The following is a 72,089-nucleotide window of genomic DNA, read 5'->3' as shown; positions in this document are numbered from 1 at the left end:
CAGAGGTGGCCTCGTGGATCTCAGGCGATGTGTGCACGAAAGCAACTGATAGCTTATGGATTATGCACCAATCTTCAAGCGGAGTGCTCTCAAGGGAAGGGTACACAATGGGCATGGAACGATGTTGATGTCGCTGCCATATTGAGGCAGATGGTGGAACAACCACAAATCAGCAGTCCCAAACCCATGTTTCTCCTTGAGATCTTGAAGGAAACTGAGCATGAGGGGGGACAGGAGACCGTGCCCCTACCAGTGGTGAGCCATGCTTCTTCTGACAACACTGTTCATGAAACATTGCCCACACCCATCCTCGAGGCAGCAAAGGTGTGTATTGGGATTGGGATGCATGTGGACGCGCAGCCCATGCCATTGTGCTCACTCAGACAGGGACTTGCTGCCTCATCACAGTTTTGTCAGCCATACACACATGAGGAACATATGCCTGATTCCGGCTTTGACTAGGAAAAGGAGGTGATACACAAAATTGTGCAACATTGTGCAACAGGGCAAGGTCAAGCGGGAGATCGGCATGGACATGTGTCGTCTAGCAGACAATATCATCACATCTAAAGCCACAATGTGTATGGAATTCCAACTGCTGGGTGGAGAGATCTCTGACTTGAGCCAGTCCCTGCATGAGGAGATGAAAGCCTCAAGGGACCAGCACAGACAGGAGATGACAGACTTGGGTGTACTCCTGCATGAGCAGTTGAAGGCCTCAAGGGAGAGTCACCATCTTGAGATGTCCTCCGTGAGGGACATTATCAACATCCAGATGTATGCAACAAGGGCTGCCATGCAGGCAGACATGAAGGAGATGTCATCAGGACCTGGTGCAATTGGCAGACTGTTGCATGCTTAGGGGTCATGTGTGGCACCCGCCACAAGAGGGCCGTGTATTGGCCTTGCATGACCGGGGCCCCCCAGACCAGGATGATCCGCAGGATGGCTCTTAGCAAGGCTTCTTGCAAGTGATGCTATTTTGTTTTTCCCTGCACAACATTCTTAAGTTGCTTCTTATCTTACCATACGCCTTTCTCATGCCCCCCGCTGATTATGTGCACAGTGCTGGATTTTGAGTTGCTATTTTGTTTTTGCGACACACATTGCAAGGATGCACCATGTGCAGTTTGTTCACTTCAAATTGTTCTTTGCTAGTGATACTCCATGTGGCATGAAAGTACTGCCATTTTCAGTGATGATAACTGACATGCTGATTCAACAGAGGGACATGATCGGACAATCATGTAAACATTATGTTGACACATGATGTGCATTATATGTGTAGTATGTGTGACAGGGTCCTTGCACTCTACTGAACGTGTCCATTGTCATTCCAGGTCACTTTGCACAGTCAGCTCCCACCCACCCTGTGAATGCACCCAGATCCATCTGATTCTATCTGATTCCCCATACCCTCTGCTGGACACTGTCACTCCTGACAAAAATGAGGAGGCACAGTGTTAGGTGGAGGTGGTGAGGGATACATTGCACAGCAGCAGTTACACGAGGAAGGGGAGTACATGATCACAGATGTGCATGTTTGTTGACCTATGTATTCCAGTAGTGTCCTGATGTGGCACAAGTAGGGTTGTGCATGTAGGTGTCAATATGGAGATATTTGGATGATTGTCAGAGTCTACGGACATGGGAGTGGTACAATGTACATGATTGTGGACGTTGCTTTGACCTCTGCAGCATGCTGGTCATAGTCTGTCCACTAAAGGTGTTTATGTGCATGTGTTCTGGGTGCTGGGCCATACACAGATTGCTTTGTTGCTGGGTTATTGGCTGTCATGCCCTGTGAGTCTTGCATGCCATATCCTGCCATGGTTGTTGTCAAGCAGCCACTCCATCATGCATGTGCATCTTGCACACCTGAGTCTGGCCATCCTTGTAGGGTGGACGTTTTCAGTGACATGCAGCAGCAATATTTGGAGTTTTACATGTTTCCATGTTCATGATGTGTGAGTTATGCTGTATTTTGTTGGGTGAGTGGCGGGTCAAGTCCACCCTGTGTGCTGATTCCCTGTCCCATGCCAAGCTGACCACCTACTGTGGCAATGCTCACTGGCCCTACAGCACACTGCCCTAATAGGGTATTGCCCCTGGCACTGTGGTCCCAGGCACTGGATGCCCTATGAGCAGCCCATGAGAGGGTGCCGTGGAGGCACCTGTAGTCACGTGACCCTGCCGATGTACGCGTTCCAGTGAAGAGAGCATAGCTAAGTAGCAGCGCGCTGATCTTGGAAGCAAGACTACGCTGAGCAACACTTGTTCCAATCCTGGATTTACAGAAAAAAAAAACGAGCAGGCTATAAATACCTGAACTTGCATGATCTGAATGTACAAGGCCTAGTAGGATCGTTCGCTCCCTCTCTTATCCCCTTGCATTGTTGCGCTTTGAGACACACATGTATATATGCGCATTACAAATTAACCATTCCATTCCATTAGATTACATTAAATTACATTAGCCCCAGGTCCGCCAGTATGATGGGGAGCTGGGTCACCCCCACCAGGCCCCTCGTTGCACAAGCATTGTTGTGCATGAGTGGGCTTCATGCTGCCCCTTGCCTGCAGCCACCAGTTCTCCCGCTGCTTTGGCACCTCCATCCCCACCTGACCCTATGGCCCTTCCACCGGGGAGGGGGACCACTTTCAGTGGCATTTAAATGGTACATGCTTATTATCAGGGAGATGATCAGTCAATTACAATGTACTTATTTAGGGTTCAGGCGTCGGTAATGGTTAATAGATGTAGCTCTTTAGGGGATGGTGTCCAATGCTCTTTGTTTCACATTGTTCAATGGATCATGTCCATGTTACTTTACTAGTTGATCTGTGTAGCCAATTGACCCTGTTATCTGTATTTGTATGCTTGGGGGAGTGACTTGGGGAATGCAATGTGTAATACTAAGGACACTGCCCATGTTTTCAGGTTTCTATGTGAAGGATATGGATGGAGGATATGTTTGATTTTTTTAGTGTGAGGCGCACACCACCTGTCCACCATGGACTGCCATCTCAGGTTGTTGTGTATGGCCCTACTGTTTTTGCCATGTTTCATCATCGAAGAGAGAAATGTATGAACATGATCATGCCATGTGATTTCCATAATATAGCTTTATGTGAAGAACCCTCAGCGGTCACCACGTACTTTTGAGTCTCACAGGATTTGTTCCCATTCTGTATGTCTCTAGAACACAACAACATACGTTCCCATGACCATGACGGAGCAGCCCACAAGAGCACCTTTTCAGAGAAATACATGACTGTAATCATGCTGTGCGAGCTCTATAACATAGCAGCAGGTGTAGAAACCTCAGCGGCCACATAGTACCCTCAGGTGTAACCAAAGTCGTCCTCTTCTTGTTTTCATTTTATAACATCAATCATCAGTACTCTGCCTAATGCACTTCAAGAGAACTAAACAATGTAGGTTCCCATGACAACAACACATAGTCGCACTAGACTGTATTTTCCGGCATGCTTTGCGGACTTCAACTGCTGCAGACGTGTCGTTCTAAACGCATTATGCCCTGCCACGTAGTCTATGCAACAGAAGCTGACTGATTCACTCGTGACGGATCTCCACAGGTAAACAACAGCGGATGATCCATCTAGACCTCTTGGTCCTGTACAAACTTACAACACAAAGATGTGACCCCTCTAACTGAGATTCCTTGCATCTAGATGGATCCCCTCCGGGCATAAGCAAGTACTGTTTCTCACAGCAACATTAGGCGGACAAAGACAAGATCTAACACTGCTATAGGAGGTAGGTAGAATAAAAAGGTCACTTTGACGTGCATTAGCACTAAGGGTCTCTTTGCATGTACCACCTCGGCATGCCTACGCACCACATACTAACAGGACACAGGAGCAACCTACTGGGACCACATTTGCCGGCTTCCTCAATAAGGCACCCCCTCCCTCATTGGTATTCCTACACCAAATGACTTACTTCTTGGAGCACACAACCCAGTATCCAGGTCCACACACTGCAATAGACACAGTCCCATCACTTCTTCCCTCACAGGGTTCTACAACCAGGTAGGGATGCCTGCGCCATCACTACCAAGTGGTGCTTTTCCTTTTGAAATATTCTGAGCCTCACCGCAAAACCCAAGACATCCTTTCATTTCTTCGCTCTCTTTTCTTCCCCTATGATAGATATCAGAGCCCTTCTGTGAGGACAACACTCTTCTGGGAGCGTAGTTGGGACCTTATCCTGCTCCACTCAAACTCACTGCGAGTCATTGACTGCCTCTCAACCTACTGCCCCCCACCAGATGGGGTGTTGAACGCTGGAGTTCCTCACTCACCCTTAGCATACTGGGTAAATGATGACGAAAGCTACTCTGGCCCCCCTTTAATGACACAAAGTCTATTCCTGTCTAATGACTAAAACGCATATTCTGCGTACTCCATAGGGTCTATGAAGATGCCCTGATAAAGACGAGCAGAATTAGAAGCTTTCTCGTTGAAATGTGCCAGACCAGGGATCTCTCTGAACCATTTGAGACAACCCTGCATACGATAGTCTTGATATTATTAACCCGTTGGCAGACCCTAACCTAGGCAAATTGACTTTAGGAAATCAATGTCTGCATTTTAGGCAGACTCCTAAACTAGGAGAATACACGTACTGAACACTGAAATATCCAATCCAGGCGATAAACATTGTGCACAAACCACAGACCATGTTTTGTGCTTAACCAGTTACCATATTAACTTATGAATTCTATTGCCTCCCAGCCTACTCCCCCATTGGCCCCGTTGCTTCAATTAATGGACATCCCCAGGGCAGCCCATGTGGCTAAGGGCCCCTAGGCAAAGGGTGTCTCCCACAGTGGTGGCTCCCTACCGTGTCTGCAGGTGACAGCAGGGGAAGCCAGTGGCCAGCCGTAAACCAGCAGTGACTAAGGAAGGTAGGAGTGGCCCGGCTTATGTATAAAACCTCAAACGTAGGTGTGTTTTTCTCCTTTTTTAAAAATTGCATTGTGAAAGTATTTAAAATTGCATTGTGGAAGTATTTAGGCCTTTTCCCCACTATTCAGGACTCTCAAACTTAGGTGTGTTTTTTCTCCAGTTTTAAAATTGCATTGTGAAAGTATTTTAAATTGCATTTGAAAGTAGTTAAAATTGCATTGTGAAACCTAGGCCTTTTCCCCACTGTTCAGGACTCTCAAACTTGGGTGTGTTTTTCTCCTGGTTTTTTTGTTTTATTGCATTGTGATAGTGGTGCCGGTCTGTGGCTTTGCCTCCTAGCAAGGCACTCTTCTAGCAAAACTTTCTACCACTAAGTGCCTGTTGTCTTGTCCAATTATCTACTTGCCTTGTCTCTCTGTCTCGTGTGCTTGCACCCTGCCCTGTGTCCTGCCCTAGTGCTCTCCCCTTCCCCTTCCCACTCCCCTAATCTTCTCTCCTCTCCTCTCCCCAGGTGCTATATGTTGCTCTATGTCACTCCTATCTTTTCTAAATGCTCTCTATCGACTATCCGCTCTCCTCACTAAATCTGGTAGGAAGAAGTTTAAAAAGGACATCCTGGTCTCCAAACCAGGCCGCCCTATCGCTGACACCTATACCAGTGCCTCGTCCAGGCAAACATTAACCAACATCCTCTTTGTCGTTCCCTCTCCAGACCTATGGACTCTACATATGGTCGCTGTGCCCTCTCCCTTGGGTGGGAGGCCTTACTGGCCTCCTTCCACTCCTCTAAGGTCACCATCAATGTTTACTTGAATGGTACCATCTTGGTCCAAGGCCCTCAAGCCAACCTTCTCCCCGTTGATAGATGCTTCCCACACCTCATCAATTTCCTTTCTACTCCTGCTTTCCCCTCTCTTCCCTTTACAGCTTCCTTGCCTCCCCCTTCTGTCTCCTCGTTGGCTACCTTGCACCTGCCTCCTTCCTCTTCTGACCCGGCTCGGGCTGCTTCTACACCTCTGCAGGGCATCTGCAACCTTCTCCATATTGCCACTCTAAACTCTTGCTCAGCTGTCAAATACTCCTCTGACATCTGCTGCCTCCTGGCGGAACTTGACCTTGATGCCCTCGGTCTCACTGAGACATGGTTCACGGCCAGCTCTCTCACAAGCTTTGACACTCTTCTCCCTGATGACTACAAAATCGTCTGGTGATTACTGCATGGAGATTTCCTATTGGAAAACGAGATAAGCAATGCACTGAAAGGTCATTAGTGACACGTCTGTGTATAACTCTCTTTGGACCTTGTGCCTGTTAACCACTGCTTTCCCGAAAGTATTTCAATTGCTCAAAAAGGAAGAGAATTGCATGTTTACTTGAAATAAATATGACAATGGGGTATTCCTGGAGTGCTGCATGCATTATTGAAGAAATGCTGCATTCTCACAACGACTTTAATGTGCAAGCAGTAGTAAAGGCAAAAGTGAAGCCCCTTATTAAAATCAGCTGTAGTAACAGCAATTACTCATTGCAGTAATCCTACATTGAATGGAGATGTGCATCATACTACAGGGTAAATATTGAAGTTTCTGGGCATTTTTCACCATGCTGTGCAGTGTGAACATATGCTTCTTTGTGTGTGTTTTCATACGTCAGAGATGAAAACAAATGTTTACATTTTATAAGAAAAATAAAACATGGGCTAATTCAGAAATGTTCCATTCAGTATTTCAGAAATATTGCATTTCCAGCTTAGCTTTTCTGCATTAGAGATGGTAAATTCATAATGATCTCAAACCTCTCAAGTCTACTGCATATGGTGACAGTAATTACTTTGGGTCTCATTCAGAGATTGGTCGGGCAGGCAATCGTTTTTTGCTGGTATCAGAATCACTGTGTTTTTCCCAGACCGACAAATTCTAAATTTTTTGAAATAATGTGTGTCCGGATTTATCACTGGTGGAATGGGTGTTCTGTAATCCGGCTGATTTTTTAAGACAACGTGGTGGATTCACCTCCAGCTTGTTGCTGCAGGTAAATCCTGCATTTAACCACACAGCAATTCTGCTGGCAGTAAATTCTGCCAAAAATCCTCATGGAGCGTTATGTGGAATGACACCTCCCCAACACCATTGGTAATACCGTGCTGGGAGGATAGCTCAGTGGCAACGCGTTTTTCTAGGAAGCAAGACAATGCAGAGCAACACAGGTTCGAATCCTGCTCCTTTTCTTGGAGACTGCTCTCTGGTAATAACGGTGTTATAAATAGATGAATTAATAAAGCATCATGTAACTGATGTCGGTGGTAAGTCAGTGGATGCACCAGCAAATTACTGAAAAACTCTGAATGAGACCTTTGGTATGATAATCCTGTTTGTAATATTGCACAAAGTATAATGACTCTGGTTAGCAATGTGCTGCAGACATATTATTGGTAGCACCAAAAACAATTTCAGTCTCTAAATAATACATATAAGGGGAAAATACTATAAAATTAAAGGCATATTAAATAAAAATAAAGATTAATTGTTCATGAAAAATGAACACACCATCCTTATGAATTGGCAATTACTAATACTATTCAGTGCACATGTACCACGCCTTTGTAGTGGACACCTATTAATATTAAAAGGGTTGTTTTTTCTTCTTCTTCTAACAGCTCAAGGCAAAAGCTGTTAACCATAAGGCAACGTGCTGCATTGTAATGATCTTGCTGCCCTCCATCATTCTTCTGTGAGGTTTCTTTGCTCGGCCCCTCTCTTATTGAATGTGAAGCCCTCTAGGTAACTGTAATCCATTTGTTCACCGTTCTAAATGACTTGCCATCTGTGTGCTGTTCAACTTCATCGTTCACACGTCTAAAAATACCTAAAGAATCCCAATTAAGTGTTGCAGGATAAGTACGCCAGTCTGGCCGCCATTCGTCACCTCATGTTACTACTCCTGAGATCGCCTTCAAAGATTTGGGCAATTTTGGACTGTGTTCAGTAGTGTATATAGTTTGAATGGATTAAAGGGCAGTACGGCAATCATTTTCATTTTGAACCCATGCATATCATTTTAAAGCAGTGTTGCAGAGCGACATTGATTAAGTGCATAGGTGTTAGGCCAGTCTAGCCAAATCAAGTTTGTTTACCCTTGATCTACAGTAACTGTGCATCATGGGTAAAGCAAATATAAGTGTTATTAGATGGATAGACTGGCCTGCATTCAATATATGCCAGCCTAGTCATTTAATAATGCTTCACTTACCATGTTTGCTTTACCCTGGATTCACGGTACTGTGTGCATCTGGTCAAAGCAAAAAAGAATGCCATGCCTAAAGCAGCCTCCACTCCCAAATGTAGAGGCCCACTGAGCTCAACACACAGAAACACTTTCATCCCGCAGATTCACGCATCATTCACACAAAACACCAAAATACATACAAATGTGCATACAATCCATACATGCATGTATACATACACATTAAATAAAAGAAAATACACTTACCGTGGGGTTCTCAGCAATCGGAACATGCTGACTGGGGCAGCGTGTCTGCGCTGCTGGTGTAATAAAGAGAACCAGCGGGATCAGTCTTCCGATGCCCCGCCAGCTCCCATTATTCAGTGCAATGTTTGTTGTGGAGCCCAAAGACTCCAGAACAAACAAACAAACAAAGAAATAGCGTAGCAGGTGATGCGCCCCTGCAGAGAGGCAGGCAGCACAGTCGCCCATGAAAATAAAGGGCAGGGGGACTATGCTGCCTAAAATGGGGCTGTGAGAGGGAATAGTGGTATTGGGGTGGGGGAAATGTATTATTAAAACAAGGAATTTGTTTTTTTGATTCATTATTTTTTGATTAGTTATTATTAAATGAGTTATAATTGCATGTAACAGGATGAATGGCATCTGTGTGTTTATACGGGCCCTTCCTTTGTTGGCAGTTACTATGTTTGATGTTTCAGCATCAACAGTTACTAGGATGGTGTTTATTGTAAGATCTATGTAGAGTTTGGCCAGAATACAGTAGTGAATGAGACATTGATTGCCTGTGCTTGTAAGTGTGTCTGGTGCGAGTAGCATTGTTTGGTAGCATCACCTTTGAGCATATGCAATGTTTTGTGAAGCACCATTTTGTTCCATGATTTATTTGTGGTGATATGCAGAAATATCCTAATTGCAGTGGTTTTCCCAGCTAAGTCACATATTCACGGGGAATTTGTTTTTACCTTGATGGCCTAATTTCCCTGATTTGTATAGGTAAACTTTAGATGTTGTTAGAGTTTTGGCAAAGACGATTTTTGAGTCTTCATAGTTGCACAAGGGTATTTTTATGCCTTTCCTCTATCCGGCCCATAATTGTTTAGTTATGAACTTTATTTGTTGTGGACTGCATTTTGCAAAACAGACTTCTATTTTCATTCTTTTTTTTGTAAAGTCTACAATGTGAATAATAAAATGATTTGCATAGGGGGCCTGGTTTAGCGCCGAAGTAAGATGGCCGCCTAGAGGCTCGGCTACGCCTCATAAAATATTTAAATTGCATTAGGTCTATTAGTATTTTTTTAAAAACGTCCCTTAAATCCGCTGCTATATGCATCACTGTCATCCCGCAAAGGCTTGGTGAAGATTCCGCACGGCTCCGACATGTAGAACTGCTTCCTTGGCTGCAGCTGTTCTCACAGGACTTGCTTCGATAGCACGTCGGAACGCTAGTCGCCCCTCGTGTGGAGAGGTGCGGTGTCGCGCATCAAGCGATGCTCTGGCTCTGGCCTGAATTACAGGCTCCTCCATATAAGAGCGCCACCTGCTGGGGAGAAAAAAAACAAACAAAGAAAAAAGTAAAAAGCATTTAAAGTACTTGCGTTTTTACATTACACATGGAACTATATTAAAAGAAGATTATTATAAATTTATAGAGGCTGAGAGAAAAGAGGAAAGGGACTGCTTCTAGAGATTGGTGATATAATTGGTCTATCATATGAGTAGACAGGAAGATCAGAGAAGGGGAAGTGAGGATAAATAATAAAGACACACCGATTAAATTAAAGTATTAGGCACCATATTTTGATTGCCTTCTGCATAAACACTCCTCTCCTTTATATACTACAACAACTGCTACATCTTCTTGCTGCAATTTTCTTCTTTTTTGTTACAATGAACATACAGATTGGATAATAATCACCCAACCTGCACACCTCCACATCTCTACAGGCTTGCTCCTCTCTTTATTGTAAAACAGCTCTGGATAACAGCGGTTGGTCCACTCCAGGATTGTTTAATTTTCCACAGGATTTCCTAACTCTTTTAATCTTCCATAGTGTATGCCTTATTATTCTCGGTTTTTCCATGTTTTGGTCTCTTTATTTAAGAGTAAAACATTAGAATAATATGGATGTAATAATTATACAGTATGTGACATCATAAATAATATCTACAGAGAATTACACACCTTAAAACAAACATCTGTCAGCAATTGTGTAGATATGGCATCTAGCAAAACTAACCAAAAAAATGGTTCCTCTTCTAAGGATGCTACCTCCTCTTCAACTAAGTTAAAAAGACCTAAAAGTCATTCACCACCTCCATTAGGTATTCCAGATCCTGCTATAGAAGCCATTCTTGCGGAAATTAGGGCACTTAAACCCTTTATAGAAACCACAAATACTAAACTACAGCAATTAGCTGAAAGGTGGATGGAAGTTAACAACAGAGTGGAAGAGATGGAGAAAAGAATCGGCGATCTTGAAGATATCTCCCCCAGAGTTGCGCAATTAGAAAAATCTATTAAAGTACTCCAAAGCATAATGAAGATTTGGAAAATCGCAGCAGGTGCAATAACCTTCGCATCTCAGGCCTACCTGGAGGAGCCGAGGGCACCAACCCCATTGTTTTCCTACAAAAATTCTTACTGGCCATACTACATCTGCCCTTGGAAACCACTTTTAACATTCAACGAGCCCATGGGATTGGTCAACCCTCAGCTTCTTCCACATCTCGTCAGAGGCCAAGGACGCTTATATTTTACCTTTTGGAATATTCTCAACTACAACTTATTATCTCCATAGCAAAAGAACGCAAATCACTCATCTGGCATGGTAGCAAGTTATTTATTTCACAAGATGTGGCCAGAAGTACTGCACAAAGAAGAAATGTTTTTCTGGCATTCCGTCCTGCTCTACAACAAATAAATATCTGTTATGGCCTATTCCACCCATGCTCCTTTAAAGTAACACATGAGGGTCGCACTGCAGTTTTTGATGATCCAGCCGACTTAAGGCTCTTCATACAATCCATTAAAAATGATGGCATGGACACCTCCTCTCCAGCAGTGGCCGCAATATCACCTACTACTTGAAATCTAGTCTCTAGAACCTTACATTTATGTTTTTGATTTACCTAATGCAATGATTATCCAATTACATTAAATAAGTGAGGCAGGCGCTCTTTTGGGGTCCCTCTTCCACTGTTGGTCGCTCTTTTCTTTTTGGCGACACAGTTACCGTTACCTATCCCCTATTTATATTTCCTCCCTGATCCTTCTCCCATGCCCTGTTTGATCTCTAAGTTAACTAACATGACATGGTCTGTATCATTCCAATGTTCGATCAGACCCCTTCCTCCTCTCCCCGACTCCCAATGTTCTACCCTCCTGTTCAACTATTTGGGTATATATGATTTGAACCACGTGACAAAAGATATGTTTCTAGTATCATTCTACAGTTATGAGTTGCATGTATATCACTATATTTCTGACTAAAGGATCTTTAAAAGCGTAACATGAAACATCAAGGGGTGTAAGAATCCTATCAAAAGATGCAAAGTCTTATCTCACTTGAATACATTTAAACCAACGGTTGCTTGTTTACAAGAAACACACTTATCCCACAAAGAAACAATGAAACTTAAATCTCTCTGGGTTAAGGAGGTTATCTCCAGTCCAGCTATATCCAAGAAAAATGGAGTTGCTATATTAATTAGCAAAAAACAACCCTTCAAAATTCTTGCCCAAGATGCAGACACTAATGGAAGATGGGTTTGGGTAAAACTCTTAATTGACACCACACAAGTATCTATTGTAAACATCTATGGGCCCACATTACCAGATCCCCCGCCCCCTTTTGGCATGATATTAAACAAATGATACTTAAAAATAACTTTACCAATTTGATAATGTGCGGAGATGTCAATCAGGTCCTTGACCCTTTTTTAGTCCGAAAATCTAGTTGCATGTTCAAACCCATCAAACCCAATAAAACTCATGAATCCTTTGTGAATTGTCCAGCGGAAACAGGACTAATTGATTCATGAAGGATATCTCATCCTACACAATTGGACTATACCTTTCATTCCCCCCTCACAACACACTATCACATATTAACTATATGTTTGCTCTGGTTCCATTATAGATTCTAAAATCTCCAACATTATTGTTTCAGACCACGCTCCGGTTATCACATCATTTTGCCTTTCAGATACGAACAGAGGTGCCTCCAGATGGAAACTTAAATGACTTAAAAACGTATTTCCTCTTAAATGACTCACAGTCTGTTCAATCTATTAAAGCTTTCATTCAACAATACTTCAATAACAACCAAGACTATGATACCTCTGTTGTCAATAATTAGGATGCTTTCAATGCGGCGCTTAGAGGCCACATAATGGCCCTCTCAGGCAGGAACAAAAAACTTAGAAAAAACACCTAAATGACCTTTATTCTAAACTCACCCTTGCAGAGCAACACTAATATATTGACACTACCTCAACAAACCTACGACAAGTAATTAAAATACGCTTTGAAATCAATAAAGAAATCACAGAACTTGCTGCTGGTACAATACTTAAATACAAAACAAAGATATATCAAACATCTAATAAAGCGGGCAAAATGCGTGCCTCCTATTTAAAAACCAAAAAGGAAAAAGTTTAAATCTTTCACATTCAAGACAATCAAGGCATAACTCATCATCGGTCTGATGAAATACTTCAATGATTTAGGAAATTTCATACTGATCTCTATACTCCAGAAAGCTCTATTCTCAAAGACAACATTGATTCCTTTCTGAGCAATATCAGTCGTGCTACTTACCCCAGAGCTGATCTGTCTCACCTTGAAAATGATATCACCTCCTTTGAGATCATTAAAGCCATTCAAAGCCTCGGTAAAGGCAAAGCACCCGGCCCTGATGGTTTATCCACCAAATTCTACAATATATTTTCCCAAGTATTAACCCCAAAACTTAAAACACTTTTCTCATATTTTATATCACAAAAATGCTACTCAGGTTCTTTCTCTGAAGGTTTACTTATCATTTTCCAAAACCTGATAAAGACCCTACTCTCCCCAGCAATTATCGACCCATCTCCCTTATCAACATAGAAAGCAACATTTTTGCCAAAATACTAGCCAACAGAATTGAATCCTCACTCCCAAATTTAGACAAAGCAGATCAAACAGGTTATGTAAAAGGCTGTAACATATCCTCTAATACCAGACTCATACTGAATGCCATCAACCTAGCAGCCAGTGATAATAAAGACACTCAAGGCTATGCTGCCATTGCATTGGATGCAGAAAAAGCTTTTGATCGTGTAGATTGGAATTTTATGTTCCAAACTCTACACTGGCATGGTTGTGGAGAAACATTTATTTCACTTATTAAACTCCTTTATTCTGCCCCCAAATCCGCTATCTACTTAAATGGTCAAACATCCTCTTTTTTTCCCTTGCTCAGAGGAACGCGGCAGGGATGCCCCTTCTCACCTTTACTATATATCCTCTCTCTAGAACCGTTATTAGAATTAATAAGATCTAATAAAAACATCCCAGGAATTCAAGTAGGTGCCTCAATTACTAAAATAGCAGCATATGCGGATGATATTTTTATCCTAATCAAAAACCCCAAACTTCATATTCCTAACCTCTTGAATGCATTATCGCAATTTGGTCATGTTTCAGGATACAAATTAAATAAACAAAAATCAGAAATTATGCCCTTAAACCCATACTGTCTTAAACACGACATTTGCATTTTTGGCCTTAAATGGTGCAGTAGTTCGATTAAATATTTAGGACTTCGTTTTGCCTCTACTATCCAAGATACTATCAAACTCAACACTACAACACTACTGGATACTCTCAAGGATCTTACATCCAAATGGTCTCCACTCTACCTTTACTGGTGGGGGTGTTTAGAAACAATTAAAATGATGCTAACTCCCATAGTTCTATACTACTTGCAGCTTCTCTCTGTTCCATTATCCCTTTCCTTTTTCAAATCCATCTATTATATAATACTTAATTTTCTTTGGGGAGTAGGAAAAAGCAAAAGAATTGCTCTAAATAAACTTAAAGCACCCTATGAGATGGGAGGCGTCAGATTCCCTGAACTTAAGTTATATCACTCTGTTTTTCTCATTAAACAGTCTCGTCAATGGTTCATGGATCCCGAATTCGCCGACATCCTGACTTGGTGTTTATTAAAAAAACACATAGTTCAACCACATAATATCACTGATTATATATACATATTTAAACACACCTCTAAAAACATTTTGGAACCTATTAAAGCATCCGTTTTAGCCCTACAAACTTTTCTCTTTCCTCATACTAATTCCCTGTTAGTATGGCATAATAGGAATATAGTAATAAATAATAAGATCCTCAATCACAAAGCATGGATTAAAAAAGGAATCAGATTCATTCAACACATTATTAATGGTCCTTCTATTCTCTCCTTCCAGCAACTCTCCACCATAATTAATATTCCCAGAAAGATTTTCAATTTTACAATAAATTAATCAACTCCTATCTGGATGCACTTGGCCACTCTTCCTATGAGATTCTTACTCCAGACGCCCTCAGACTACTGCACCTAACCATGATGAGTGAAGTCAGAGCCTCAAAAATATACAATTTGCTGACCTCAACATTTAAGATTTGCCCAATTCGTCTGAAATGGGAATTTGACTTAGGCTACATGTTTGAAGATCATATCTGGCTCTGCTTGTTTTCCAAAATTAAACAACTATCGATGTCAGCAAATATTTAACAACCCTATTACTTCTTCATTCATAGAGCATTCATTACTCTGGCCAAATTGGCTAAGACTAATCCGAATTATAATGCAAAATGCTGGTAATGTGGTTTAGCTCACACTACGTATATGCATATGTTCTTTGAATGTTCATGTATTGTTGAATTTTGGCATGAAATTTGGAAGCTTCTCAAATGTATCTTCTCTGTAAATGTTCCCTTCTCCTCTGTAAATATATTTTTAGGAAGCTTGGTTATCAAAACTTATATCCCACCTGACTCAGCCAAACTTTATGATCTATTTATTTGCATAGCTTTAAAATGCATCACAGCTAACTGGAAAGACTTCCGTTTGCTGTCTACCAAAATCTGGTGGAATGCCATCTGTCTCACTCATAAATTGGAAATGTGCATGGGCAATAATCAAAATACAATTCCTAAATATAATGCAAAATGGTACTAGTTCACCTGTTATCTTAACTGTTTCAATGCAACTGCTCATGGTACATAAATATATATCCTTATTTGTTCTTCATTAACTTCATGACTATACTCATTCTAGAATGCTTGGTCTATATTACTTTTGAAATGGACATATCAACTTTATGAAACAATCTATGATACCCATCATCCCCCCTCATCCTGTTCCCATCTATTTCCTGTATGTCTCCTGTATGTCTCCCTGTACGTCTCCCCATATCTCTATGCTCTCTACATATAAGTTACTCTTTGCAGACTTGAGTTAGAAATACTCATATGTTACCTATAAAATGTATCAATGTCTACTAATGATTCAATTGCAATTTTTAGTGAATTTAACTAATGAATATGTTATATAGAAAGCATAATATAGTCTCTCAAGATCATTTACTATGTTAATCCTTTATGGTTACCTGTCTCATTCAAAGTCTGTAACTTGTTAACATTGTAACATTGTAGCATTCTTAATATTTAAATCAATAAAAATTATTAAACAAAAAAAAATAATTTGCATAAGTAATGTCATGTATCATTGTTATGTATGAGATGAATAAAGTATACTGAGTGTTAGCATCAAAAATTGTATCACAATGACGATTTGTAATGTTATTGTCAGTAGTAGTAGAAGTAGTCAAAATGTTAGGTGTATACCTTGACTCCAACCTATGCATAACCCTCCATGTCAACGCAATTTCCACCTCAGCTGCCCACACCTCCTAAATGCAAACAAACATTTCCTCTCCTTCCAAGACTGTCTGACCATGGCCAGAGCAGTAATAGGCTCTCATCTTGATTACTGCAACTCCCTTCTCGCTGGCACTTCAGAGAGCAACCTGAACAAGTGCAAGACCATCCAGAACAATGGCATCCAAGCCGCCACTGGCCTTTCCAGTTGTGACCATGTCTCAACCCATAGAAAAGTGACTCACTGGCACTCTGTCAGAGAAAGGATCAACTTTAAAATACTTTCCATCACTCATCACTGCCTTTCTAATTCTTCACCTTCTTACCTGTCTCAGAGAATCTCCAAAAACAGCTTGTCCAGACTGACTAGACTAATCCACTGCCACAGACTTACCACCCCATGTTTTAGATGCACTAGAGCTGGGGGCTCTAGTTTCCCAGTCATTGCTGTGTGACTGTGGAATAACTTACCTCCTCACCTATGTTCTGAGAACTCGTACCGGCCCTTCAGAAAACAATTGAAAATGGTCGTATTCCACTGGTACTTTGCTGGCATCTGATATCAGTTTAAAGATTAATGAGTGTGAGCAGGTAAAACCGTAGGTTGGTGCGCTAAAGCCGTCAACTAATATTATGTGGTATGCTGCAGCTCAAGCACTTTGAGGCATAGTTGCCCAGAAACAGTTGCCTTGAGGACAACCAAGTGTCGAAACACATGTCGGCTGTTATCGAGTACAACAATAAATGGCATCAATATATGGAATGACTTACAAATATGCTGTATACTCAAAGGGTTTAGCGCAAGTCGCAGCACAATCATTCTGAGTGATATCAGTTGAACGATTATTTATCCAAATGGCTTTGTACCTGATTTAGTACTGTGTAACAAATTATTTCACCTTGCCTTTCTCCTCCCTCCTCCATCCTATCTACCACCCTACTTCACCACCCCTCCGACCCCCCTGTGCATTAACCAGTGCCTTGATGTCTGTTGGTTTTGTGCGCTCCACAAATGCAAAAATAAATAAGTACTAGTAGTACTAGCAACATCAGCAGCCGCAGTAGCAGTGCTAAAAGTAATATCTCTATTGGGCAAAGCACATTGTGGATGCCTAGCACTGGCTGACTAATGAGCGCCTATTGCACATCACTAGGGAATCCGAATTATATTGGTTTCAAACGTGTAATCAGTTGACATGTTAGTTGTTTTTGGCAGTGCTTTTGAAACAGTTATATTTTCCACTTTCTCCATCTCATTCCTTCTGCATGCTGCCTGGCGTATAGTACACATCACCCTTATAGGTATGCAGATGTTCCTGTGCTTGGAAGTGGGTGGGGCTCATGGTCAGAGAACGGTAAGGCAAATCCCTTGCTTCACCTTTGTGACTCTGAAGTCATTGTGTAGGCCCAGCTTCCTTGTTTAGTTTTAACTCAATTAGAAAGAATATCATGTTTTTCATACAGCTTTTCAAGTAGGCATCCTCCCAATTCCAAGCCACCTAACGTATTAACCTTAGATGGACTAAGTCATCTCTGCCAGGATTCAGACCTGTGACTGCATATTTCACACTGATCTCTGTGAATAGAACTTAAAAAGCTGAGTTATCTCACCAGCATGTGCGTGTCACACGAGAATATATGCTCATGGTTCTGTGTGACCCCTTGATTATCCGTTTCTGCTCTTTCACTTAAATCCTCCTGCTTTTTACTTACAGTGGTAGCTCAAGGGCGCCTCCCGCCGGTAAAAAGATGTAAGTTCATTAATAACTATATCTGTCACCTGTGCTGCAGAAGGCAGTGTGCCACTGTATTTATTTGGTGGCAATATGCATCCAGGTGTTGATCAGGGTCAGAAGGCTTTTGTACGGCGTGCAGCCTGTGCAGGATATGTAACGCACCAGAAAATATGTTTCTGTAGCATACCACTTTCCCGTTAGATGCTGGCCTGGAGAGCAGGCCATGCTGCCTCTCTAGGGTAGCGCAGACAGTGCAACATTGTGGCATCGTGTGATTGACAGCAGCCTTGTGCCATTAGCTGTCAGTCACACAAAAATTCAATATCCATTGGCTGTTTTTGAGCCAATGCAACATGAATGTGTTGTGCGGGGGTGGGATTGCAGTAACAAGATTTAAGTCTGCTTGCTTCTGCTACTCGGAGAGGGACCTAGGCATCATGACATCAACTGGCACGTGCAGGACTCAGGAGAGGACCTCAACCACTGCCATGAGGATGAATAAGTGAGTCTATGTGGTGCCACACAAGGCACACTGTATCTGTAGAAAATATCGTATGTTTTGGGGGCACTTATTTTGTGTTGTAGATGTTGTGTGTGCGTGCAGCCCCATTCTGCCAGTGCCAAAATGTCGAAATTCAGCAGTGCACTGCATTTCATTAATGTGCTCTCTCTGGCTCCTGTTCTCCCCTCTGTGCTGCTGTCTAGTAGTCTAGCCATGCACTCTGCATACCCCGCCCATCCACACTCTATTACTCTTGCGTGTGTGTCCTCAATTAGACTCTACAGAGTCGAAGGGTGTGGTGGGGCCCACCGCAATAATGGACCCATTACTGTCAGAGCTGCCAGAGAAAGCTGGGGTCAGTAAGCAGGAAATGCATTCCACCTCATAACGACCTTGAGGATGTGTGTTCTAGCGAAAAAACTATGGAATGCATAGCGACATGTCTGCATTCCCTATATGATCATTTGCCTGCATTCTGCATCTACTTGTGTCTTTTGATTTTTTAATTGTGCGTTTTATAGTGTGATACAACAAAACTGTGACTATTTTTTTAATTTTTTTTTTTATTTTAATAATTCACTGTCACCATCTCCTGTTGTCTGGCATTGCATGTGCGGCACAGGTACTCCCTCCGAGTGAATAACAGTCTGTGTCGCGGAGGTACAACACCATCACTGTCCTCGAGTGTCTCGTGTACTTCCATAGCCTGTTCCTCTGTAGGCTACTGGGCAGGGTCAGTGACCATCTCATCTGCCCTTGAATGGACTTCCACCTCCACCAGGGGCACTGGCACATCCACACTGGACAGTGGTGGGACAGGTGCGCATGAGGCCATAGTGGTAGCTGGCATGGAAGCCTCAGTGGAGGATGACTGGGGCACAGATAAGGAGGAGGAGAAGGCTGTCATTGTAGTGTCCAGTCCAGAGAGGCCACCAGCATGAAGAGCTATTGCCAATTGTGCCTAGAGGCAGCCCATATGCATGTGATGCTCTACAAGCTGATCATGAGATGCTTGCACACCATCACACATAGAAGACTGCCACCTCAAGGCACCCATCAGCAGGTGAAGCACCTTATTGGCTAAAAGTGCGACCTCGGTCTGGGTGGAGGCATTGATGAATGTGGGTAGTGCTGCAGCAAATGGCCCTGGGACAGGAGGTTGTGATGACTAATCCATGTTGAACTGCACATCCTCCTGTCTCAGGGCCAGGCATGCAGACTGCACACAACCCTCTGTACCCCTACCTGACCCTGTGGGCAGGGCTGCAATTGCTTCCTACTCCTTCTCCTCCTCCATCAACCCAAATACCTCCAGAGAGGTCTCCATGTTTTGGGTTCCCTGTGTTGCAACATCACCACCACTCTGTCCCACCTCTGCTGAGGTGTCCACCACAATGATGGAATCCTATGACTCACCCTCAGAGGCATTGCCGATGCATGGAATGCTCCCCCAGCCACATCACCCTCAGAAGAGGTGGCCACAACTGGCCATGGCTGGGGCCTGAGCCTTGGTCTGGAGGCCTTGCCCCAAGGTTTGAGCTCCACAGCACAGCTTGAACTTTCTTCACCAGCTGCAGCAACTGTGGAAAAGATAAAAAGAACATTGCCATCAATAAAAGTGCCAAGATATATCTAGTCTACACAATAGTAACAGTAGCATGCAGTCAGCATGAGTCAACCAGCAACTGCCACACACACACACACATGCCCATGCCCTGCAATCAGAATTAATACAGTCTAGGAATACTGATGAGTAACAATGACGAGCTATGCCCATGTGAACCCATCACATTAACGTGTGGCCACATACACATGGCAACATATCATACTGGAAAGAGAAGTGAAATGCCACATCCGGCACCCCTCAGATGAGGAATGAGCATCTTTGCATGGGGCTCATTGCCTCTTATCATGAACTTACATGAACGGAAGGAAGGAAATATGAATAGGCTCAATGGAAATGTGAACTGCCTTTGGTATAGACAATCTGATCTGTCCCTTGACTCGTGAGAAACATCTTTAATGTGAATTTATTCGGCATGGCTAAACACCGCAGGACTGCCTTCCAGACAGCCTCAATAGCCAGTCCAAGATTCAAATACTCAGCACCCAAGTTGTAGTTTTCAAAGCAGTGCAAGCACCCATCCGCCTGTCAACTGTATGAAGCGTTAATACAGTCAACAAGGACTATATATGAGTACTTAAGGCACACATTTGGACATGCAAGTTGGACGTGTATAACAGGCAATAGGCTCTCCAAGCTCTGAAGAAGGATATATTATCTGAAACGCGTTGGCCAGCATGACATTGACATGGGAGCCTAATATTTACGAATTGATTGGCACATGTTGTTGAATTGTGTCCAGGACTCTGTATAATATAGCGGTGTCGAATGTATTACACAACTATGGAATACAATGGACTGTATCAATGAAAGTTATTTGTTGTATATGTTTATGGACCTTTGCACCATTATGTTTTGACAAAATTTCCTTTTCCTTTTGATTTTTGTCTTCCTAATTACAATTGATAACTATCTAAATGAAGTTGTAAGGAATTGTTCTTTTCATTTAACATTTTGGATATTAAGAATGATGGACCATTTCAAGGTCCTCATTGTAGTAAATGATAGTTAACATAGGCATGTCCAGCCTAGAATTGATTACATTTTGAAATACTATTCAATAACTTAACTCGATCCTGTATCTTGATATATCCCGATTACTCGGGTATACTCAACATACGTGTTGAACCTAAAATGGGGATTCTTTATATTCCCATAGGAGTGCATAGCGGGGCCACTTGTCAGCATATGACAAGTCACTCTTTGGTCTATTTCCCATAGTCTCTAGTGGCCTTGAGACTTATTTTGCCCCTTTTCACCTGAAGTACATGTACACACTTCGCACACGTCCATTACTGCTCTAGAAGCTGATCAGCAGTACTCTCCTTCTTTGGAACTTCTTCTTTGAACACGTTAGTACCCCTCTATCCCCGTATATTTTGTGCAACAAATCATTCCACATCACAATACCAATGTGACCCAAGTGTTATTTGCAGGCAGGGCCAGGGGAAGGGCACCTGGCCAAATGTGTCTGTAGAACCATAGGACATCTCTATCCAACCATATCTAGCAGCATGCACCAATTTGACATATGAGTACTTAAGGCACACACGCATGAAAACATGCAACACATACATGCACGCATTACTGAGGATCAAGCAGTAATGTTGTTGCTCCGAACCCCAATGATATGCCATGCATGGCCCCTCTCAGTGGCCTGACAGATCACATTGCTGTACAGAAAGAATGGCACCCTACAATTAGTACTCCCCTGTCCCCTGCATAAATTATTGTTGTAAACATGGCCAGATGTAATCAGATGTAATGATACGCAATTTAGACATCCATTCATGAAGAAAGCAATTCTAAATATCATTTTTCAAACATTGAAGCTTCTTTAATGATGAAGAACAGACAGTAGTGTACCTGTGAAATGTGTGTGCAGTCACATATTATTACTGTGCTACTGGAATCACTGGCTGAGCATCATGACTGTGTGTTTCCTTGAATGTGTTTTTGCTTGTTATTTATTGTCACTATGGTGTGGTGCATTCTCGTACATGTGGTTCTGGTTTTTGGCTCACCCTAATAGATGTATGCACTGTGTGTATTACATACATGGAGACACGGCTGTCAAGGCCTTGTGCTTTGGCATGCAACTACTGTGTTGCATCCTTCAGTTACACCTACATACATGCACATTTCATGCCCTCACAACGCTGACTAGGGTCATGTCACCTTCTTTGTGTGAGTTTTGTTATTGTGCAGATTGTGGGTAATAAGGTTCTTTGCTCTTATTCCTCATCTGCCTTTCTATTTTGATGATCAGGCCTTTGTGCAATTTCACAGAGGTTTGGCAAAGCTTACAGGAAATTGCAGTAGGAGTAATGATGGATTAATGCATGCAGTGTGCACATTCACTGGTCATTCAACTCATACAGGCCCATTTTTCAACAGTCCACATGGCCTTGTAGTTAGACTCAGCCAGCAGCCAGGTTGGCTATGCTGATAATCCCCACCCCCAGGTCAGACCTGCAAGGCGCAGAGGCCCCAGAAAGCAGAGTTGTAGTCTGCCGGTCTGAAAAGGGTGCCGGTAAATTGCTACCGGCACCCTTAATTCCAGACCGGCATCATACTTCCAATTGGGCCCAATTACTGAACAATTACTGAAAGTTCTCTGAAGATCTGAGTAAAACCTCTCTACCCCAAACTGGACGTATAATGGCCGACCCCTGATAAGGTCTTGTACATGTACTAATCACCCCCAACAGCAGGATATGTTGTGTGGCACGCTACATCTTTGCATGTTACGAGAACCTGTGCAAAATGCACTGCTCCAATTAAGGAGTCCCGTTACCTTAGCATGATGCATGCGTCTAAGGACCCAATATGATATAATATGATATGTTATGGCATTTATTATTTTTTTAAATTTGAATTTTATTGGTTTTGTACAGGTTCAACAATCATGTACACGCAAATTACATCTCTGAATCAAAAAGGAGAGCGTTTACAGCGAATATCATTATCATATAACACATATAGAGTCTCTGGAAATCAGACAGTTTAACGAATAATGTCAACAAAACCCACACTCATTTCTCCCACGCCCCCTGTTCCCTCTCACTTAATATCAGACCTGGGATGAAAAACAACAAAAAACAGTACCAGTGAACCGCCATTATACTCATGGCATCGGGCAAATAAACGCAGCATGACCCAAAGAACCGGCACAGCGGACTCCGTTTGTCACTAACAAAATTGACACAAGTTTCAACAGTGTTTTGCACACAATCCCTTTACAGGACGTATTTGGCACGAAACTCAGACCAAGCGGCCTCTACATTAGTGCGATCCCTGTGTAAGGCAGCAGTCAAGCATGTCATTCTATAGAGGCTCAAGGCAACCCCGAGTCATTCAGTTTTGCTAGGGAGCGTGGGCCTTTTCCATACCATAGTAAGACAGGCCCGTGCAGCCATCAACAGACCGTGTACCATTTCAGGTGCTTTTACGACTTTGTCCTCTGTTTCGGTAAGGCCAAATAAGATGAACAGCGGTTGCTTCTCTCTTTCGTCATCATCCAGGTCCCTGATCCAGCTAAGAACCTCTGACCAGTAAGTTTGAACCATTGCACATCCCCACCACATATGCCAGTAATCAGCCCGCATCCCGCAGCCCCTCCAGCATTATGGACTAACCCCTTGGTACATATTGGCAAACCTGATTTGGTCGTACTGCCATCTGTACAATAACTTGACGGCGTGTAGTTTATACTGGCAAGATATAGAGGATTTTGTGGTACGTCTGCAAATTTGTAGCCACAACTTATGTAAGATTTGCCTGCCCATATCTGATTCCCATCTGCTTTTGAGCACTAGGGAGGGTGTAATATCAACCTCAATCAGTGCCAGGTACATTGCACTTATCAGACCTCTAGAGCCTGTGCATAGGTCAAGGATCCTTTCGAATGGGGTAAGATCTCTCTGTAATTGATCTTTCCATATGGGTCTTGTCATTACCCCTTTGAGTCTCAGATACAGGAAGACCGAGAGCGTGCCTATGCCGAGCGCCTCCTGAAGGTCCTGAATGGTTATAAAGGCGCCATTGCGCCGTAGTTGGCCCACCCTTTCTAGCCCCGCCTGGTACCAGGTTTCGTAACTTTCTGGTTCAGGGATTGCGTCTCGGATCCCCAGTGACCAAAGGTGACCCAGATTAGAGGGCCATGTCGTAACACCCACCATTATCTTGCCCGGTTTCCATATTGCCCATATTGTGCCTATAATGGGGTGAGATTTAACGCTACTACGTAATTGAGGCCCAGGGACCCATAGCCTTTCACACAGAATAAAGGGACGAAGGTGATAGTTATCCAACGCTATCCACTGTGGCTCTAACCGCTGCCTGAAATGTGGGACATGTACCCTAAATTGAGCCGTCCTATAATATGTCTCTATGTCTGGAAGGCCCACCCCTGCGTTGTCTTTGCGAAGCTGGAGCAGAGATCTCGGGATTCTAGGCTTCTGGCCATGCCATAGGAAAGCTAATAACATTTTCCTCGAGTCTGCAAAGTATTCCGGGGGCATCTTGATGGGGAGCATTTGGAACAAATATAGTATCTTAGGGAGAAAGACCATCTTTATGGAATTTAAACGGCCCATCCAAGAGATTGTGAGCTTTGACCACCTTTGGATATCTTTTTGAAGGGTAAGTGACAATGGAGGGAAATTAGCTTCATAGAGGGAGCCAAGATCACGAGTGACGTTAATACCCAGGTATCGGAGCGTGGTGAGACTGACGTTTACTCCTAAGGGGGCAAAGCGTTCGACCTCAGAATCTTTACTTTTGTCAATCGGGAGGAGGACAGATTTCCCTGTATTAATATTTAGGCCAGCCAACTCACCGTATTCTTCAATTATGCTGAGCGCGGCCGGGACCGAGTCTAAGGGGTCAGTCAAGTGCAATAAAATATCATCGGCATATAGTCCCACTTTGTATTCTCGGTCACCTACTGTGATGCCTTTTACTCTACTATCGTGCCTTAATTTATGCACCAACGGTTCGAGTGACAGCACAAACAATAGCACTGACAGTGGGCAGCCCTGCCTCGTCCCACTTTCAAGGGGAAACCAACGAGAATAGCCTCTGTTCACCGTTACTGATGTTGTGGGGGAACTGTACAGTGCTTTAATGGCGCGGCAGAGTTTTGGTCCTAGCCCGTTCGATACCAATACCCTTTCCGGAAAGTCCCATGACACCCTATCGAAAGCCTTCTCGGCATCTAACGACAAAAGGGCTGGACCCCCCCCCCCCCATTCCCTGTGCCTCATGGAGTAAATAAAGTGTTTTTCTCATAGTGTCCGCGCCCTGCCTACCGAGAACAAAGCCAACTTGGTCAGAGTGTATCAACCTAGGGCGGTGTGTTTCAAGCCGAGCCGCAATGACTCTGGCATATACCTTAGCGTCGATATTTAGGAGAGAGATGGGGCGATAAGAACTGCAGTATTTGCGGTCCCGACCTCCCTTCGGAATAACAGCAAGGAGGGCTTGAGAGAAGGACGGAGGTGCTTGGCCTGTGTCAAAAATATGATTAAACAAAGATGCAAGGAAGGGGGCATTAAGGGTGGAGAACGTCTTATAAAAACCAGGCGTGAATCCGTCGTCCCCTGGGGCCCTCCCTGTTTTCAATCTCTTGATAGCGTCTGCAACTTCCTCCTCTGTGACTGGCATATCTAGGGAATCGGCCTCTGTAATTGTGGGTGTGGGGATCCGCACCTCCTTAAGGTATGTGTCTATGTTTCCCACAGGGGGGGGGGGTTCGCACATATATAAATCTTCATAGAAGTAGGCAAATGCTTCCTGTATGTCCTCGGGGGATGTCACAGTCATGTCTGTGAGGGTGCCATCAGTCCTCTCAATCAGATCAACCCACCTCTCCACCTTCTGTGCACGGAGACGAGCCGCCAACAGGGCATCCGCCTTATCGCCCTTCTCATAATATTTTTGCTTGAGGTACTGTAAGGTCTGGGCTGTTTTGCCCCCAATAAGTATTTTCAACTCTTCTCTGAGTTGTTTAGCTTCAGCTATATACCTGGGTCTATCAGATGGAGAGGACTGCGCCAGGCCCTGAGCTGCACCGAGCTTTTCCCTAATGCCCTTCTCTATCAAGGCACGTTTTTTTTTTTTTGGGCCCCTTCCTTTATGAGAACCCCCCTCCAAGTTGCCTTGGCAGCTTCCCACACAGACGTCTTCCCTACCTCCCCTGTGTCGTTAGTAGCGAAGAATTGCTCGATCTCGGTTTCCAAAGTTTCCCTGAAGACCGAGTCAGCTCATAAGGAGTCGTTACATCTCCATTTAGTATTCCGGGGGGCCAGATTGTTCCAGCGTATATCGACCATAACCATATCGTGGTCTGTCCATGCAGAGGAATATATAGGGCCACCTGCAGCATACGCAGGAGGCCATCGGAGAGGAAAATGTAATCGATACGCGTGAGTGCGTCATGAGGGAGGGAATGGAAAGTGAAGCCTATGTCCGTCGGGAGCAAGTGACGCCAGCTGTCAATGAGGCCATAAAGATCAAGGGTTAATTTAATGTCAGCCTCATTCCGGGAGCTGGGTGGGTTTACAGCATTGGCCTTAGTCTGTCTATCCATTGAACTGTCCATCCATGCATTAAAATCCCCACCAAGAACCATGTGTCCCTTAGACATGCTGAAAACCTTTTCAGTGATTTTGTGGAGGAACCTATTTTGCCCCTGATTAGGTGCGTAGAGCGTAGCAAGAGTGACTGTTGTGCCCCTTATGTTTCCCACGACTATGAGCGCCCTCCCCTCCCTATCCATCCATGTCTCAAGAATTGTCATCCGGAGGCTTTTGCGAATCAGAATCCCCACTCCCGCCTTTTTTAGAATACCCGAGCTCCAACAAGCGGGTCCGATCTCCCATGATGGAATCACTCTCTCTCCTCACCCTTTCGATATCTCGTTTCTTGGAGGAACAGAATATCTATATTTGATCTCTTGAATTCCCTGACCACCATTGATCTTTTTGTGGGAGAGTTCAAACCTTTGACATTAAGTGTGCAAATGCGTAACGTGTCTTTGCAGAATGTAGGTGCCATCCGAAGTTTTAGATAAGTTTGTAAACGGCCAGTTCGTGTGCTTCATGGCCCATGTCATGCCGGTTATTGCAATGTGTGGTTCATTGTTTTCGAAGTGGGTCTTAGTTAGTCCTGTAGAGGTCACAGACCGACCTGTCCAGTGCATACAGTGCCCCTCTATGTGCCCATATTGTGTCTTTGCGCCCCTTAGGTCTGAACTGTGACAAGGTATGTGTTTACCTTCCATTCCACCCACCCCTCCACCCCTATCCCCCCTACATTCGGCGCCCGACCCGCCCGGGTTGACATCACCCAGTCGAACTCGGACCACCAATGGAGACCGCAAAACAGGCGGTCCTATCGTAGTAGAAGCGCATATATCAGTGAGCCCCCAACTTTGTGCTTGGATAACAACATCAACAAATCAAAAGTAAGGTTATCGACCCCCGCGCAAGCATCAGCATAGCGTGAGTATTACCTCATATCTCACTCTGGGCACCATAAACATACAAGGCCAGGCACACCATTCATAGGAAAGAATTAACACCTTGGAGTCTAATCCTCGGACCATCGGTGGAAACCGCAGAGCAGACGGCCATTTCTAAATATAAACCGGTATAACAGTGAGCCACCCATCACATTCTAATAACACAACAAAACCAGTTTGTAAATACAACTTCTGAGTCCATTTTATGCATCCGTCCAGTGTCTGCCTTACCTCATGAGTCTTTCAAGCAACCCAGGCATATTAGTCTAAATTCGCTACCTGTGTGAATGAGGATGAACAGTAAGACAAGTGTTCTGACCCTTGAGTCGAGTGTATCGGCGACATACGCCGAGGATTAGGTCCCTTTCAAATGAATTAAGTTAGTCCAACCAGCAGCGGGTGACGTACCGGCTCCCAGCATCCCCCACACCAGTGCCAAATCATTTTTCGCATTATGTGGTGTGAATTATTCATCCTCCGGAATTTCCTGGATCCTTGAATCTTCCTCCGCCGTGGACCTTTGGTTTTCCACTCACCATCAACTTTTTTCGAATCATCAAGGGAGGGGCCCTCCCCCTGGGGACCCATCAGGTCCGCTATGCAGTCAACGATGTCTTTTTCTGAGACAAGTCTCATTGTCGAGCCTTCCCACTCAAAGGTGAGGGAGAACGGGTAGCCCCATCGGTATCTGACGCCTTTGTCTTTCAACATCTTCGTGATCGGGGAGCACTTTTTCCTCATTGCCAGCTTGAGAGATGATAAGACCTGGTAGAGTGAAATATTGGAGTCTTCCATTGAAAGTTGTGGGACGTTTCTGGCCTTGTCTAGGATTCGTGCTCTGTCAGCGTAATTATGAAATCGCGCTAAGACCGATCTTGGGCCTCCCGGTCTGCCTCCAGCTCTGTGAATACGGTCAATTCTAGGTTCATCCACCGAATCATCCTTGAAGAGGAGCTTCAGAATAGTGTGTAAAGTTTATTTCAGGTCAAGTTCGGTTTCGCCCTCTCTCTCGGGAACACCAAAAACTCGAATGTTATTACGACGCTCCCTGTTTTCGAGATCATCGACCTTGAGACGTATTTCTTCTTCTCTATGTTCTATCTCCGCAATGCGGTGATCCATTTGTGCCTCCAGTACGTTCAGGGATGTTTAATTGTGCTCGACCTGCTCCAGTCTGTCGTCCATTTTGTCCATCCTTTGTGTGATCTTATCTATTTTGCTACCAATATCCGCTCTCATGCCTCTCATTTCCGTAAGTAGATCAGCTACGTCTGCCTTGGTCGCATCTGCTTCAGACCCTGCCATCGACATCGTGGACTCTGTGAAGGACTCTGGAGATCTAGTGGTTGGTGAAAACTTGTATCTCGCTAGTTTGCTCTTAGGGTCCATGGAGGGTGGGTCTCAGATGGGTTTAGGAAGGTGATAGCGCCAGGGTGGTCATTTGTCGATAGTGTGCCTGTGCTTGCGGGCTTCTGTTTTACGGTGGCCAAGTGTGGCTTACGGTAGGGTGCCCCGGAAGTCTCCTTCTACATACAGCGTTCCCTGTGTGATCAAGGGCCACTTGATTCCTTATATGTCTCGTTTCGTCTTATTCTGGTGGGGACTTGCATATGACGTGGCTCGGCAGAAGAGACCGGGTGTAGATCTTCCAGAAGGAAGGACAGCAGATCACGATCAGGACAGGGCAACCTCAGATATTTCACATGTGAAAGGACCACTCCAGGGAAAAAACTGAGCTTGTGTTCCTATGTCCAGTGAGCTTGAAGGTGTGTGTGGGGCCTGAGGAGGGCACACGCCCTGTCGAACAGGGGCCCAACCCTCAGTACTTCGTCGCTCAGGGGAGATCCGCTAGTGTCCAGTTGCGGGTGGCTTGCGCGCGGTGTAGATTCTTTGTTCCCGGAGGGGGAAAATGCAAAGTGTCCCATTAATATCGGCTGATTGATGTGCAGGGCTACTTGAGGAGGCACACGCCCCTGTTATGGGGGCCCAAACCTCAGTGCTGGTGGCCCTCCGGTATGCAAATGGTTTTGGCGCAGGGCCACGTAGTCTGGCAGAGTAACGGCACTTTCCAAGTGGTTGTATCCAGTGGGTACTATGCGGTCCGAGGGGCGGCTATCCACTGTGCCAATCCACGTGCGGAGTGTCCAAAAAATGTGGTCCCAATGCAACCGTGTTCACTGGGGAGTGCACAACGTAGGGCCCGTTGAGGTCTCTCCCTCCGCGGACCATCCGCCTTCCTTTACCCTAGATGGTTTTCCCCTCCTCTCCCTCTCCCCTCACCCCGAGTACACAGTTAGAACGTGTTATGACTCCGGAGGGGGGCGGCCGGACGCGTAAGCACTCCTGCTGTCCCGTTCTTATGATCTCCGGGCCTCGGCTCTGTGGGAATGGAGGGAACCTGCATACCACGCGTGTTGCGCGGCATTCATTAGGAGTTGGGGGAAGGAGAGGGGGGAGCCCCGCTGCGCCGTCAGGCCGATTGCAGGCTGCCGAGATTTAGCAGCGCAGCGTGGGGCAGTTTCCGTGGAGGGGAGAAGGGGGGGTGGCCACTTACCTGGTCCCACTGGGGGAACCCGTCAGGGTCCCGAAGCGCAGCCGTAAGCGCGGATGCAAGTCTTTGCTCGCGATGTCCGCCCTGGGAGATGGGCAGGAGGACGAGCGAGGTCCAGAAGAGCGCCTCCAGCCACGCAGAGCAACAGTACGCGGCGGGCCCCTCTCCCAGCGCGAAGATCCGCGCAGGGACCGCCATGTGGGGCAACCTTCCCTTCGTATGCTGGCACATCCACGAGTCTTTAGTGTCAGGTCTTTGGTGAGCACGTCACGGCCAGGTCCTCACAACGTCGTCACCGATTTTACAGCGAAATCGCCTCCGATTTTTCACGGGCTTTTCCCCAGATGGGGGGGACACCTTCCGATGTCTCTTGCTCCGAAATCAGCTCTGGTGGGGGTCGCAAAGTGGGGGCTCACGACCACTTTCTGGACCCTAGTTGCGGAGCTCACACGAAGAGCTGACTCATCCGTGCGCCCCCTGGTGGCCGACGTTATGGCATTTATAACGCACCTATACACAAGTGTTTCACCATGTAACAAAATAAAAGGAAGGACTAAAGCAGGCATTTGAAAAAATATATAAAAATCACTCGCGGAATAAAACTACCATATTCGAATGGTTCTACACGCACATACCCACATTTGAAAATTAATAATATACTAAAAATAATCCAATCAGCCAGATCAAAGTAAAGAAATCTATAAAAATGTGAAAGATTCGGCAGAACCCAAACGAAAAAAAGGAAACTAAGAGTGTTGAGTAAAAGGCAATAAAGAGAGCTCTAATTAGGACATCAACAGGAAACCAGATTCCCAACAAGAGTTGCATTGATAATGTAATGTTTACATAGGCATATTCACAAAATGTCAGAAACACCTGAATTTCGCAAAAGTGCTGATTGGTCAGCTAAGCAGTAAGTAAACACTATGCACATATGCTTAACAACACCTCTATCAGATGGAGCCCAATCCACCGCATGGAGGTGTTACTTTGATTTCAAATACTTGACAACGTTTACCAGGGAAATAGACATACAAGGCATGTGCTACTCAAATTCAAAGCTGATGTAGAGCACATGCTCTTAGCCACAGTATCATAGTATGTCAGGGTGTAGGTCTACAAAACACGATGTTATCTGTATTGTACTGAAATATGGCAAAATATCAAATTGGCCAACACGACCAGAGAACAGCAATTGTGTATAGCAATCCTATATAAAACAATTCATAGAATGGCAGAAACACCTTCATAAAGTGATGCACCTCTTGGCATGAATAAAAGTTCAGAATTATATGGGTTACATTCACGTTGCTTAAGATTCCTCAGAAACCCTAAATTAATCAGATTAAGCAGACGCATAGTGAACAAGTGTTATATGTATATCTTGCAATGAATACAGTGGAGATATAAGTTATGTTCAGATTGTTTGACATTCTGCAAAAACGCTGCAAGGTCAGATTAGACAATCACATAGTAAACAAACGTTGTATGCATATGTTCAGCAAACAATTGGACCAGAAGGAGCCCAGCCCAACCTATCCCAAGCTGCATATAAAGTAGTGCAACATATGGTATAAACTCAATGACACATTAAACTTAAATAAACAACATATCCTCAATAACTAGCACAGAAATTTGAATCTACACAAAGCAATGTACACTAAAGTCCTCATTAAGACCAACAGATATATCCAATACATTTTGTGTTGTGCGAGACGAGCAGATTTATCACCTGTTATTCGACATTTTAAACACTTCCAAAATCATGAATCTGATCTGTGAAATATTGTGATGTTTTGTATGAAAATGTTGTGCAACTGGTGACCTTATGTTGTTAGACCGGATATTAGACATGTGTTTGTGCCATCTCTCCCGAGCCAATCTAGATGTAGAATAGGTTGCAGGGGCATTTGATGAAGTAAATGACTCCAGTAGGGGTACATCCTTAAGGGCAATTCTTTCACCAGTGTGTGGGTGTGAGACTGTCCCTGCTTTAATAAGGTTTTTACAGCAACTGCAGGAAAGGCACGGAAATGTGCCTGTCGTGATTGCCCGCAAAGTTCTCTGAAGATCCACTGAAGATGTATCTGCCCTCAACAATCCGTTTTTCAAATTCCTGCTACTCTTAAAAGCCATCGTCAGTGGTATGGGAACAAATGTCAAAAACTGGGAGTCGAAATGTAGATATTTCCAATTTCTCTTGATAATATGAGAGATAGGTACACTCTCTCTAGAAAACTTGGAAATATACAGGAGTGGGATCTCATCACTTTTCGGAGTATACTTTGATAAAGAGTTGAAGGTTGTGGATTCAAAAAGAGGGATGCCGTGCGCTCGTGACCACTCCTAAGATGTATGAAAGAATTAGTAATAGAACTAGCCGGCAGCGTGGGCACCAAAACCCCCCAGCTCATCCACCAGGAGCTGGCAAAACTTAATCTAGCTAAATTATGGGTGGTGGGGAGGGCTCACGTGCTCACAGCAACACAATTCGTGGTCAATGGAAAATACTCTGTCTGTATGGACATTTCCATAGATACAGGAACTAGTATATTGAGAACAAAGATTTATTGGATTATTGATCAGCCGACACGTGTTTCGACCTGCGGGTTGTTCTCAAGGCAAACGTCCAAACTACAGTTTTTTTTACTAGTAAGAGCAATCAAACACAGACTTCTGCAGTGATTGATAGTGCATCTACGGTGACAGCCTTGCATTTGCAAGTTACTTTCTTTACTAGATTGAACTTCATTGGCATCAGACAGTTTATGATCAGGATTTGGACGTTTGCCTTGAGAACGACCCACAGGTCGAAACACGTGTCGGCTGATCAATAATCCAATAAATCTTTGTTCTGGATATACTAGTTCCTGTATCTATTGAAATGTCCATACAGACAGAGTATTTTCCATTGACCACGAATTGTGTTGCTGTAAGCGCGTGAGCCCTCCCCACCACCCATAATTTAGCTACTTTGATAAAGATTCTCTCTCAACATGGTTAGATCTTTGAACAGCTTCTACCAAAAACTTCATCCGGCTAGCCTCTATCGCTAAAGCATTTTCTAAGATTACTTCTCTCATGTTCAAAAATAACTGGGTCAGAGATCATTCTTTTTAGCCTCAGCAGCTGACTGCACGGTAGACTCATTGTCATAGATCTCAGATCAGAACTTGTGAAATGTAATAAGTTGTTAATGTCAGTAGGTTTGTGGTAAACCGTAGTGACTATGTGGCCAACTGAAATATGAAGTTGAACATTTAAAAAATGAAGTACAGGCAAGCCCATATCTAATATAAACTTTATACGTAGAGGTACTCCATTCAAAAACCCAAAGAATTCTTCTAGCTCACATCTCGAACCAGCCCAAATCCCCAAAATGTTGTCTTCCAAAGTCCTATCTTCTCCACCCAGATGGGTTGTCCAGTACATGCTGTTTTCTCCAAAAAGTACATATGATATGATATGGCATTTATAATGTGCCTACACACAAGTTTTTCAAGGCACGATGCAGCAAGGGAGGGGGGACAGGGGGAAGACATAGAAAACGATCTTACTAGGCCAGGTGACATTGAGATCGCGCAAGTGCAGGGGAAGGGGAAGGGGAAAAGTGCAGAGGGCAAGGGGGAGAGGGCAGTGCAGTACATGGGAACTACAGTAAAATAAATAGAATAAATAAAGCAATAAGTAAAAGTGTGGCAAGCTGGCGCAAGGGTAAGTGCAGTCATCACGTGTAAAGTGCTGGTGGGGGGCTGTAGGAATACAGAAACAGTCCCCATGGTGAGGGATGATGGGCGGCAGTGCAGCAGTGCAACTCACAGAGGGGGGGGGGACCTGGGACCGAGATCAGAGAGTAGCCAGGTGACCAGTGCAGTATCAGCCATGAGTTCAACAGGGAAGTGGAGGAGAAAAAGCAGAACCAAAGAGGAAGGTTTTGAGGTACCTCTGGAACCAGAGATGGTGCTCCTCACGTTTCAGGGAGGCAGGGAGGCTGTTCCAGAGGGAGGCCCCAGCCGAGGAAAGAGATCTACCCCCAACTCATTGCTTGGGGAAGCATAAAACTGTTATCATAGGCCGGTGCCATTGCTGAGCCCATTGAAGTGCCGGATGCCTGGACGCAATAGGTACCCCTGTATGTGAAATAATTATTGAACAGTATGATTTACAAAAGTTCATCAATAAGATGTTTATCCACTCTCATGAAATCAGAATCCATAAGTAACTTTTCTACAATCTGAATGCCTTAATTGTGCGAAATAGATGTGTATAAATTACACACATACTGTGAAAGTAGGATCCAGTTATCATCAAAGTTATTAAGTCCATTAACACAATTCAAAAAGTCCGATTGAGATGAGATTGTGTTGTTGCTCTTTTTAGAAAAAAAGGTTCCTTAGAATGTGTCTCTTTCAAAACGAATTTGATTCTTTCTCTATGTATTCACAGTTTTTCTCCTGAAGAAGGGAGTTTCCCCCAAAATGCATTGAGCATTGTTCCGCATCATTAAAGAAGCTTCAATGTTTAGAATTGCTTTCTTTATGACTTAAGGTCGAAATTGGTATAATTACATCTGATTACATTTGGCTGTCTTTACAGCAATAAGGTGTTCATGGGACATGGGAGTCCTAATTCTAGAATGACATTCTTTCTGTTAATTGTTTCCGTGACCCCATGTCAGGGTTGTGTTACCTCCCCTGCACCAAAGAGTTTAGTTTAGTTGTGTTTGAGAATGTTTCATTGTGATCATTGTATAAGAGAAGGTGTGCACGTGTTTCTCTTCTTTTTGTAGATCACAATGCTGTCCCAGATAAATTGCTATTACCACACATCCCTACACCTGTCCATTTCACAAATGTCTGCCATCACCTATACCCAGCATCGGCATGAGGCTGCATGCCAGTTAAGAATTGTGCAAACAATAGACTTGATTGATTGATTGATTGATTGATTGTTTATTTATTATAAAGCACAACCATGCATGGGAGGGGAAGACATAGGGAAGACAAGACAATTTTACTAGGCATGATACATTCAAATCATGCAGGTGAACCGAACAGAAAGTACTGAGGGAGGCAGGGGGCAATAGGGTCAAAGTGCACCCAGCCCCGTCAGAACATGGATTAAGTGCAGAGAGATACCACTCTCATGGGTCGTAACTGAAGTGCAGTAGTGCTGCGGCAAGTGCAAGGCCTGGGGGCAAATGCAGGAGTCTGGCAAGGAAATCTTGGGACCTGTGATGCTCTGAAGGTACACCAGGCAGCCAGTCAGTGAAAATGAGCAGAAGTAGAGGAGAGAGAGCGATAAAGCAGAAAGAGGTGGATAGCAGGGGAGAGGGAGAGAGGAGGAGGCAAAGAGGAAAGTCTTGAGGAGTTTCCAGAACTTAAGGAGATCCGGCTCAAGACGGAGAGAGGCAGGGAGACTATTCCAGAGGGAGGCACCTGCAGTGGAAAGCAATCTCCCCTTAAGTCTCTGCTTGGAGAAGTGGCTCACCAGCAGAGAGTTGGAGGAAGATGAGTAGAGGGCTCAGGAAGGATAGTATTTAGGAATAGAGCATTGCAGATGGAGTAGACCCAGGCCCCACAAAGCATTGTGGACAATGAAAAGGGTCTTGAACTTAATCCTTGCAGCCACAGGGAGCCAGTGAAGGGATTTCAGTGCCGGAGAGATGCAGTCCTTCGACTTGAGCTAAGGATAAGTCTTGCGGCTCTGTTCTGGATGAGTTGAAGGGGACGGAGGGTAGAAGAGGGCAGGTTAAGAAATAGACTATTGCTGCAGTCCATCCCAGAGAGGACGAGGGCTCTGGAGATGGTGAGCCTTTGGGGGAAGGTGAGAAATGGTATAATACCTTTGAGGGACTTTGAGGGACTATTTAGAGATGTCCGCAATGTGAGAGGAGAAGGAGAGAGTGGAGTCGAAGAGGGCCTTAGATTTTATGCCTCCATGCTCAAATCATGCATACCAATGCAGGACACACAAACTATGTTGAAAAGTTCACTCTGTTGGTACTAACCAGCGGCTTGGATCTGTGCCTACAGGTCAAAGAACTGTGCATGGATGTCTGGGTTAACCCTCTTCAGTACCAGCAGGTGAAGGGGTGACATCCAATGGCAGCCTGCACGGTGCACCACCATAGTGGCACCGGCATCGAGGGCCACCTTCGTCTGGCTCTGGAGTCTGAGTTCATGCCAGCGCTTTTAAGCACGGTTCACAGTATGGACTGCCACCCCTTCTGCGTGGATCGCAGCCATGATGTCTGCCCATATCTTCACCCACACGTACCAAACTTCTGCTGCAGTGAAGTTGACAGCCCTCAGCTTGGCCTTGGGGGTGTTGGTCGATGTACCAGACATTGCTCCCTTTGAGGCTGGTATGGTGTAGCTAGGCCCAGATCACCTGTGCTGTGGAGCTGTGTGGTGGAACCAAGGGATCACAAAATGGCAGATGCATTGGTCACATTCCTGACAGTGAGCCACAGGAGAACAGACTATGAGGGAATAGCAGGCACTCCAAGGCAATGGCGGTAGTCTGCAGCCACTAACACTCTACCAGGCAGCAGGAGGTGGTGAGGCTTGCAGGCAATATAGGGCAGGAGGAGGCAGGAGGAGGCAAGACATAGGACAAGGCAGGAAGAACAGGTATCTCCCATAAATGCAGGAGGAGGTGGTGAGGCTTACAGGCAATATAGGGCAGGAGGAGGCAGGAGGAGGTAAGACATAGGACTAGGCAGGAAGAACAGTTGTCTCCCATAAATGCATGAAGGCAACAAGGCCTAACGCTGTATATGATGTGCACTCCCTTGCGTGCGCTGAGGAGTATACATTTAGGGGGTGCAATTCACATTTCTGGTTTGTGTGGTGCCAGAGAGAATTAGGAGAGACAGCACACTTGTCCTGACTTGAGCAGTGCCAGAGATTTTTAGGGAATGCAACATGCATTTCCTGGCATGTGCAGTAGCAACTGTTAGGGTTTGCCACGCAAATTCTCTGCACACATTTACGGGTAGTTTTCCCTAACCGCACCATGAGTGGGAGGGCTCCACAGAGAGGGAGAGGGCAGGGACGGGGAAGAGGTCATAAGATAGGCCACCTGCTTAGCGTGGTTGCATGCCTAGAGGTGCCCGTGTACCACCAAGGTCCACTAGGGCAAGAGGGGCCAACCGGCAGGGCAGGAAGTGGCAGCACCCCACAACGATGCACAGGTCAAGGATAAATGGCCCCCAAGGAAGAAGTGCTTTTCAGATGAGGAGCTGACAATCCTCACTGATTATTTCAATAAACACAGGGTTGACCTGTACCCTTGGGCTGGCAATACCCTTCCTTTGACCCAATGGTGGATGATGTGGCAGAAGGTCACAGACCACATCAATGCCTGTGGTGTGGAGAGGCACACTGTGGAACAGGTCTACAAGAGGATGGGGATCTCATGTGACAGAGCAAGGTGAAGCTCAGCAGTAAATTGGCCTCTGCTCAGGCTACTGGAGGTGGATCACCACATGTTGGCGAGCTGACTCCATTTGAAGAAGTTGCTAGTGGACCCATAAGTAGTGAGCCTGGCATGGGAGGCACGGACACCTATGCAGCCATATCAGGTGAGTGCCATGTGTGCGTGCCATTTGAGCTTCCATTTAAACATGCAATTCTGTGAAATTGAAATGTTGTGTTACAGTTGGCTGGGGTCCTTCACACACATCTATGGGTGCTGCAATAATTCCACCATGGTCACTTCCATCACATGCTGTGCATTCCAGGAGGTGGATGCTTGTTGTCCATGTGCGGTTCACATTGAACTCACAGTATGCATCACTGTATACCGAATGTTACTGCTATGCAAGAGGGATGTGAGCAGTACAAGGTGTTACACAAAGGACTTGCAATCACAGTGGTTCAAACAAACACTTACTCAAGGTTTCTTGGTAAAACAATATTAATTCATTTACACAGTCATTTAGAGAACATTTCACTAGCAATAAGCAGCTCAATATCACACTATTATACACTCCAGTACCAAACCAATACGTTTCTGAAAAAAGTTAGGCTCGCTAGAAGTGGGAGCAAAATCGCACTTCAGTAACTTTAACTGGGAGTAAACAGATACAGGTTAGAAGAATTAAACAACAATACTTTCTTAGAAAGGGCAAATAGTTTCAGTTCACTACAAGTTGGCCTTCTGGTCATGCCAATGCTTCACCAGAGTCTCTCCAGCTTTTAAGTTATCTGATGCTTCTGCCATCATGTGTGACATTCTCCTCCAGAGATCTATCACACAGTCACTGTCTCTCACTGGCTTGGGGGAAGGAGCACTCTCCAACCCCTTCTTAATTAGGGCCAAGGGACCTCTAACTGGATGTCCATAGAGAAGCTCAAAGGGACTAGATCCAACTCCCTCCTGAGGGACTTCTCTATTAGCAAATAGAAGGCATGGCAGTAGGAGGTCCCACTTTCTTCTAAGGGGTTCCTCTAAAGCAACTATCATGTTCTTCATTGTACTGTTAAACCACTCTACCAACCCATTTGTCTGGTGATGGTAGGCAGTTGAGAACTTGTAAGTCACTCCACAGTTTTTCCACATGGCCTGCATGTAGTGGGACATAAAATTGGATCCCCTGTCAGAGATAACTTCCTTAGGAAAACATACCCAGGTAAAAATACCAAATAGGGCCATAGCAACAGCCTGAGCTGTAACAGTCCTCATAGGTATAACTTTAGGATATCTAGTAGCATGGTCGACTACAACCAGGATAAACCTGTTGCCTGAAGAGGTTGGAGGGTTTAATGGGCCAACAATGTTGATTCCTACCCTCTTAAAAGGGACTCCCACCACTGGGAGAGACACCAAGGGTGCCTCATTCTAGGCTCCACTCTTGACAGATGTCTGACAAGTGTGACAACTCCTACAGAATGTAACTACTTCAGACCCCAAGTTAGGCCAGTAGAAATAAAGAGAAATCCTTTAATTAGTCTTCTTGAAACTCATGTGACCAGCCAAAGGACTCTCGTGGGCTAACTGTAGCAACTGGTATCTAGTCTCTAGAGGCACTGCAAGTCTCCTGTAGTCCCCTGGGAAAGACTCAGTTGGTTCACTGTAGAAGAGGCCATCTTCCCAGTACAACCTATGCTTCCCTGGCCCTTGCCCCTCCAGCTGGGAAGCTGTGTGTTGGTGAAGGCCTTCAAGAGTAAGACACTCTCTTTGACCTCTGTTGAAGAATGCCCTACAGGGGCCACCTTCTGCCAGTAAAGACTGCAGCTCAGGATTGTCTGTAGGATCCAGATCTCCAACAGCGGGATGGTCTTCTTCCAGCTCTGAATCTTCAGCAGCTGATTCAACCAGTCCTGGATATTCCTCACACTCGGCTTCAGCTGGTGGAAGAGTCACAGGTGTGACTTTGGACAGTCCTCTCAGGGATTTCCTAGTAGGTGCACAGGAGTGCTTGCTGGCTTTTTCTTGGAGTTTTTAGGTTTCCCCTTTTCCTCCTTTTTCTTTGTAATAGTAGTCAGTAATTCCTGTGGTTATAGTTTCATCTATAATTCCCCTAGAGATCATTATAAAGTACTCTCTCTGGCCTTCCTTGTCTACTCCTGTTTCCTTTTGCTGGGAGGCATGGGGTGCTTGATAACTCCAAGAGTTTTTAAGTCATTCCCCAACAGGACTCTCCCAGGTACTTCACTCTGCACACTATCAGGTATCTTGACAGTTATGTCATTGCACTGGATGGGAGCTGATAACTATGGAAGCATTTGAACAGCGCCTCCTACAAGCTTAGTGAGGTATTTGGGTGCCTTAGCAACATCTTAAGCCTTAAAAAAAAGAGTAATCCACTACAGTAATGCTGGCCCCAGTGTCTCTGATGGCAGGGGTCTCCTGACCATTGACAAGTACACTGTCTTTGTAATATTCTTTGGTATTGTCTGGGATGGAATTATAGACCTCTAAGTTCTGTTGTGCCCACAGACCGAGAGACATAAAGAAACACTGGCTGCTGAGACTTCCATGGGTTCCTCAGCAGTAGGTGAAGGTTTCCACTTACCATTTGTACTTCTTCCTCTGGTGAGAAGGCTAATGGGACCGTGTGGATCCCCGATGGTTTACCCTAACATCTGGGATCCTCTTTCTCATGGTCAGTTGGCCAACAAGCAGAACATTTCAGAAATGGTTTGATAAATGGGGGTTTGGTCTGACCTCCCTCTGGTTTAGCACCAGAGGGTTCACTAGCCTGATTTGGTTTCCTAGCGGGTTTACCCTTCTTATGCTTGTGGCCCTCTTTTGGAGTGGAGGTATTGGCATTCTCTTTGTTATCTTTCTTGTGCTGCTTTCCCTCATCCTTCTTCTGAGTATCTCCAGAATCATTGTGAGTAGCCCCGTTGGCAACACACAAGTCAACAGCCTTTGCTAACTTCTTTGGATCAATTTCCTTGGAAGCAGCCAAGTGCTGCCTGAGCTCTGGAGAGCAGGCATCATCGATAGATTCTAACATGAACAGATTTCTCATACCTTCAGAAGTGTTAACCCTGTAACCCTTAACCCAACCACCTAAGTTTTTCAAACATTCACACACCCACGTAGCTCAAGGGGTACCATCATGCTTTTTGAGGGTTCTAAACCTCTTAAAATACTGGGAAGGAGTTTTCCCAAACCTATCTATCAAAGCTAGTTTCACATGTTCATACTCCATCCTGTCTATTTCCCCCACCTCCATTACAGCATCAGTTGCAACCTGTGGTAGCCTACACAAAAGCCAAGGAATCAGCTGGTTCCCTGTAACTTCCTGAATCCCATAGTTATATTCAAGAGCAGCCAACCAATCCAAAAATTCAAGCTTAACCTCATACATACTTACTGCATCTTTGGGCATGCAAGGCCTCTTAGGACTGGAAGACCTAGAATACTCTGGGAGAGAACCATTCTCAAGAGACAATTTCTTCATTTCAAGAGCATGTTGTAATTCCATTTCCCTTAGTTTAAGTTATTTATGTTTACTTTCAGTTTGTGCTCGGAGCCTTTTGAACTCTAACTCAAGTCTCATCTTCTCAAGAGAGACAAACTCTGGACTCAGTACGGGACCTGGTAGGGTCCCTGTGGCTAAAGGTTGATGCCTAAGAGCAGGAAGAGGTGCAGTAGGGCCTACATCTTGAAACTCCTCTGCCTCTTATAGCTCATCAATAACATTTGAGTTGGACTCTGAAACATTATCATCATCATCATCATTTTCCACATTTTCTGCATAAGTAGGTGTAGCAGACCTATTTCTCAGACTTTGAATTTCCAAAAATCTTTCTATCAATTCATTATTTTTGCCTTTAAAAGTGAGGTTCCTAGTTTTAGATATTTCCTTTAGTTGATCAACTGTTAAAATGCCTAGGGCCTCCTGTCTGTAGTTATCCTTATTAGCCATGATAAAACAATTGCTTTTCTAGTGGTGCTTATCCTTGTGAAGGTTATTTGAACAACAGTAAGAGCAGCACTCTCAATGTAACAACTACACATTATCTTCACCACTTGCCACCAGTGTTAGGCAGAATTACATGCAGTACCCTTTGGGAACACTACACACATTTAAGACTACAGGTGTAAGCACAATCTCACCTTTGGTATAAGTCTTTACTACACCGTTTTGTGGTAGCAGGGCTGAGCAGCCAGGCTTATCTCAAGAGGTATGAAAGCAGTACAAGGTGTTACATAAAGGACTTGCAATCTCAGTGGTTCAAACAAACACTCAAGGTTTCTTGATAAAGCAATATTAATTTATTTACACAGTCATTTAGAGAACATTCCACTAGAAATAAGCAGCTCCATATCACACTATAATACAATCCAGTACCATACAAATAAGTTTCTGAACAAGTTAAGCTCCCCAGAAGCAGGAGCAAAATGGCACTTCAGTAACTTTAACTGGGAGTAAAAAGACAAGGTTATAAGAATTAAACACAAATACTTTCTTAGGAAGGGCAAATAGTTTCAGTTCACTAAAAGAGGCAATTCATTTTAATATGCCTGGGCCAAAGTCAATGGTTCAGTGTCTTGGATAGGATAGCACAGTTCTGGTAGTAAACACTTAAGACTTTGCCAATGTTCTTAGAAGTAGTTTGCACAAAAAGAGTTATATGTTGGATTAAGAGCGAACAAGACTCCAAAATTGGGAAAGTTTCATGAACTTTCACCACGGCAGAGAAGATTTCTCACCCATGTTTGCACATTACCTTGGTAATGGAGAAAAGATGTATCTGAGGCAATGGTTCCTGGCAGTTCCTGCAGATCTCGATGTTCGTGAGGCTTCAGTCATGGGGACAAGAGGGAGGACGTTGGGAGGGTCCTGCACTGCACGGGGAACGATCCACAAGCTTGGAAAAACATCAGTTTAAGTTGTGAGTGCCTTAAAGTCCACAAGCTGGGATCCTTCTCACTGGCTATCAGGTTTTCAACAGTACTCTAAAGAAAATTGGGGCCAGTATGGAGATCGTTTCCAGGTGGCTTGCGAGTTGGTTGTTCGCACCAGCTCAAGGGAAGTAGTCGTCGGTGAAGGGGCATCTCTGTTGAGGGAGTTTCAAGCTTTTCGGACCTGCGGCAGGTCTTCAATGGGCAAACTAATGGCCAGGTGTTGCAGCAGTTGTCTTCCTTCAGCTCATCTTCGGTTCTTTCGTCCAGTGGTCGACTCTGCCTCCCAAGTCCCAGAGACCTGCTTTTAAACAGTTTGCTCCCATTCATTCCAGCCTGGCTCCAACTCACCCAGAAGGGTGGCTGTCCTTGCTCGACAGTCAGCCAGCCAATCATATCAGAGTGCATTCAGGTCTCCCAGGAGACTATGCACAGGGAGTTTTGGTCACCTGCCTCACTTCCTGTCCACCCCAGACACTCAGGCGCCAGAGGGGAGCTTCAGTACTGAAGCCTGCCAAAGGCAAAGAAACAAAGGGACCAAACCTGGTTTGGCGCACAGTGACAAACACTAGAAGGACCTTCCCAAAAACCTGTTTTTACAGAGGGGGCTCAGACACCATCTTGAAAAACATGACTCTGGTGGATTTTAGCTACCGCAGCGTTTAAATGGGTCACGGTCGGGAAAATCATGATAATACCACTGCCACCAGCCGTTCTGAGAGGGTAGCATTTGAGTGCTACATGAGTTTTCTAGGCAAAGGGAATGCTAGGTATTCCCAGCAGCACTCTGCTGTAAGGCAGTTTGTGCTGGGTCCAGCAATTTAAAAAGGCTAGCAAAGTCAATTTAACTTTACATTCACTGGGAGACAGTAGTCAGTCCCAGAGAAGGTTTTTAAACCTTGGGAAGTCTGACATACATCCCTGTGCCACTGCACTGAGGGTGCTGTGTGACACACAAGAAAAAGATGATGCCTATGGAGCTGTCTAAAACTCCATATCCAAAGAACACAAAAAGTAAAACACACATCAACATACATGAAAGTGTGGGAAAAAAGTCTCACACTCTTTCCAGGTAAAACAAATCAAGACCCCAAAATCCAGCAAAGTTGCTGGGGGTCTCTAAGTTAAGGGAAAGTAGCACATTTATGAGAATTCTCCCTAACATAGAGTTGTTGTCTTTAAGGCAATCTTGCCATAAAGGCACAGATACCTTGAGGCAGTCTCTGCATGAAGAAATGTTTGCCACAAGGGACATCCACTGTCAAGAGATGTCTTCCTTCAGACAATATCTCACATGCAGTTGTAGACGTCAAGGGTCAGCATGCATAATGACTCTGTGGAAACGCAACATATTTCACCACGACCTTGTAGTGATTGAAACATGGATGCACACATCCCTCTCACAGGTGGCCATAGCCAATGAGGACCAGGCTTTGGCACTGCATGGTCAGGAAATGCCATCTGAGGTTTCACCACAGGATGATGGTCCCAGTTGAACCACGCAGGTGTTTCCAATGGCCATGTCTACGCGCACCCTTATCCTCTTGCCACCACAACCTTTTCATGCGCTCAAGTGTCCATGACCTCGTGGAGTGGGCGTTCTTTTTTTATTTGATTTTTTGTCATATTTCTTGCTCCTGCCCACTCAGGGTGGACTATTTTTGTTTTTCTATTTAGATTGTTGCCCCCGTCCAAGATGGACTATTTTTCATTTTTGTTTCTTGTCGAGGGTGGACTGTGTCATCATTATCTTTCCATCATGTCAGGGCCATTGCCCTCTCGAGGGCATTCCAACAGGAGGACTGGAAATGTGACCATGAACAGTGGACTCAGCTGACATGGTGTTGTGGACTGCTACAGCCTCCAATATACAGGTGCCCAATCCATTCCACGCTGATGTGTATTTGTGCAGTCTGTATGACTGACTCCTTTAGCTACTCCAAACATATGTCCTGTGTTATTTCAGGTATCTTGTCTCATCCAGTGCCCATACTCCCTGAGAGGACACACCGGCACTCTATTTCCACCCAAGTCTCCATTCCATCTGCTGGACGCTAGAACTCTGTTAAGTCGGGTTGTGAGCTCTCCAATGGATCACACAGGAGAGAGCTATGTGAGATAAATATAACGCTGTGTTTATTTACAGAGAATGAGCTGCATCCATAAGCAGCAGCCTCGGCCAACACAGTGGAAACTGGAACCCTGCTGTGATCCAGACCTCCCTGGTTCCAGGTTGCAATGGTGGACAGATGGAGCAAACAATTAGAGTTGGCCTCTGAGAACTCAACTAAAGATGCAATAGAAACATAAGTGAACATAACATAACATTAATGGCATAATACAGACAAAACCTTTTCTAAAACCTCCCTTCCTCCTTCTGGTCCTAACAAACTTAATCAACCACCACCTTATTCTTGTGTAACACAGCCACTCTCTCCGTGTTCCAAACACATCCACCTCTGACCAGAAGAGATGCCCCCAAATACTTGACAACTACCTTTGGCTCTGAAAATCTGGAATTGCCTTTCCTCACTTTGACTGGTAGTTTCACCTTGATCAAATCCCCAGGCTTGACATCAAGTTTCCTACAACAGTTATTTTCTCTCCATAATCCCCACTTGTGGCTACTGCAATCCTGATCGTCCACATCAAGGTGCTGTTAAATCTTTCCATGCAACCATTACCGTGGCAATGGTAAAGTGCTGTTGCCACTTGTTCAATCACATTTTGCTCCAAGAACAACTTGAAATCTTTTAAAACTAATTGAGTCCCATTGTCACACAAACAACAGTGAGGGAAATCCTCCCACCAAATCAAAGGCTCTAGAAATCTAATACTGTTACTGCTGCTGGCCTCCTTCAACACACACACTTCCGACCATTTCAATAAAAAATCCATGACAACCAACAGATAGGTGTCCTTGGCACCTCTGATGTTGCAAGGGCCAAATAAATACAGCAACATTTCATCCCACAGAACCTTGGGACTGTCCTTCAACTGTATGGGATGTTTCTGCACCTTGAGTCCCTTGTCAGCGTCCACACAGTCAGAGCAATCTTTGACCATTTCTTCCACATCATTGTCAACATCTGGCCACCAAAATTCAGCACTTATAATACCTTTGGTCCTTACCAAGCCCAAATGCCCTCTGTGGCCCAATTCCATAACCGGTCTACACATGTCCTTGGGAGCTACTAACTTACGCCCTCTGCACAAATAGGAATCCCTGACACACAACTCATTCCTCACCTTCCTAAAATCTTTCACATTCTCATCACAAAACTCAAATGAATTCTTCTTTACCATCTCAAGCACCAACTGATAAGAGGTATCAGCACTACATGCTGCATTCCAATGAACCCTCTTGATACTCTTCTGTACCAGACAAGTGTCTGCCACCACCGCATCATCCACAAAAGCAGGCTCACCACACAACTGGTCGCACAAGGCAGATCTGGACAAAGCATCCGCAATGACATTATTTCTCCCTTCTGGATACTCCCTCCAAGCCACCTTTCGAGAAAATGCTTATTAGCGGCTTACGATCTGTCCTACTTGTACATTTGCGGCCCCACAAATACACTTTGAATTTATTAACCACCCATGTACAAGCCAAAGCTTCTTTTTCCACAACAAAATATTGCACCTCTGCATCCTTCAAGGTTCTGGAAGCAAAAGCTATAGTTAACATCTCACCATGCCATTCTTGCATTAATAAAGCACCCAATCCAGAGTCACTAACATCCGCATAAAACACAGTTTCCTGTCCTTCTACAAAACCTGACACATCCTGGGGCATTGACAATGCACTGTTTGCCATTTTCGAATTAAAAAAAAAACACATCCCAGTGAAAAATGATACCCTTCTTGGTGAGTTTCCTCATGTTCTTGGTTGTCTGATAACCTATCAATGCATTTACTGTAAACCTCTACCAGATCAAGGAAGGAAGCTACATCACTCTTATTTTTCAGGCATGGAATATCCTTTATTCCTTGAACTGTATCATATTTTGGTATTTCTAACATCCACCTCAGGCATCCATCATGTTCATCCACATTCACACCACAGATTAATACATCATCTTGCTAGAATAGCACTCCTTTCACACTGCCCAATAACTAGTACATAACAGTATGGAACACACTTGCCACCGATACCAAACCAAACGACATCCTTCGCCATCCGAAGAGTCCAATCGGATTTATGAAAGCTGTCAAGTCCATTGATTGCTCATGGCACTCGATCTGATGGTAAGTCGCTCTGAGATCCAGAATGGAAAACACCTGAGCACCAACAACACCAGTTAAAAGATCATCAATCCTAGGCAAAGGAATATTTTCTGCAACAACAATGTTATTTAGGTTACTTGAGTCAATGCGCCCTCACCCTGCTTGCTCCCCCCCTCTTTTGCTCTGCGTTCCACCCCCCTTCCTGCCTCCTTCCCTTCCCCCTCCTCACTTCCATCCTCTTCTACTACCTTCCTACTCCCCCCTTCTGTATTCTCCCTCCTCTCAGACTTCCCCCTCCTCCCCCCTTGTTCTCTCCCTCCCCCCCTCCCCTGCTTTTCAAATCTGTCACCGACATTTTTGCTCAGTAGCGTGCCTTGTTCTCCTTCCCCCTCCCTCCCCTTGGCCCCCCCTCCCACCCCACCTCTTGTTACCACCTGCACTGCGTAAATTGTCGTCAGACATAGTAATGTTACTGCTTGCTTTGTTCTCCTGCCTATCCATTACCTCTTGCCTTACTTGTTCTAAGCACTTGCACTATCAGAAATGTTGACAGGCCTATTATGATAGTTATTTTCACATTCTGTATTGTTTCAATGACTTTTTGCTGAATGTAACTGTATTTTCCTATGTCCCCTCCCTCCTTGAAGCGCTTTGAAACACATTGTGTATAGGCGCTATATAAATAAACTATCATATCATATCATATCATATCAATGCAAAGTATCACATACCCATTTGGTTTTCTCACAATGACAATAGGGCTAACCCATTCAGACGACTCTGTCTTCTCCACAATGCCTTAATTCTCCATTCTGATGATCTCTTCTTCCACCTCTTTACGTAATGCCAAAGACACAATTCGAAGTTTGCACGAGATTGCAGTTGCCCCTTTTTCATTGTCTAATGCGGTGCACAAAAACATTGAGATATCCTAGTCTCCTTTCAAACACTCCTCGATGCCAATTTCACAATTTCTGAGTTTCCATTTGAGCTTCCCTGGTGACCTCTGACACCTTCAACAGCAAGAACGTGTTTGGGATGGCGTGCATCCAAACAAATTGCTAGAACAGCTTTATCACCCCATGACAATAATTCCCCTCCCTTCCTTGCCACATAATTACACTCATGGCTCTCCACCCTATGAATTCCAATGCTGCACTCAACTGACCCACAATGTTGATAGGTATGTCACCATAGGCATTAGCTTTTATTTTGGGTTCATCAAGCGTGCAGCAAACAAATCTATGTCTACACACCTGCTGTATGCCCATGAGAGTGGAATCTGCCCCACTGTCCACCAACACGGATACTCCTACTCCATTTATGGAAATCATAGCATAGAGCTTACTTCTTCTCACTCTCCCAGATACAGCTTTTATGGAATTAATAACTACTTTTCCCGAAATTTCATATTCATCATCTTTATTGTCGTATATTTCTCTGACTTGACTGAAGGACTTGAAATTATTGCAACAGCGAGCTACATGACCCTTGCATCATCACTCTCGGCACACTATGTGAATCACCACACAATCTCTGACTTTGGCCAGGTGGGTGCTACTGCCACACATGTAGCACTTTCTGCTGTGTGTGAAATGTGATTGCCTACAGGGTCCCCATGTTCATCTTGCAGTCCTGTTTTTGCGAGACTTGGTAGTGTTTTGTATTTCTCTTCTCTTCTTGTAATTCATCCTTCCCAAAGTCACCCCCTGTCTTTGAGGCACCTTAGTAGTCTTGTGCACTGCTCCTTCTTCCGGAGTTGCCTTGTGACTTTCTGAGTTCTTGTCACAGTGAAGTGCTTTAATACAACTTTCAATGTGGTCTATGCATTATGCTATCTCAATAGCTCTTGCCAATGTAGGATTGTGTTCTTTCTATATCTCCGCTTGTATCTTGTCATTAGTGCATTTAATCATCAGTTGATACCAGATATGATCTTCTTGACAGTGAGTAAATTGAAACTTCACTGCCAGACCCCTCAATGCCATGATGAACCCAATAGATTCACCCACCTTTTGCTCTCTGGCGGTGAAATGATAATGAGCAAAATAATGTTCTCCTGTATCTTGTAATGTTTACCAAGAGTGGCAATAGTTCTCTCATATAGAGGTTGTTGGCTGCCGGTTCCCCAGGCTAACAGAGGCCAACACCGTCTGGAGCTGCTTACTCTTGAGCTGTCTTATATCTCATGGTCCTTAACCAATAGGGCTGCGTGGGCATGGACTGCCCTGGCAGGTATGCTGAAGTGGGTTGTTCAGCCTCAAGCAGGTCAGTCAAAGCCAGAGGGAGGGATGGAAGGTGGAAGGTTTAACAAAGAGGGAAGTGAGTGTGAGGGAGGCAAAGGAAATCAGGAAGGTGAGGAAATCACTAAAAAAATTAGCAAAGGAGCTAACGGAAATGGGGTCACACCGTGGGTGACTCCAATAACTCACCCCAGAGTGCACTGCAGGATGATGCCTTACTCTGGTTGCAGAAGGGCTTAGGCCCTTGCAGGTTTTCAGGGCCTCGAGCAGGCCAATCACAGCCAGAGGGTTTGATGGGAGGCAGGAGGTTTTACAAAGAGGGAAGCTAGTGCGAGGGAGATGAGGGAAATCAAGAAGGTGGAGACAGCACTCAAAGAAACAAATTAGCAAAGGAGCTAACAAAAATATGGTTGCACCACTGGTGACTCCAATATCTCAACCTAGAGCATACTGCATAATGCGCCGCCAAGAGCCAACCCACTAAAAACCTATCCCTCGGCTTACACCTCTAAAACTCTAAACACATCACAACCATACTTATTTTGCCCCAACAAACTGCACACAGTTTACTACACTGCAATAACGAAACAAACCACAAATAGCCTTGCACAACAGCACATGACAACTACCAACCACAAAATCACACCTACGCTCAGCGAATGGATTAAACTGAACTGAAGCTGCCAACAGCACATAGCAGTTCTCTTGCGCTTTTCCGGCTGAGCCGTACTAACCTATCCTCTTACTTTTCAGATCCGCCACAGCACCAGGGGACCACTCTGGTGGTGATAGCGCACAGTATAAATATCCTTTAACATAACATAACATATAGGCCCACATCACCAAACCAGTTGGTTCTGGCAAATTCTGTAGAATGCCTTGGCCTGGAGATCCTAAACATTGATATATTGATGCCTCTTTACTGTCATTGGAATAATTGGATCCAAAAACAGCTAGAACATATTTGGTGAACCTATCTCTCCAATCTGCCCATTGCACTTTGGGTTCACCTGGGGAGGACAGAAATAATACTGGTCCCGGTACATTCACCATTGATACAATTGGTTGTTGCAATTAGGCTGCCTTTATTGTAAAAAATGCAGTGTAAAGAGTAACTTGAACAACATGGAGGGCAGGCCTCTTGTGGGGTCCTTAAGTCATACAGTTATACAATGTGTTCTAAGCTCTAATAATGCGAGATGCAGTTTGATGTCTGCAGAATCTTCATTAACTTTGGCTTGTGTGGATAAAGTGACTAACATGCAAAGTGTGACTCAGACCGGAGCCGGAGTTGAATGTCTTTGTACTAGAATTGTTGCCCTCTCTGCAGGGGAGAGGAGCCTTTTGGCTTCCAGACCACTCTGTTTGCGATTGTAGTCACAACAACCATATTGATTGGTTAGGGCTCAAAATGGGCACACGCACGGCAACGCCTTATGGTGCTTTCCTCTACAGTGTCAGCACAAACTCACTGGGGAATTAAGTACAGTGTTATCACTACGGGAAGGGGGGCCTCTCCCTTTCAAGCAAAGGTCTTTCTCAATTTAGCATATATCGTTTTAACTGATGAGACATTAGCTTACCCACTTCAACTCTCGGATAAGCAACGCTATCCCCGCTTTGCCACAATCGCTGTTGCTGGAGGCCGCTGTTTCTTAATTCTTACCTTTCACCTTGTCGTCAGATGTTAAGTTCGGTTGTGAGCTTTTCAAATGATCACACAGGAGAGGATGTGAGGTAAACATAAGGCTGTATTTATTTACAGAGAATGAGCAGCATCTATAAGCAGTGGCCTCGGACAACACAGGCAGCCAACTGACACTGACTGGAACCTGGAATCCTGCAATGCTCCAAACCACCCAGGTGGTGGACAGGTGGAGCAAACAACTAGAGTGGGCATCTGTGTACTCAACCACAGATGCAATGGAAACATAAGTGAACATGACATAACATAATACTAATGGCATAGCACAGACAAACCCTTTTCTAACAAACTCCTAGCACCAATGTGGAGGGCCATTGTTAGGTGGTGAGGGATTCACAGCCCCACAGCTTGTCCAGCAGGTAGTTTTGTGCACTGCCAATCTTTTTAATGGCTCATGACATATGCCCCCCAATACATGCATGAAGTGGCACACGTAGGGTATGCATGGATGATGTGATTTGGTGACTCTGAGTGACAGTCACTGTCACTGAAGATGTAAGTTTGCCTACATAACTGTGTGTGTGCATGTCTCCTCGATCAGCTATGCATGTGCTTTAGGTTGCGGGTGGCACAGCCACAACCTGCTGCTTGAAGACAGTCTCCTCAGGATGTTCCTGTGTAAATGCTTTTGGTGAGGGTTGATGCAGTAGCTTCATTTTTTGTGTGGCATTCCATTTGAACTCCTGTCATGTCTACTTTGCATGCCATCTCTCGCCATGTGTCATGTCCAATAGTGACTCCATTATCAGTGGTGGACTGGCCTTTTGGGTACTCTGGTAATTTTATGGTGGGCCTCTGCAACCTGGGGCTCGTTTGTGTGCTGTTTCCATATTTTCCCATGTGATTGTGGTTAACCTGGGTGTGATATCGGGTCATTTTGGTTATCATTTTCATGGCCTCTTCTGGTTCCCAGTCCACCCCTGTCCATGTTGCCTGGGCATGCAAAACACCTGACTGTCTCATTCGACATAGGTGGATAATCCAGTTGAAATGGATGCATGTGGGTGATGTATGTAGTTTGTGGTGCATTGCTGTTGAAGTGCAGGTGTTGGATGCCATGGTTTACTTCTCACGTGTCATGTGTCATGTTGCAGATGTGTTCCCATTAATATGGTGGAGGGCTGTTGAGGCAGAGGGGTGTATTACCTTACCGTTTTTATCCATGTTTCTGGATCCTCTGGTTGGCTAGTTTGCTTTCTGGTATTCCTGGAGAATATCTTCATGAGTGGACGGGGGACATGTGGATGGTATCAGAGACATGCATGTGGAAGGGGTGGGTGGGCAGCTGTTGATTTTCCCTATTGCATGAACACATACATGGTAGCGGTGTGTGGAGGTGAGCAGGTCCAGCAGCAATGGTGTGTAGGGAGACATCATGAAGATGGCTGTCAGGTGAGCCCTTTCTTGCAGTTGATGCATGCCACTAAGGGGAGCACATGCTATGGTGACATTGTGCATGGGTATGGCTTCACTCCATAATGAGATTTTACCTGTGTTGAGTGGAGGTGAGCAGGTCCAGCAGCAGTGGTACGGAACGTGACATCACAAAGATGGCACTCTGGTAAGCCTTGGGATGGCTGTGACTGGGGATGGCTTCACTCTTTTTAGGGGTTTGTGCCTGTGACATTGATACTTGTTTTTCCACTTGCTATGATTGTGTAGGTGGTTTCTGCACTTGATGTGATTAATGTAAATGGGGTAGAATTGTAGTTTTCCTGTTATGGGGCACACACAGTTTGACTCTTAGAGGTGCAAATTCTCAGGGTGTTTTTTTATGCAAGCAGGATTCAACAGATTGCATCACTGAAGGACATCAAGGATGTAACTTCACTGTGTGCTCCACAGGGGTGGCAGTTCAGGCGAATTATGTTGGTACAACCTGATTGCATGTGCCCTGTCCCTATACCCTTTGGCCTACTAAAGGAACGGGTGGTGCCTGTGGATGAGGGAGGTGTCCTTCCTGTAGCTCTACTGCTCTGCCACGCTGTGTGGCAATATTGCTCAAGAAAAAACATGACATCATGATCTTGCATAAACAATACACCACCTGAGTGGTCAAGGGAGCGCAGCGTGACTTGAGCACCCCAAAAGTGTGCTTCACTATGCCTTTAGAGGCTATGTGTGCTAAGTTGTAGCTTGCCTCCAATGGGATGGCTGGATACTTGATGAGTGTCAACAGGAATGGTGAGAGCAAGTAGGCAATATCCCCTGCAAAGATTGAAATGGTTGTTGTTTGCATTTATTGTCATTTCTTGTGTTTCTGTTTGTCATGTGGCTGCTTTTGTGTGCATGATAGTTGATAGTCACTGATGTTCCTGATGCAAGGGCCAGCGATATGGGGGAAGGATGGAAGATGTAGCTGTCATGTATGCATCCCAGGTAATTGACATGGACATGCATGGTCTATCCCTTGGCATCACAGATCACCTGTGCATTGACGGAATGCCTATGTTTGCTGTTGTGATAGATGTACTTTGTCTCTTGGGGGGCTGCAGTGCTACATGTATGCAGTCATAGGATCCCAGGACCTGTGGAAAGTGTGCAACTGTGTAGAGTTCCTGGCACACTCTCTGTCTTGCCTACAGTGTACGTGGTATATATATATGCCTATGCACACATGCAAGGATGCAGCACAGCACCCGGTGGAGGCACCTGTGTTGTGTGGGATGTGAAATGTCCCCAATGATGACTATGGTGTGATGTAATGAACCAGTGGCCAGGAAGTGTAAGGCTGCTAGCACATTGACCAGAGGGGGCACAGCCCGCGAGCACATGGTGGGTGAAGCCAGTTTTTCCCACTCCCTGACCAGGTCCAGTATGACATGGGGAGGGTAGAGGTATCTTATATACACCTCCTCATTGGGAATCCCAAATGGTGAGGTGCGTGGTAGGAAAATTCTGTCCCTCCTCCTCTTCTACCACCTTCTCCTTCCATGCAGTAGGATAAAAGCTAACAATGCAGGATCTGTCATTTGGGCAATTCTAAGTTAGTAGTGGTTGCATAGCACTTTTTATCTGTCACCTTTCATTGCGCTTTGTGCTTTGTGATAGTTTAAGGGTGGTGTTAAGATCAGTTTCCTTAGGAGTCTGACAGATTGCGTGATGTATTCTGTGAATAGGGTTTACTTAGTGATTTATGGGGGTATGTTGGTTGTTTGTACAGTGCCTGCCTCCCCATGCACAGGTTCTTCCTAATTTTCCTCATTTAACGAGGATTTTGCATGTTCCACCTGCTATTTATTTTCTACTTTGCACTGGCCCATTCCCATGTCTTGCGCTATCTGTTGCGCAAAGCGTGTCTATACAGCGCAAACTAGGAAGGGTCAGCGCAAAGTCCGATTTTTGAATTGGGTTAATCCATTTTGCACTGCACAAAGTGTACTTTTGCCTTGCAAAGTCACTTTGCGTCATGCAAAACCTTTTTGTTAGGTAGGCCCTACGTCTGACGTACACCCGGAGAGGGCTAGTCCATTCACCAAAGAAGCTACGTTTGGTAACTCTCATCTACAGCAGGTAGCGTCTTCATGGATCAGGGTCATTATGAATATCTTTACTCCTTGTTTGGTCACTGTTGAGCCCCTCAGAAGGCGGTCGTCGCCTTTCAGATACGCAGGCTGGTAGAGCGAGAGAAGGTGTCCAATCAATACAGACTTGCATGCTTGTACCTTAAAATATCCCATGACATCACCTCTCATGTTAAATAGCCACAAAAAGCCAATATTCAGGCTCTTTGTTTCCTACCAACTTCATCAATCTCCACAATAGCAGCTTTCACCTTACTGCACACACACAGTACATGGCCTTTACATTAGATTTGGCACTCAGTTAACCTTCACTGACCACATTCCATTAATAATGTAACTCCAATGCTGCCAAATGATGCAAATCTACTGTTTCCATCCTCGCAGAAGCCTACATTCGCTAAACTGCTCGTTCGCCTGAGCGCCTTGTCATGTATTGACTATTGGACTTTGCTTCTGGCTATGCTTGCAAAGTCTGAACTATACCCTTTTCTCGGGTAATAAATTATGCTGCGTGATTGATTTATACTTCATCAAAGATCGGCCACGTCATCGGCCGTCTACCACAGCTCGTCTGATTTCTGCGCTTTCGTGAATCAAAGCAGGAGGCAATTAAGGCCTGAGACAATGCTTTTCAGCACGTGGCGCAAATGCACAATGCCGTCATTTTAGAATTCATACACTCGTTCATTGGAAAAGGCAAAACAAAGGAGTATTGATATGCAAATATGAATTCATTCATAGATAGCATGTGTGGTGATAGTTTAGGAGAATCATGGATCTATTGGCTTTCACAAAATGCTGTGGATAATAACCTTTGATCCATTTGAGAAATCAGCAATCAGCATGAACATTTCCAAAAATGTGTGTAACACCCAGAAGTAAGAAAAACTGGACAGCATGGTGAGCTCCATATGATGGCTAGAATCTTATAAGGTGACGAATAAAAGGCTTGTTTTTGACATTTTTGCATTGCTTTTCCTGTAGGGAGAATACAAAAAGTTTGCTTAAGCTCACAACCCAAATAATTGAACACATTTGTACCAATTTATTTTACGATGTGGAAAGCTTCAGCAGTAATGCCATTTTTACATTTGGTTTTAAGCCGCCTGTTTTTTTTTTTGTCTTTTTTAATTAGGCATCAAATATATTTATATATCTCCCATGGTGCATTGCAGCAGATAAGACTTTCCAAAAAAGAAAATCCATATTGTCTTTATTGGATGGATTTGCTTCACAGAACATTCAGTCTGCCCGGAAAAGTTAAATATTTCGTTCAAACTATTGCTTAAAAATATGAAAGACTGCTGGAGCAGATGGAGGGGCACCTGGCTGCTGTTTCTTCCATGTGAGCCCTGTGTTGCAGCTCGCCCTTAGATGTCCTCGTTGTTGAAAATGAAGGACAAAAGTGTAATAGCACAGGTGCTAGGAGGTGTTTTTCAAATTGGATGGTTATTTTTTTTGAAAAAAGGCAAACATTTATATGATTATGACTTATGGATATTTTGGCAGTTACATTTGTGGATCTGTCTTTTAAATGTAAAAATTGCATTTGATTGATTACAAAATAAAAAATAAACAATGTGACTGGCTGGGTGGCGAACCCCGGATATCAATGCATATTTGTGGATACCAACATAACGCCCATTTTGATTACCTGATGTTCCCCAGAATTTATTGTATACAATTGCCATATTGGAATTTCTGATCTGTTGCTGTAAACATCACAGCAGAAAACTGCAGGAAAGGGCAAGGAAAGGGCATAAAGCAACCATCAGGGGCATGTTTCCGCCCAAGGATGAGTGAGGTAATTCCCCAGAGAGGTGGAATATGGCCTCTCTTGCACAGAAAATACCCCCAGATGTCACATATCGGCAGCACCTTGTGACCACGTTGGTGGTCAGGTCAAAGTCCATGAGGTTGGAATCCTATCCTAGTCCGTGCCAGTCCTCCACAACTAGATTAACCAGGAGAGATATCTGAACTCATGGAACCCTGAACCAGGCACCTGGATGCAAGGTACTGCTGAAAGCTGACATGATGTGGGATATGTCTATATATCACCTGGTTAGTCCCAGATATCTACAACTTGAAACATTACGAATATATATATACATATTCCATAAACATTCATACAGCAGTTATCCATCAGTCCCAACAATAAATGAAGTACATAACATACATAACATTGGATCATTCTGACAGCAAAGTGTAATAAGCAATGCCATCACTGGCAGTGATCGCAGTGTACGAAAAGAAATAGTGGAACTATGTTCCCTGCTGGCCTGCCCCCGCTTTCCACAAACACTATCACTGTGCCCCCTCCCACACACAATCCAAACCCACAAACAAACACACCTGCTATTTAAGTGAATGTTCAGTGCATTGCACTGAAGTGCAAGTTTCAACTACTTCCTACACTTTTATTTTAAAGCTAAACCATTCCAGAACGGTTTCTTTTTAAAATAAAAGTACAGGAACAGTGAAACTTAAAAATATGAAGTACAGGAGCACCGCTCCCGACCGCTCCCGCCCACTACGACCTCTGATTCACTGGTGACGTACCATAGGACATCACCAAGTGCATCAGGTGTACATTGTGACACTTGAATTCTACTATGAAAAGAGTTTACAAAATAAAGCTGGCCCTTACACTGGCCATCAACTCAATGGTTATGACCTATGAAGATGTTTTTTGTTTTGTTTTGTGACTGTAAGCACAGGCATTGCCATGCAGGTGGCACATTGAGAACATGGCAAACGGGTATTGTTGAATCGCTGGATATGCTGGCTCTAACCTTGGGAAATTGACTTAGTCTAGTGACCTTAGGATTTGAACTGTGTCCATGGAACACATACATGAACAGATAAGCAGTAAGCAGACCGGTTTTACTATTTGTACACCTTATATATGTATGCATGCTCTGATCATCATAATCGTTTAATGCAAATCAGATGTTTACTGCTTGTGCACAGATTTGTTGGCTCCAAGAAATACTCTCTACATATCCACACATGACTATTGCCTGATCTATATTTTGACCAAGACTTCATCATTTATGTTAATGAGATTTATTATAGGCCTGCTCATATAATTATGTTGCCCCAAAACATCATCTAAACACCATCAGGCCGATTCATGGAATCAATGTGCGCCGGAAAAACGGCGCACGCGTGCGAAAACGTGCGATTCGCAGTGAAATAGCGAAAATCGCAGTGCAAGTGCGATTATCGCAGTGCAAGTGCGATTATCGCACAAAAAACATCGCACATCTATTCATGGAAGTCCGTGCACGCGCAAAATGTGAAAAAGTGCGCGGTGCACGCTGGCGCACAGGTCATCGAACGCCATGCGATAAGGCCACAGCGAATTCGCACATAGCGCGGCACACATAACAAAAGTAGGCGTAACACGGGGCGTTACACGCAGAATGGGGAACAACTCGTGAAAATGTGGGCGTCACGGGGGAAGTACAGGAGGCAAGTGCGTAGAACGCCCACACGCTCGCCTACAACACGTATTCATGGAATCGAATAGGGAAAAACAGCGCACGGCCAAAGACGCGCACAGGCCCATACATGTCCGCCACACGAAAGCAGGCGGAAGCGTCCCTGCGCAGGAAAAAAATGTGCGTCAAAGTTCTACACGCGCGAGAAGTACCACACGCGATCGGGCCTGGGGGAGCGTGTGCGTGTATTTCAGGGGTGCGCAAGAAGTTTCACACGCGATTGTCCTGGGCGCGTGTATTTCAGGGGTGCGCGAGAAGTTCCACACGCGATCGGGCCTGGGGGAGCGTGTGCGTGTATTTCAGGGGTGCGTGAGAAGTATCACACGCGATTGGCCTGGGTGCGTGTATTTCAGGGGCTCGCGGGTGTTTTCACACGCGATTGTCCTGGGCGCATGTATTTCAAGGGTGCGCGAGAAGTTCCACACGCGATCGGGCCTGGGGGAGCATGTGCGTGTATTTCAGGGGTGCGCGAGAAGTTTCACACGCGATTGGCCTGGGTGCATGTATTTCAGGGGCTCGCGGGTGTATTCACACGCGATTGTCCTGGGCGCGTGTATTTCAGGGGTGCACGAGAAGTTCCACACGCGATCGGGCCTGGGGGAGCGTGTGCGTGTATTTCAGGGGTGCGCGAGAAGTATCACACGCGATTGGTCTGGGTGCGTGTATTTCAGGGGCTCGCGGGTGTTTTCACACGCGATTGTCCTGGGCGCGTGTATTTCAGGGGTGCGCGAGAAGTCCCACACGCGATCGGGCCTGGGGGAGCATGTGCGTGTATTTCAGGGGTGCGCGAGAAGTTTCACACGCGATTGGCCTGGGTGCGTGTATTTCAGGGGCTCGCGGGTGTTTTCACACTCGATTGTCCTGGGCGCGTGTATTTCAGGGGTGCGCGAGAAGTTCCACATGCGATCGGGCCTGGGGGAGCGTGTGCGTGTATTTCAGGGGTGTGCGAGAAGTTCCACACGCGATTGGCCTGTGTACGCGATTCCATTGGACCAAAGGCCCTGACAGCGCGTGTCCCTGTACCCGGGGGAATGTTACAAGACCAAAAACTGCACGTCCGAGTGTCAACCCGCGTGATTGGAGGATAGTGCCTCAGTGCATATACGCGGAAGTGACGTTGGACGTGTGGTGCGGTTTAAAAGGTGCGTGTAGTACGTCATTTCCTTGTACGTGCTTCCCGTGGAGAGCGAGTGGGTGAAATCTGTACTTCTTGTCAGTTCACACGCGAATTACTTCACAGCGTTTCTAGTTCGTACTCGCTGTTACCTCTGTCAGTATTTTTCTGATTTTCTCTTCGACCTGTTTCCTCAAACAGCGTTGACTTCTCCTTTTGTCCTGTCTCCTCAGACAGTGTACAATTCTTCTTTTGGCGGGGGTGTTCCTAACGCGCACACGCGCCTATTTTTCACGCTCTTTTCCCAGGCAGACGGTGAGTCGCGCACGTATTTACCAACTGTGCTAGCCCCGTGTGTAGCGTACCCCTTCAGAGGTCATTGTAGGCTGCATGTGACACGCATACGTTCATTTTTGTGTTTCTGGGTGCCACAGCGTAGTGCAGGTTCCTTTTCCCACGCACGTGGTCTACGAGGGGTCGCGTGCACGTCATTTTCTGTTTTAGGGGTGCCTGTGCGTTGCGTGACCCGTCATCTTTCCCCAGGGGTTACCTACAGCCTTGCTGGAGCACTTGGGTACGAATTCCATCTAGTACCCTACCCCTCTGACCCCCAATTGCCCAGGACAATTGTCCACTGCAACTCCCATACGCACAACTCCATCAGTGCCATGGCTGGGAGGTGAGCAAGTGGTAAGGGTGGCAAAGGTGGCTGAGCCTCAAGAGGTGGGCGTGGTGGGTGCGGTAGGGGACGTGGCCAGGATTTGCAGACTCCCCCAAGCCCCCCACGTGTGGAGGACCAGTCAGGGACACACATCCCCCCCCATGGTTGAGGGAAACGTGGCTGACACCATCCCTGCTCAGCCCTTGTTGGACCGGCCCGTTGTGGCACCTGACCTAGCACAGGGTGACTCCCAGGCTGACTTCCAGGTCTCCAAGTCTAGGCCACGGGTGGCGGCGCAAGCCAGTGTCACCAGGCCACGTGGTACAGGGGCAGCCATGTCATCTGCTGCCCCGAGTAGGCAGGGTGGGGAGGCTGCAGGGGCAGCTGCAGCTCCGTCCACCCCAGCTCTGACTCCCCCAGCAAGGACAGTGTTGGTCCCGGTACATCAGACTGAGGTTCCCCCTGCCATCATTGCCATCATCACACTTCAGCTAATGCCTGCAGAAAGTCATGTGGTCAGTGTGCCATCGCACACTACTACTACACAGTCCACTGGTGCTCCTGCCTCTCGTGTCCAAAGCGGCGTAGGGCACTCCGGATCCCCACCACCCACAAAAAGAAAGAGGAAGAGTGCTCGTCCAGTACAGGCTGATGACCCCGACACGGCTACGCGGTCCGGCACGCCAAGGAAGCCTAGCTTCAATGATGCCGAACTGGATGCACTTGTGCAGTATGTGTCCGAACATGACGCCGAAATGTTGGTCACTTCAGGGTGTAGGATTACACCTGCTCGACGTCAGGCACACTGGCAGTCCATCGCGGACAGCATAAGTGCCCTTGGGTTTATGAGGCGCACAGCTGTTGAGTGCTACAAGCGCTGGAACGACCTTAAGCGTAGGGCAAAGAAAAAGCTGGCCTCAAGTCATGCCGCAACTCTGGTGACTGGAGGTGGGTCTCCACAAGAGGACATAGAACTCACTCTACATGAGCATGTTGCTGGGACCTACGTCACAGAGGAGCAGATCCAAGGTGTGGGAGAACTGCCAGATTACGAGGCATTGTCCGGTGAGTGCACATGCATGTGTGTGTGATCCATGTGTATGTAGTTTGTGGGAGGGGATCTGGTTGAGTGCCAGGTCAGGGTGTGTGTGCCTGAGTGTTTTGTCCCACCCATGTGCTTCATCCAATGCATTCTGCGCCCCGGGATTTGGGTATTACAGTATCCCTTCTGGCCACAGTAGGCTTTTTGCACTACATTGCGCCAGTTGCCCCGAAGTGGCATCTTGCTACCACATTCTTCCGTATTTAGCTGTGTTCATTCAGGCTGATTGTAGGAATTCACCTGGTTCTACTGCGCATCACTCTGCCCCATTGTCACATATATGACATGCCCATGGTACATGCCATCTGTGTGATGGCATGTGTCATGTATGTGTATTGGACATGCCACTCACAGGCCAATGTGTGATGGCACTGCTAGCCAGCATGCAGCTGATGTGTTGCTCTCCCATCTTGATGTCATCAGTGTCTGACATTTTCCTCCCCTTCCAACTCATGGACAGTGCATGCATGGGAGGGTTATAGTCATGTGGGACATGTGTAAATCAAGTACTGGTACTGTAGCTTGTCTGGCCTAATAGCGTGCCATGGTGCTAATGCCTGTTTCCATTTTTTGTCTTTCTTGTTTTTGCAGAGGATGACGCACCTGATGCTGTTGAGGGAGAGGAGATGGTGCAGGCCCAGGAGGGATTGAAGCACGACCAGGCACCAGTGGGGGACGTGGTTTGGTGGTGGGGTAGAACCCTCTCTTGCTGCAGGCCATACTGTCCCTGGGTGTCCCTGGCTGCACCTCCCCAGAACTCTTTTCAGTGTGTTGATTCGGATGAGGCCTATGTGGATTCGCAGGTATGAAGGGATACTGTTCTGTCCGACACACCTGCATCAGGGGTAGAGCCCACTATGCTATGGGGATGTCAGTGTTGGTAGGTGCGCCTGTGGTGGTTACGGATGCAGGGCCACACTCCGCAACATCTGATCCTGTTCCTGGGCCAGCAGTTCAGAGGGGAAATGCAGTCCTGCAGCCTCAAGCAGTGCCGACACAGCAAGGCGCAGTTCGCCTTGCCCCAGACAGGTGTGGTGCCCGCCAACGCGGTGGCCGTCCGCCACCAGGCAATACCGCATGGGAGCAATTCATTTACGGTAAGGCCAACCAACAGGCAGCATCATCCGAAATGATTGCTCAATCCATGGAGAGGGTGGCCACTTCCATTGTCCCCCCAGAAAGGCAGATGGAGCTACTACAGCAGGCAACAGACTCCATTTGCCAATCAGTCAGGGAGGACATGTTGGCGTCCAACAGGGACAGACAGGCGGCCCTGGACAATTTGTGGGAATCAATTTCTATAGATGCCCAGGGACAGAGGGAAGCCCTGAGGGGAGAGTTCTGGCACCTCAGGCAGACTCTTGTGGACCTTGAGGCTTCCACTGTCACCAGGACGGAACAGCTGCTGGAGCACATCACCCGTACGCTCTCAGCAGAGATGCAGGCAACTCGGGCGGAGGTCCGGGCAACACGTCGGGTGTTGCATGGGGATCTCCGCACCATATCCCTCCAGAACGAGGCCTTCCAGGCCCGCATGCTTGCTGCCATGGAGGACCAAACTAGGGCATTGCGTGGGCTGCCTCCCATGGCACACCACCTCCTGTGGCAGCAGCAGCAGAGGTTGAGGAGAGCGAATCCAGCAGTGAATCTCCCACTACTATTTAGTAGCCGTGCAGGCCATGAGCCCATGGAGGTGTTTTTTTTCGCAACATTCACGCAGGTGCTGTTGGTGGGCACCCTGTCCTCGGACCTCCTGGGTGGCCTCCCCCACCCCCTGGCCCACACATGGCCATTTTTGATTTTTGATTTTTGATTTTATGTTGCAGTGTGTTGCCTTGTGTGGCTCCCGTGGGCATCCACTGTATTGCGGCTGGGCACATGCAGGCTTGTCCTGAGTTTGGTTTAGATGCTTGGGTCAGTGAGACACACACCCCTCCTGCTTCCCGTTTCCATGGGCTTGCAAAGGGTGTGCCCAAGTGACAGTGAATTACACAGTGACGTTGGACTCCCATGAGCTGTGTGGGCAGTCTGTAGTCAATACTGTGTATACATTCCTAGTGCATATTGTAGTTGTATTGTGCACTGCATGGTGTATTGATGTGTGCTTGTGCATCCATGTCTCCCTCCTGATTTGCAGGTTCATTCCTCATGTCTTCACAAGGACGTCCACTTTGGAGATGGAGCTCATGTTGTGAGCAGTGGACTTCCAGATGTGCGTGGCAACAACACTGTACAGTTGGAGGTGGTGGATGTGCTGGCATTCTCATGTTGTAAGACTACGTATCCTTTGCCTTAGTACTGTCATGTTTATGCTATGTCGATTGTATTGTGGTAAGTATTTGGTCATGTGTGTTGTTGTTTCTACATTCATGTGGGCATATTGTGTGTGGCCAGTTTCCATTAGGGACACTGTACTTTGTGACACATGTCATGTTTGGGGGATGACTTTGTTTGCTCTCACATGGCATGTCATGCCATGGTGTGTTGGGTGGCGATGCTGGGGAGGGGTTGGGTGACATGGGACTGTTGTCATGTTGTGTCTTGCAACGGGGTAATGATTTTAGCAGACTAGAAGTGTGTCTTTTGAACACAGCATTGGTGCTGTTTGTGTAGGTTGGGAAGCACACAATGGAACACTTCCAGATGTACAATCTCAGGCTGGTATGGTTGTGACAGTTGACTGTCCATCGACACATCATAATTGTCAGTAACAATCATCATTGATTGTCAGCTGGTGTGTGCCAGGGCTGTGTGCACTCCACAGGGGTGTGATTTTATATGATGTAATTAACCACAAGCTGCGAACGGGCTGCCTCACCCCGTGCCCTTTCCCCTCCCATGCGCAGTGGGCATGCATGTGGTTGGGGATGTGGGGGCACCACCATGTCCACGGCCAGGCCCCGGCGTGTTGCAACGTTGTGCAGGACACATGCTGCCACTATGATCCTGCACACTACTGGGGGAGCGTATAACAGCTGCCTGCCAGAACGGTCAAGGGAGCGGAAGCGTGACTTGAGCACTCCGAAAGTGCGCTCCACGATGCCCCGGGTTGCAATGTGGGCTGTGTTGTATCTTACCTGGGGTGGCGTGGTGGGGTTCCGAATTGGCGTCATCATGTGGGTGCTGAGAGAGTAGGCACTGTCCCCTGGGGAGGTGGTGATGGGTATCATCAGTGGGGTTGTGACATTACTCAGTATCTGACATGCATGCATGCGCAGTGGCATTTATACTCACCGAGCAGCCATGTATCGCCATGCCGCCCAGCTTCTATGTCCCAGTTTAGGGTTGACATTCTGTAGATTAAACTGTCGTGGGTGGAGCCTGGATAGTTGGCGTATACTGAGGTGATGATTCCCTTGGCATCACATACTATCTGGGCGTTGATGGAATGCCAGTGCTTGCAGTTTCTATAGATGTGCTCAGTTGCCCTGGGGGGACGTAGAGCCGCATGGGTGCAATCAATGGCACCTAGCACTTTGGGGAATTGTGCCACCCTGTAGAAGTCCTGGGCAACAGCCTGCCTTTCTGCAGGTGTTCTGGGCAGGTATATGTGCCTGCGGACTGATGGGCGTGCAGTGATGATGGCCAAGACCTCGTGTAGGCAGCGTGACTGCGTGGCCTGTGACACCCCCCCCACTATGGCACTTGTCCGTTGAAATGATCCAGTGGCCAGGAAGTGCAGTACATTGAGGACCTTCTCCAGGGGGCTGAGTGCTTGGGAGCACAGGGTGGTTGATGTGAGGTCATCCTCCCACTCACTGACCAGGTCGAGTATTATGTGAGGTGGAAACCTGTACCTCCCATACACATGGTCATCAGGCATCCCAAAAAGGCTGGTTCTGGGTGTAAAAATTCTGGCCTGGACTATACTCCTCCTCCTCCTGCGGTATCCCACGGCCACTGCTGCTAGGAACGGTATGTTCATCCTGGCGTCTGAGCTTGTTTGTTGTTTGCGTGCACTTTTATGCTGTGCGGGTGGACGTACGCCTACTTCCTGCTGGCGTACGTGTTTCCGGATTGGCCACGTTCGTTTCCATAAATACGTGTTGTAGGCGAGCGTGTAAAACTTCCCGCGCAGCCCTGGAATACCCGCACCCAGCCCAATCGCGTGTGGTACTTCTCACGCACCCCTGAAATACACGTACCCCGCTCCCCCAGGCCCGATCACGTGTGAAACCACCCGCGAGCCCCTGAAATACACGCGCCCAGGCCATTCGCGTGTAATACTTCTCGCGCACCCCTGAAATGCACGCACACGCTCCCCCAGGCCCGATCGCGTGTGAAACCACCCGCGAGCCCCTGCAATACACGCGCCCAGGCCAATCGCGTGTGGAACTTCTCGCGCACCCCTGAAATACACGCACACGCTCCCCCAGGCCCAATGGCGTGTGAAACCACCCGCGAGCCCCTGAAATACACGCACCCAGGCCAATCGCGTGTGGAACTTCTCGCGCACCCCTGAAATACATGCACCCAGGCCATTCGCGTGTAATACTTCTCGCGCACCCCTGAAATACACGCACACGCTCCCCCAGGCCCGATCGCGTGTGAAACCACCCGCGAGCCCCTGAAATACACGCTCCCAGGCCAATCGCGTGTGGAACTTCTCGCGCACCCCTGAAATACACGCACCCAGGCCATTCGCATGTAATACTTCTCGCGCACCCCTGAAATACACACACACGCTCCCCCAGGCCCGATCGCATGTGAAACCACCCGCGAGCCGCTGCAATACACGCACCCAGGCCAATCGCGTGTGGAACTTCTCGCGCACCCCTGAAATACACGCACACGCTCCCCCAGGCCCGATCGCGTGTGAAACCACCCGCGAGCCCCTGAAATACACGCACCCAGGCCAATCGCGTGTGGAACTTCTTGCGCACCCCTGAAATACACGCACCCAGGCCATTCGCGTGTAATACTTCTCGCGCACCCCTGAAATACACGCACATTCTCCCCCAGGCCCGATCGCGTGTGAAACCACCCGTGAACCCCTGAAATACACGCGCCCAGGCCAATCGCGTGTGGAACTTCTCGCGCACCCCTGAAATACATGCACCCAGGCCATTCGCGTGTAATACTTCTCGCGCACCCCTGAAATACACGCACACGCTCCCCCAGGCCCGATCGCATGTGAAACCACCCGCGAGCCCCTGCAATACACATGCCCAGGCCAATCGCGTGTGGGACTTCTCACGCACCCCTGAAATACACGCACACGCTCCCCCAGGCCCGATCGTGTGTGAAACCACCCGCGAGCCCCTGAAATACACGCACCCAGGCCAATCGCGTGTGGAACTTCTCGCGCACCCCTGAAATACACGCACCCAGGCCATTCGCGTGTAATACTTCCCGCGCACCCCTGAAATACACGCGCCCAGGCCAATCGCGTGTGGAACTTCCCGCGCACCCCTGAAATACACGCGCCCAGGCCAATCGCGTGTGGAACTTCCCACGCACGTGTGTTCCCGGCACCCGTAATACGCGTTCCCCGCTTTTGCCAGTCCGGTAAACTGCTACAGTGTTGGCGCAGCCCTTTGCGATGGTTTTGCGATCTTGATGGCTTTTCCTTGCGCGAGGGCGTTCTTGGGGGCGTAACTGGCGCTGCTGCAGGGTCGCTGCGCCACTCTGACCCACGTCTGCTTTTGGAGGCGAGAATCCATGAATACGCTGTGCGTGGGAATTGATTTTATCGCACGCGGCTGGCGCAGACATTCGCACGGGCACGCTGTGCGCCAGCCGCGTGCGACACTTTTGAGAGGAATTACATGAATCGGCCTGCATGCCTCTTTTCTTTAGCTGTGAGCTATAGCCATTTCTTGGATACGTAAACAGCCCCAATCGCAGCCATTATCAATTTCATGAGATCCATACTGACACAAACAGGTTTTCTACAATGGAAGACACATTCTACAAAAGAATGAAAAGGCCATAAGCACAAAAGTGTTACCTTAGAATACTAATCATTTCATGGGAGACCTCAAACGAGTTCTTACAACAGCAAGTGGAGAAACCACTACATACCCGTGGTCCATTGATTTTTGTTTGTTTGTTTTATTTATAAGGTGCACCAGACACAAGGGTATCAGGGTTATGTTATCTCCTTGATTTGGATTGAAGGCAAAGCTTTTCTTAAACAACCTCACTGAATAGCTTTCTCCACTGCATTATTATCAACATGGCATTTTGTTTTAAAAAGCCTGCACTTCCTGGAGAAAAAAAAACTATCTCTGTTGGAAGGAAGGAACAACCAGCTGTAAACAAAAAGAAAACAGACAGGACCAAACCGCTGCAAATGAGAAGTTTTCTTTCAAGTCACAAAACGGTCTGTTATCTCCACCCAGGCCTTCCAGTACAGAAAGCATATGCTCCAAAAGGTAGAGAAGGGACCATCAACTTACCCCACTCCGTAAATCCTTCTTTCAATAGGGTCACTTATCCAGACAAATTGACAGACAACTTGATAATACATTGAAAATACCCAGGGAAAACCTGCTTCTTTACAGAGGAAGATCAAATACTAAATGAATACCCCATGGTTGTCACCTATTACCCAGTACTGACACAACTGAATTATCTGGCATTAACACAACTGAATAGGTCTATCAAGGAACTGCATCTAATAACTTGCAGGGAGGATGGGATGGGAGACATTTTCAAGGGAACTATTTTAATTGCATACAATCAATCTAAAAGCATAGCACAGTTTCTGACAAGAAAAGCATTCCCACCAGATCAAGAATCAAGAAGGTCTGGGACATACTCATGCAAAAGAGATTCAGAATATGTCAATACATCTCTGCCGAATCTGTCATAGCAACCTCACAGTACAAGAAATAAAGATACAATGGACATCTAAACGTAGCTCATCCTATGTTGTGTAACTCATCCAATGCAATATGAGAAATGCCCACAGGACAAATATGTAGGTGACACCTGCCTGGGGCTGTTTGAAAGGAATAACCTACATATACGAGCCATTTTTAACCAAAAAACAGAAAAAACCAGTGGATCTGCACCTCACGTAGGTTGGGCAAACCGCACAGGGCCTGTATGTAATGGTTTTGAAAGGTGACCTATAAAATACCATAGAAGTATGTGGAAACTCAAGCACCTAAAGATGTTTAAACTAAAATAAACTTTTCTGACAGTAGATATAGGTTTCACGGTGCATTATGGCCTACTTTCATCCCAATACTAGCAAGGAAATGAGGTCACAAAAGCTAGAAGACAATCTCATTGAACCACCTTTCACCAACACCTGGGAAACACTACAGATCAGAAATAATAATAGGTGAGGGCACAGGACTTCCTCAACCGAAATCTTGGGCATATAAGCTCTAACGGTTAGCACCAATTAATGACAATGAGACACACTAAAATAACTGTGGAATAGTGCATCATTACAAAATTATAATGCATTTTGTTTTTACCACACTGCATGTATGCCGGGGAGTCATTCTGAAGCCTGAAGCTTGCTTAGGTAACCTCCTACACCACACCATACAGATCTTAAGTACATCATTTGTAGTGATCCCTTTGTACACAAGCCACATGACCTAAGCAGCTGTATTGAAATCACTGTTCTGACACTAACTAGTGGCTGCAGAAAACATGTTTTGAGTCAGTGGAAGGAAAATGCAAATGAGAATCTGCTTTCAAACAGTGGGCCTCATTCCGAGTACGGCGCTAACCAATGGCGCTATTAACGCCTTGGTTGACGCCGTACCCGGACCGGCAGCACCTTGGTGGATGGCGGAATTACCGCCCCATTCCAAGGTTGGCGGGGCGGTAATTCCCCATTCACCAAGGCTCTTCCCCATTCCCAAATGAGCCCCCATAGGGCTCAATGGGAATGGCGCCTCGACTTTAACACCTGCTCAAAGCAGGCGTTAAGGGCGAGGGCGCAAAGGGAACACGGAGTATGGCGGTAAGGGATTACCGCCACCGGTCTCGTTACCGGTGGCCGCTATCCCTTACCGCCATACTCGGAATGAGGCCCAGTGTGTTGTTAAATCCTTTACTTCAATATGTTTCTAAGAAAACATGAATATTCTTTTAAACTTAATGTGGTTCATGCAAGGAATGTCTGTGCCTAACATTGAGAGCGTATGTATTGGATTTAACAATATGTGTGCGTTTCATTTTCCTCCTTAAAGTGTATCTTCAGTATGACTGGAAATGTGAACTGTTTTCTGTAGCTACCGTTACATGTTGCATGCTAAACCCCTTATGGTCCTATTGATAAAACAGTGATCCCACCCCTGCATTCCATGCACACTATGCCATCACCGAGTGATGTTAACATTGTGAATCCCTTTTTTCACTACAGGAATGAACTGTCCAGTTTGTGTTTCTTTGATACTCATTCCCCTTGCACCATTTGATAAAGACGTCTGAGACTTAATACGCTTATGCACTGTTCCACCTCTGCAGAATACTTCCAGGTACTTCAATCAAAGGTATCAAAAGCTACACTGTCTGTGATGCCAATACAATATTTAGTATTGTAATTACTGAAAAAAGAGCAATATTAATATTAGTAGTAGTGGTAATATTGTTAGTAGTGGTACTAAAAACAAATGGAAATTAATACCAATGATACACATATACATATTTCTACTAATACTGCTACTAATAACAATAATGATAACACAAAGAATACTGTTATGACTGCAGTTTCCATTTATTAATATTACAAATAGTATTGTTGTTACTGTTAGTAGTATTATCATTATACAATAACATTAATACAGGTACTGCTAGTAATAATAGTACTACGAATAATATTTCTATTACTAATAATATAATCTAGTTTATATGTTGTGCTTTCTGACATTGCACCATAACTAACACATCATTCTGTTACTTTACTTGACTGCACTCAATGTCACAATAGCTATTAATGTCTGTGAAATGTGCCTAGTTGTGAGTACAAAGTTTGTCAATAATCCAATAATTGATCGTGAAAAAACATCAGTTTTTTGCACATCCTCTGTAACCCTAAAAACAGTGCAGTGTGCTATGTTTTAAGGCATTTGGGAATTTCAAAATAAATGTCTCGTTTTTCCTGATAAGCATCTACACCACATCCCTACATAAAGAACTCTGGCACTGATTCTCAAATAATTAAATTGTTTGGTTTGAAAGTTCACCAGGGGTAAAAATGAATGCGGTCCCCTGCACACTGTGCATCCACGATGAGTCACACATTATCGCACATGAAGCACACGTAATTGACACCTAAACTGCCAATCAATAATTACATCGAGACGTGAAAATGTAACAAAAACTTTATTTAAGTTTTCACTTGATAGGTCAAACATAGAGGGAAGTGAATGAACCAAATGTAGGTGTTACTTTGAAGGAGGAGTACGTTATTGCAGAAGCAAGTGATTTTGGGGGTCATTATGCGTTTTGCAGTAGTGGTAATTACCACTGCATTTGCAAAGTTGTCAGGTAAGATTGTAATGTCAGTGCTAAATCTACCTCGCTTGTGAGAACCCCATAACTTGTTGCTGGACTGGTTAATAATTTATCCCTATACATCAATAAGTGGGAACCTTATTGCACACTCACAGAGCCTTAACTCTTTTTATGGTTGTCATTTTTAAGGTCCTTTTAATTGTATTCCTTTTGACACCTTTTTAGCTCTATACCCTTTATTGTTACAGGGTTGCCTTTTGGGCTCCCCTTTTACTTTATCTGGCTAACCTTGTCAGAACTACAGTTTCCAAGGGCAGAAAGGATATTCGTATCCGTTCTACATTTTCTTAAGTGAAAACCAGCACACCCAACCTTATGCGGAATGCTTTGGAGATACAATGTATCCCCGTTATCAATAACACTGTAGCAATTCTGTTATATGGACAAGCTTACCTGTAATGGCTGGTGGCAGTAAACCTTTTTATAAATTCGGTGCACCTTTACTGTGGGCTGTTTTCACAGCTGCGGTAAAAGGCACCCATGGGTACCAATTTTATCAAAATGACCCCTGTCTTCATTTTATGCCATTTTAGTGCTTCTTGTTCCTTCTTGGTTCTTCCCCTGTGCTCCAGGATGGAAAAGTCCTTTGTGTCTATTTTATTTTTGGTGGGAGATCTAGGTCAAGACTGCCCATGCTCCAGAGTGTCTGTGAAGGCAGGATGTGAGGGAGGAGCCAAAACTCTGCAACCCTTTGTCTTCCAGACTGACTGCAAAAATCCAGTTCCAGTTGGGAGGCTCTCTGCCCTGAAGGGACTGCCAATCCCCCAGGTTTGAATGTTGCACACCTGTTTGATTGGCTGGGGTCCTGCATAAAAGTTTTATCTTGGAAGCTGAACAGGTAGCTGACCACTGAACCTGAATCCATAGAGGGAGATGTAGAAAATCTTAAAGTGACCACCCTAACGTAGAGCGTAGTTAGAACCACAAGACTCAAGAAGACCTGCATTTCGAGCAATCCGATGTTGTACGCGACCTTGCGGGACTGCAATATCCCAATTCCCTAGGATCTAAAGCCATAGTGCGGTGCATGATCTTCTGGATTCAAAATCAAGCTGAAACTTTGGTGGCATCCTGCTGGACCTCGAGAGACATGATTCCACTCCTTGAATTCCTGTCACCGGAGTGCTGGACTATATTAGTGACTAGAATCCTATCAGCGATATTCAGTCTTCTTCTAGCTCCTGGGAAAGGTGCCAGAACCACAATACTGCATCTAGCCACTAAGAAACTCTTACCTGGAGCCTTTCCCATTGATCCCTGCTGCAAAATCCCATCCGGTCTCCTGTCTTCAGTCTTCATGACAAGGAATTTGTCAACCAGGTTTTTGGCTACAAATACTGAAGTCTTCCTGCTGCCAATGCTTCTTCTGTGCTGAAGTACTGTATTGGCTGGGGTATTTACTTACCTTGAGTTTTTGTGATTCCTGTGTAGATTTGGGGTGTTTATTATGATTGGGAGCCCTCTCATTCAGTTCACCAATGCCCAGTGCTGGAAACCTCCTAGTCAGTCTTCTCAGAAGTGCCTAGACCCTAAATAAACGAACTACCTACTTGTTTGAACAGTCTTCCACAGGAACTCTGACACTTTCTGAAACTGAACCCTACCTCACTCTGCCTACAGCTGGCACCTAGACCACTAGGGCCCCTCTTCTTCCTCTGAGAGAACTCATGCAATAGACTAGCGAAGGACTGCATAAGAAAATGATTCTGCTTTGAAAAGTATAACAAGTGTTTAAAAGTGACTTACATGGGAAAGAGTTGGTTGGTAACTGTCATTCTGAGAGTGAACGGTTACAAAGGTTGTTGCTTACCTTGAATGTGTTCTTCCATTCTGAAACATATATATATATATTATATTATTTTACTCACCTTATTGGTTGTATCTCTTCCCAAAAGTAATGCTTTTGGCTTCACTTAACTATGTCTTTCAGAATATTAGTGTATAAGTTCCCCACCTGGGTCTTGCTTCCCCTGGTCTTCTACATAGCGTGTCTAGAATATGTCTGCCTTAGGTTGTACTTACCTTGAATAGCAGTGTGTAATTCTTAATTAGTGGATTGCAGGTTTAACTAACCTTGTCTATCTTGAGCCGTCCTAA

The sequence above is a fragment of the Ambystoma mexicanum genome, chromosome 10 (genome assembly GCF_040938575.1).
Source record: "Ambystoma mexicanum isolate Mex_15411 chromosome 10, UKY_AmexF1_1, whole genome shotgun sequence".
Classification (NCBI taxonomy): Eukaryota; Metazoa; Chordata; class Amphibia; order Caudata; family Ambystomatidae; genus Ambystoma; species Ambystoma mexicanum.
Note: the sequence above shows the minus strand (reverse complement) of the source record.